Genomic DNA, 72,089 nt, shown 5'->3' on the forward strand with positions numbered 1-72,089 from the left:
AAATGTAATTGAGGAAAATATGTAATAAAAATATTAAAAATAAAAAAAAAAGAAACATCACTATCATGTTACAAAGTTTGGCTGCCAATTCATGAATGCATGACAGTGTAAATTTTAATGTTCCAATAAGGAGACATTGTTTTAAAATCATATCTCTATAAGTCTACTTTTTAGGATCAGAATTACATAAAATATTATCTCAATTTAGAAGTATCTTTAGGGGACTAGTTTTCTGGGCTGGTTTATGCCAGGTGCTTTTGTTTGAAAATGACTCTAGCCCTGAGTTACTACTTAAGCTAACTTTGTAACCAGTGTTATACCTTTTTAATCATACCTAAATAATTTATAAGCCAATTCTTCATGATCAAGATATGCAGATAATATTTATACCTTTTAAGACCAATCAAAAACCAAATGAAGTGGCTACACGAATCTTATAAATTTAGATCAATCAAAGAATTTTACTCTTTATAACTACTTATAAGATAAAAACACACTTTGTCATTTGCTAAACACAATAATCACAAAATTGCAGAGAATTTTTTAGGAAAAAAACAACTATCAGCTTATTTGCCTTAGAACTAAGAGGTTGCAGATTCCTTTTCTTTAAAAACAGTTTTTCAATAGGACCTCTCTTGCTGTGCTTGATTTTTGGCTAAAGTGAGGGGCCTCTCAGCCTCAGTTGTGCAAACTGAGAGTGATTTAGCAGGTAAATTTTTAACCATTTTTTTTCTTTTCTTTTTAACATGAAACATAAAACAGTCAGTCATTCAGACAACAAAACAATCATTCAGACAATGAAACAAAAACATACATGAATTGACACGTGATTGGTGCACCAACCATAGACAATAGAAAGAGGGTAGAGAACTTCTCCTGTAGGGGCCAGAGAGAATAAAACAGGGCCTCCCCCGATTTCTCTCTGTCCCTGGGAGAGTTCTAAAATCTATTTTCCTCTATCCCTTCCTTTCCTTTCCTGCTTGTAAGAGGCAGCTTGTCAAACCAAGATTAAAATCCAAAATTTTCTAACAGTTTCTGGCAAGCATTTAATCTGAGGGCAAATTTTTGAGAAAACACACAATCTCTATACACTAAATGTCTCAAATAGCCTAAAAGTTTACCATGCTGAATCTTTTTTGAAGCCATTATCAGTCCACACTTAGTCAAATATTTTATAGCCATCTGCAAGAACACTCTCTATTTTTTACAACCAACAAAAACACCATTGACAAAATGAGTTATATATGTTTTAGGAAATGATTTCTTAACTTCCAATAAAACCTAATCTATGAATTTTTTGACACAATGTAGGATTGGGGAGTTGTAAATAAGGTAACAGTAAGAATTGAGCTATATTTTGACCTTTATGAAGTCTCTTTGAAACCCATTTTTATTTACTCTAAACGTGTTATTGCAAATCTCTAGCAAGGGCCTCGGCGGAAGCATGTCTGGGCCCAACACACAACTTCTTACCCCAGAGAGTTCTGTCAAGGTAAGCTGAACTGACTTGAAGGGAAGCTGCCTAGTATCTGAAAGCAGGGTAAAATTTTCAAATAAGGCTATGTCCTCATAAAAGGGAGGCTATGTCCTCATAAAAGGGCGGGGAAGCAGAAAAGCACATCCAACAATCTTCAAATTCTGACGCATTATCTCTTCGTGTCTTATCCAGCAAGGCTAAAGCAGAAGCATTCAATTATAGACCACAGTAAATCAGTGGAAGATCCCCGCCCCCCGCCCCCCCCCCCACCTTCGTCTAGGCCCATCGAGGCCTTGGTTCATCCAGGTCTGAGTGCTCGGCCACGACCCCTTTAGGCTGCAGAAGCCCCGAAGGCCCAGCCTTGGCCTTTAGGCAAGCCGGTGGCTGCTTCAAGGGTGAGGGCTCCTGGAGTCTGCAGGGTAGGGACCGAGGCTGCTCCCGGGCCCCTCGGGATCACCCGGCACGGGCCGAGGCCCTGCGGGGCTCGGGGCCAAGAAGGCCGCACTCCTGAGCTCGCTGTGCCTTCTGCTGGAACACTGCACAATCTCTCGTGGGGGTTAGGGGGTTGTCTGCAGTTGTTATTAGGAGAGATGGGCCTTGCAGGGGGGGCCCCTCTGACTGTTTCCCTGGACCATAGGTAAGTGGGTGGTCGTTGATACTAGTCTTAGATCAGCAATCTCATGCCCAATGGTGGCCTCTCTTGCACTTAGGGCAAAGACCGGGTGGAAACTTTTGTTGGGCAGCAGACATGGTTGGGACTAGGGTGCCCTGTCTGTGTGTAGGGCAATCTCTAGCAAAATGTCCAGATTGGTTACATCTATAGCAAGTTTTTTCTCCTTTATTTAGTTGTAGAGCAGCCCCAATGGTCAGGTTAATAGACTTAGAAACTTGTTGAGAAAACACATCTACCTCATTACAAAGTTTGATCATACCATTTATATCTAAACTTTTGGTTTTATTTCTCAGGGCAACCCTAAACTCTGACTTCCAAGTTAAATATTGGCTTCTAGTGAGGACAGACTCAACAACTTTATTTCATTCATTGGGTATCAAGTAGCCTTCCCCTGCTAAACCTTCTAATGTAGATACTGTGCGCCAGCGGCTTAGTTTCCGCTTTTGCGAGATGGCGAATGGGAGTTTTCTAAAAAATCTTCAGTAAGGGCTAAGAGGCGAGCGCCTTCTCCCCCCTCTTCTACCTGTTTAAGGAGATCTCTGATGATTCCCCAATTGCTAAAAAAGGACTCAGGGATATCTTCTCCTTGTTTTATCAAAGCATTAATATCTTTGCCTGCTTTATTCTAAGTTAAAGGGTGTATTTCAGAACCATTTAATACCAGCCATGGATATCTCTTGTCCACAAAACAAAAATATTTTATTAAATTCCTTTTTATAAAACTCTTATCCCTCTCTCCTTAAGAGAACCCTACATCTCTTGAATAAAGACTGCCTCTTTGGACAGAACCTTCCCCATGGTTAATGGGACAACAACTGAATGCCTAGACTTACCTCTCCGACGTCCATCCTCAACACTCGAGCGAAGTGGCGGGGAACTGTCCCACTGTCTCACTGTCTGTGCGGTACCTCTTTAATCCGTTGTCTAGAGGGCAGTCATACTTCGTGCCCCACGTCTGGCACCACTTGACCTGTCCAGCAGGTCCAGTTATTCGAGGGTCTCAAGGGGACCTTCTTCTAATAACCAAATTGGGGGGGGGGGTAGAGAGAGACGAGGGTCTTGTGCAAATAATGACACAGAAATGTTCTGGATTGCATCAAGACCCCAAATGTATTGAGAAAGGCCCAAGGCTTAAATGCACAAGCAAAAGGGGAAGTACAGATACTTATCAGTGGGAGGGGTGGGGCAATACAAGCAAAAGGAGAAGTACTTATGGGAGGGGGGGCAATAGAATCGCACATTCTTAGGCAGTTACACGGGGAAGCAGGAACTTGGTGGTATCAGGGTGTGGTCAGGACATCGGCGATGACTTAGGGCTGGAACATCTTGTGGTTGTTCTCAGAATCGATGTGTCGGTGGCCCACTTTTGACCCTCTTTTCTTCTCGGGGGGAGAGGCCCAATTTAGAGATCAGGACAATAGTGTTGTCTTAATAGCTCCCAACAGAGATGAAATTTATCATGATCACATCTAGCCAAAATGACAGGATCTGAAATTAAGGCCTCTCCTATCAGAGTCCTGTCGATGTAATCATTGCCTGCACCTAAAGGTCCAGGAAGACCAGAAGGAGCTCGTATATGACCAATATAAAATGGATGCTTTGGGGCAAGAATGATGTTTTGCAATTGTGAAAACAGTGATCCTGCTGGCATATTAAAGTTAAATGCACCACAAGTTTCCAATAATTGTGCAACATATAAACTATCTGTAAAAATATTAAAGGCATCATTTACAGACTCAAAGACATTCAGTATTGCTGTCAGTTCTGCTAACTGAGCTGAGAGGCCAGGAGTCTCTATGACTATTTGTTGATTATTCATAAGATATCCAGCTTGTCCTTTAGAAGAGCTGTCAGTAAAAATCAATAGAGCATTATATAAAGGCTGTAAGGAAGTCATTTTAGGAAATATCACCTCATGTACATTTAAAAATTTTATCAACCTATTTTAAGTATAATGATAATCTATAGTTCCTATAAATCCTATTTGAGTAAGCAACCAATTCGTACTGTGCTGCTTCAGCCAAGTATCTTGGTCTGCACTGTAAGGCTGAACAATGATATCTGGCTCTTTGACAAAATAAGTTAGTGCCTGTTTCCTTCCAAGTATGATCATCTGAGCTACTGCTTCATAATATGGCAGGCTATTACGTTTAGGAGAAATTCTCAAATGTATCCACATTAGAGGAGCCTTTTGCCACAACAATCCTGTAGGCATATGAATCCTATTAAAAATTAGCAGATGGAAAGACAAAGAGTAATCTATATAAGTGAGAAATTGTTCTTCAATAGCTCTTTCCATTTGTTGTAAGGCAAGCAATCCTTCTGAGGTTAAAGATCTAGGGGAGGTAGGATCAGAACTCCCTTTAAGAATATCAAATAAAGGTTTCAATTCCCCTGTAGTACGCTTTAAATAGGGATGAAGCCAATTAATATCACCTAACAATTTTTGAAAATCATTTAAAGTTTTTAAGTTGTCCCTACGAATAACTATCTTCTGGGGGAAAACAGCTTGATTTGTAAGTCTAAAACCCAAATAATTATAAGGATCCTGAGTTTGTATCTTCTCAGGAGCTATTTGTAGTCCTTTATCCGCTAAGACCTTTTGTAAGTCTCTATAACACAAAAGCAAATCCTGGGGGTCTTTTCCCACCATCAAAATATCATCTGTTTAATGGATGATGTGAATCATAGGCCATTGTTGTCTCATAGGCTGAATGGCTTATGCCACAAACTTTTGACATAAGGTAGGACTATTACTCATGCCCTGTGGGAGAACTGTCCATTGATATCTCTTCATAGGTTCTGTAAAATTTATAGAAGGGATACTAAAAGCAAATCTTTCACAATCCTCAGGATGTAAAGGAATATTAAAGAAACAATCCTACATATCTACCACAATTTTATAATATCCTTTAGGGATGGCTACTTGAGACAGAAGCCCAGGTTGTAAAGTTCCCATAGATTTCATGGTCGCATTAACCTTTCTTAGATCTTGTAGCAATCTCCATTTACCCGATTTTTTTCTTGATAACAAAAATAGGAGTATTCCAAGGAGACTGAGATTCTACTAAATGTCCTGCCTCTAATTGCTCCTGCACTAGTGAAGAGGCAGCTTCTATTTTCTCTTTAGGTAAAGACCACTGATCAACCCACACCGGAATATCATTAAGCCATTGAATTTTATCCACATGGGATGCAGGCAAGATAGTGGCCATTACTGAAAATACCCCAAATCTCTTGTGTTAGAATGAGGTTTAGGACCTACAAAAGTCTTAATACCTCATCCTTTCTTTCCTAGCCCATGACCAGGCAAAAAATCTTGTCTGAGTATCTGCTTGATTACCACCTCATTAGAACGCCCATCTGTGATAAGATATCTCTTCCCCATAGGGTAACAGGCAAATTTGACATAACATACAGCTGAATTTGTCCTGATTTGCCTTCCTCATCTCTCCAGGTTAGCAATTTGGAGCTTTGTTTTGGGTTATTGGCATAACCAATTCCTTGAAGGTGAGTAAGCTTATCAGACAAAGGCCAAGCTGAAGGCCAATCTTGTCCTCTAATAATTGTTACATCAGCTCCAGTATCTATTAATCCTTCAAAGATTTTTCCATCAAATGTCAATTTAAGGTTAGGTCTCTGATTAGTAATAGATTGAACCCAATGCACATCAGAGGAATCAAAGCCACCTTGTCCTCTCTCGTTCTTAACAAATCTGGACAGTAGCGGATGTAAAGGAATTAAGACAAGTTGAGGAATTCTCTATTGGGCAGGTACAATTGTAACACCATGAAGGGAAGCAGCCATGATTTTAATTTCTCCCTCATAGTCATTATCTATAACACCTGGATAAATCTGCAGACCTTTTACAATCGAACCCCTTCATCCTAAAAGAAATTCACAAGTTTCTGCAGGTAGAGGTCCCAAAACTCCTGTAGGCAGAGTTTGAACTCCCATTTCTGAGGTTAATACTGTGTGGGTGGTGGAACAGAGGTCCAATCTTGCACTTCCTGGGGTTCCCCTGACAAGTTCAAAAATAGATTTCTTTGGCTGGGCAACTGTTTCATGGCCCCATAAACTGCTTGGCATGGGTGTTTCAGGGCCTGGGGCTTGCCACTTCTCTAGTTTCCCAGCAGCGGATGGCTGCCTTTCCTGCACCGAGGACAAACTCCTGGAACACAGCCAGCTTGCCCACTCCCGGCACCTTTATTCTTAGGACAATCACTTTTAAAATGACCCAAACTTCCACACTTAAAACATGCATTATTCCCTCATTTCTGTGAAAGCATTGCTTGTACGGTGGTTCCTTGCAAAGCTGTGGAGAAAGCCAAACCCTGATTACCTGAAGGCCCAATCTCTGCACAAAGCCAAACAAGTAAATAAAACGTTAAAAAAAAAATTACAAATGCAGGTGGCAAGTGGATGGCATCTGTATCATGGCATGTAAATAACAGAACGATTATTTTGATTAGCCAAGTTTTTTTTCTCATTCTCTCTTAGCTTTTCATTGTTTGTATAACGATTTTTGAGTTTAATATAATTCAACAAGTCCCCCTTCTTTCTTCTTTTACAAGCCTTCTTCCCTTGACTGTTTTTCACATCATGATCTCTTAGTTCATCAATGTTGTTACACACACACACACACACACACACACACATTCAATAGTATATATACATATTCTAAATATATACAATCTGTTGGTCTGAATAATATACTTGAATGCATAATGGCAGGCTATCTTTTGGTATTAGATAACCAACTGCTATGCTCTTCCCTAAGGAAGATTCTTTTTCCATTTCTCAGCATTACCTATTCCTTGTGTAGAATTGAGACTTCTGAGTCTTCATCCTATTCCCTCCATCAACATCAGCAAATCTAGTTCTGTTGTCCACTTTCAGCTCATGTTTAGGTAGTCATGGTGGTGAAACTTTAAGCATGTAACATCTAATATTCCTTGGAGATGCAGTCTCATAGAAAACTCAGTGATTCCATTACTCTTGTAATGTCTCTGCTTTCTATTCCACGATGTTTTATGAGCCTAAGGTGTGGGAATTGTTTTTACAGATATCTACATTGAGACTGGGTGCTACGACTCAGTCTCCTGATTTGTTGTAGTTGCCTTTAATGGTCTCTGTCTCTGGTGGAATTTTCCCCTAATTGATAAAATAATAAAGACAAAAAGATGCCAATCACTGGGCTACAAAGAGGCAGGCCTTCCTGGTCCAGAGAAGAAAAAGGAAGGCTGGAGGAAGGGACTTTCCTTTTGGATGGCTGGAGAAAGACAGACAATATGGAGGAGGGGATCTCATGTTCTGGTGCAGGAATCCATTAGGGTCTGACACCAAAAGTTTGCTAAAATAGAATAGTTGGTGAATTTAAGATGATAGAGTCCATGCCCAGCAATTGTGTTATCTGTTGATTCCAAACTAAGATTGTCTGGTGTTTTCTATTTCAAGGTGATTCAACTGAGGTCCAGGGAAAGGTAACCACAGTGGAGTGTGGTTTTGCAAGGGTACACCCCCAGCTAGCTGCTGAAATTTTGAATTGCTGAGCTGGTTTGGCAGCAGCCAGCCAAGGGGTTAGATGACTAGGAATGTGAACAGGTTCAGCAGGAAGTGAACTGTGAGAAGTTGGGTGGACACAGTATGGGATTAGCCATGAATGCAGTGAGATTGCTGGTGCTGGAGACACCATGAACCATAGTTCTCCAAGAACCATGGCTTCACTAATCCTATGTAGCTGTCTAGGTTTTCAGTATCAGACATGATTTCCCTTTTGTTGAGTGGAACTTAAGTCTAATTAGAAAACTACTGGTTACCACAAAGTGATACACTCTGCATAATGTTACCATTCGTCATTGTTGTTCATGGCTTCCATGACTGGGAAGGACTGTTGATTGCTTCCCTGTTTTGGAAATTGCATGGTATCTTCTTATCCCATGAATGCTAGTCCTTATGGAGGAAGCTTTCAGTTCAGTTACATATCCAAGAGACATGGAAGGTAATTAAAAAGAAACAAGATATTTCAGTTATTTCTTTTCATTGCTTAATTGAAGGCATGTAAATTAGTGCCATGTACAAATCTTTTGATTGAAAAGTACTAGACATTTTTGAGGTGAACTACACCAGTTATGGTAGGTACATTATGGTTAGAGAGTGTTTATTTAGCATACTATGGAAATTAAATATTATCACACATAATCTCCTTAAATCCTCATAGTGTCTATATGAAATCAATGATGGTATCAGCACTTTGGATTATATGATCCACTGAAATTAAATAACTGTGAAAATTATAAACATCCTATCAAATATGAAGCCAATTCAAGAATTTTCTAACTTTAGTACCTCTGGGTGTTATGTATTTACTGTATAAAGTTGTTTTCCTTAAACATACTAAATTACTGGAACTAGTCAGATGGCTTGTTGTCTACAAAGAATCACTATTCATTATGACATAGACTCACAAATATTTTTATTTATTTATTTTTTGAATCAAACCAGTTTAATTCATTTCCCTTTCATATCACAGTTACATTTCTGTTTGGATACATCTTTACATCCACTTGGTTACTTTTAAAGCACCTTATGGTTATACATTACCATATAATAAAACAAAATTGGAATCATTATAGGAAGTACAGAGAACCCACAACCCCCTGATGTACTGGGAACTGACAGAGAGCTTACATACTGGTTGCAACTACAAGGAGTGGATACAAATACAATAAATAAGGTAAATTTCTAAATCAAAGTGTTCCTATGATATTGTTGAAAAGCTGCTTATCTTTCCATTGAATCTTTCAGATTGTTGAAAAGGAGGATACACTTCCTGATCTTCTCAATGATATCACTAAGGAAGACCTATGGGGCCTCAGACTACGGTAAGAGAGCCTCTGAACAGTTTAAATATTTTTTTTCATGTGAATACTTTTTTTTTTAAATGCTGGTAGCTTCCCCCTATCTTTGAAATTTATCTTTCCTATGTCATAGCAAACACAGCTCATTTTCTCAGGTTCAAGGTGGCAAGTGATACACCTTTCTTTTTTTTTAATTTATTTTTTTATTAGGTATTTTCCTCGTTTACATTTTCAATGCTATCCCAAAAGTCCCCCATACCCACCCCCCCAATCCCCTACCCACCCACTCCCCCTTTTTGGCCCTGGGGTTCCCCTGTACTGGGGCATATAAAGTTTGCAAGTCCAATGGGCCTCTCTTTGCAGTGATGGCCGACTAGGCCATCTTTTGATACATATGCAGCTAGAGACAAGAGCTCTGGGGTACTGGTTAGTTCATATTGTTGTTCCACCTATAGGGTTGCAGTTCCCTTTAGCTCCTTGGGTAATTTCTCTAGCTCCTCCATTGGGGGCCGTGTGATCCATCCAATAGCTGACTGTGATCATCCACTTCTGTGTTTGCTAGGCCCCCCGCATAGTCTCACAAGAGACAGCTATATCTGGGTCCTTACAGCAAAATCTTCCTAGTGTATGCAATGGTGTCAGCGTTTGGAAGCTGATTATGGGATGGATCCCTGCATATGGCAATCACTAGATGGTCCATCCTTTTGTCACAGCTCCAGATTTTGTCTCTGTAACTCCTTCCATGGGTGTTTTGTTCCCATTTCTAAGAAGGGGCAAAGTGTCCACACTTTGGTCTTCGTTCTTCTTGAATTTCATGCGTTTAGCAAATTGTATCTTATATCTTGGGTATCATAAGTTTCTGGGCTAATATCCACTTATCAGTGAGTACATATTGTGCGAGTTCCTTTGTGATTGGGTTACCTCACTCAGGATGATGCCCTCCAGGTCCATCCATTTGCCTAGGAATTTCATAAATTCATTTTTTTTAAATAGCTGAGTAGTACTCCATGTGTAAATGTACCACATTTAGGAACACTCCTCCATTGTTGGTGGGATTGCAAGCTTGTACAACCACCCTGGAAATCAGTCTGTCGGTTCCTCAGAAAATTGGACATAGTACTACCGGAGGATCCCGCAATACCTCTCCTGGGCATATATCCAGAAGATGTCCCAACTGGTAAGAAGGACACATGCTCCACTATGTTCATAGCAGCCTTATTTATAATAGCCAGAAGCTGGAAAGAACCCAGATGCCCCTCAACAGAGGAATGGATATAGAAAATGTGATACACCTTTCTTTACACTCTTGTTTGAATGCTCTACATACAGCCACTAGCATACCGCGTCCAGAAAAAGGTGACATACTTTTGCTTTTAAGTTAGAGATTACATTTGAAGAGTTGATGGCTGGTTTCAAGTTTGCTTTTCTTTTGCATATTATTGCTTTGCAGTGGTGGTGTCCTCTGTAGGCTCTGGCATGCAGTCTCCCAGCACTGAAGACAAATGCAGGAGTCTTCACAGTGAGCCAAGCCGGGGAGAATGAGTAAAAATTACCCTACATCTGCTCATGATTATAGCTTCTGTTAGCATACACACAAACCCTACGTTTATATTGAAAGACCACTGTTCATTGAATTCAAGCACGTGTGATTTTAGAGCATATTTGTTTATAAACAAGATTGTAAGTAATGCTAACTCTGACCTAGTGTTTAAAATGTCAATATGTCTTATAGCAGTTTCTGGAAAGATAAAGCATACATATTTTATAAACTAGTGTAATTACTTAAATGTGAAAGTTTAAAAAGTATGCCTTGCAATGGGAGTACAATTTCATGTTTGTTAAATGTCTAAATGGAGAAAATTAAATTATTTTACTTTTGAAGTGACTAAAGTACCCTTATTTTAAGACACATGATTTTATGTAGCCTTTGATCAGACATGATGGTCAGTACCAACCTGAGCCCAGCCTCCACTATTCGTGGTGGTTGCTACAGTTCTACCTATGCTCTGCATTTCTCTAGCAGGCTTCCATGAGGGCATTCATAGCTATGATCACACCACCAAACGGCAGAGTTCTTCCTTTTAGTAACTGACCCAGGATATGATGAAGGCAGGTCATAAACTCTGCATTACCCATCTCAAATCCTATACAAATCTAATACACTCTTATTCATATGAGTACACAGAATACAACAATGTACAAACTGCATGCAATTTTACTCTCCCTTAATTTACATGTTTTCAAGACTTTTGTTGTCTGGGTATTTTCTGTCAAACTTGAGAGCACAAATTGTTCCTTACACCGGATGAGGCACACCTATACATCAAACAGTCTCCCATTACCTGACTGACTTAAACTTGATCCACTGGTTGGCCTCACGAACTTCAAAGGGAGGCTCACTGCTGTAGATGCGATAGCCTAGTTCCTCCAACGGGGCTCTGGATCAACCGTGGCAAACTTGGCAGCATCCTCGACTTCTTTCCTCACTTCCACATCAATCTCCTTTAATTCCTCAACACTTGCAAGATTGCTGTTCATCAGTCTATCCTTGAGAAGCATAATAGGGTCGCTCTTACTTCTTACTTCCTGGATTTCTTCTCGAGTGCGGTAACTTATTCCAGGGTCACTCATGCTATGTCCATGGTAGCAGTAAGTAGCTCCATCAGGATAGACCCTTACCAGACCTGTAATAGGCAGCTGCAAACTTTGTTTCCTTTGGACACACAAGATATCCATTCCATCTACCCTCAGTCCAGGAATAAAATCTTCTCTTTTGTAGTAGTCCGTTCTGGCTGCTCCTCTGTCAACCGATATTCCCATGCCATAGCAGTTATTCTCACAGATGAAAATACAAGGTAATTTCCACAATGCTGCCATATTTTAAGCTTCAAATATCTGACCCTGGTTAGCCACACCATCGCCATATACTGTCAAACAGACCTCATCTTTTCCATTGTACTTGCAGGCCAGAGCAATCCCTGCTCCCAGAGGCACCTGACCTCCAACGATGGCATTGCCCCCATAGAAGTTCTTGGCGTACATGTGCATTGGTTCGCCTTTCCCTTTAGCACAGCCTTCTCTTCGTGCTGTTAGCTCCGCAAGAACTGCACAGACAGGCAGGCTCCAGGTGAAGGTGAAGCCATGCGCACAATGGGCGGGGATGAGATGGTCTGTGGGGTTTATGCCAGCCTCCAGGTCCACACAGCAGGCTTCCTGACCATTGCACAAGTGACAGAAAACACGAATAATTTTCTGCTTATACAGTTGATCTGCCTTTAGCTCCATCTGGCGCACAGTGTGCATCATCCTGTGTAGTACTTGAGCCCATCCTCTCTGGTGAGCACTGTGGTGACTGGAGGGTCCTAACGGATGAAGGTCAAATTTCTTAATCTCAAATATAGCATCATTTGAAAAATTACGGGAAGCTACCAGCACTCCGCTTGCTTACAGGTAAACTAGCAGTTTCTTTTCCTGAAGATTTGAAGAGTATTCATCAGGTCCCATAAGAAAGCATAGTTAATATGTAACACAATGTATTTTGTAGCATTGGGGTTGACCTTGGTGAGGGTAAGATCAGCATGTTCTGTATATCTCCCTCACAGACACTTTCAACTCCAGTTCTCAAAGACCAAAGGCACTCTCTTAGCTTCTGCAGGATCCTGTATACACACGATATACATAAATTCATTCAGGTACACAAATACCTTTAAATGCTAAAATGATGAACACATAATAATTCCAATAATTACATATTTAAACATTTTGATGTATTTAATATTAGAGACAACTGTAGATTCATGGGTTGTGGGAAGCCATTCTGGACTCCTTGGCCACCCGGATGGAAATCTATGCCAGGCAGTAAACAAGCCCATATTTGGTGGATGGCTTGCCCTTAATCCCTGATTGGCTGAGCAAGCCTGCCTGGTGAGTTGATGTGACCTGTGGTGATTGGTTGAGGCGTGGTTGTGGCTTGAGTGGATAAAAAAACGCTTGTACCCCGAGGCTGGGGGATTTGAAGAGAGAATCTGCCTGAGTAAACTGCTTTAAGGAGAACCAGTGGATGGTGGACGCAACAATGGGCTACTGTTTATCTTTGCATAGACTGACTCTAAGTCTCAAGGACATTTAGTTGCCAGAATTTCATTTTGAAGTCAGTCATGTAGAAACAAATGTTCCTTTCAGAAAGTATTTACATAGTAAGCCAATGTCCTAAGTAGGAACAGGAAGAATTTCACTGTGTCTTAAAGGTTTTTCAAACTAAATTATCATATTTAGAAACCACTCATTATTTTCTATACAACATTATAGCTAAAGTATTACCTGATAAATTTATACTAGTTATGATTCTCAGTTAAGGAGCATTTGCTGTGCTGTCGGATTGCCCAAGAAAATGGAGTTTCTTACATAGTTTTCCAAATCTAAATCATGTAGATCTAATATGTTGCAAATGTAATAATTAGAAAAAAGAATTCATTTATGTATTTTGATATTCTCATAGAGTTTATATTTTGTTAACTATCTTCAAATATATGTGTTTCAAATTTTGCAGGTGGCTTGCTCTTAATCATTTGGAAGAAGACTATGATTTCTTCAGAGAAAAGTCATGTTTTAGGATGTTTCATTATTAATAGGTGACTCCTACTACCAATTTCTAACTAGTCTAAAATGGTTTCATTAAAACTTGGAAATTTTAATTCTATATTTAAGGCAATTATTATAGTCAGTATTTTCTTTTATTTCTTGTTTTTTCTATCCATTTTGTACCTCAACATTTCAATGTATTGGCTAGTTATAATTTCAGCCCAACAGCTCTATACCCAACTAAATATTAATTAACTATTGGATGCCTGAGTTAAAAATAAATATAACTTATACCTAAAGCCTTCCCAGTTTGGAATGTGCTGAAGTGGGAAACAGGACTGGACTTAGACAGAGAATGATGATATCTTGCCTTTAAACTCTCTAAGTATGTTGAATGGTAAACTTGCTTATATGGGGTAAAAAAAACCTAAAACCTTTCTGGCTTAGTCTGTGGTTAAAATCTGCTGGCTTTGGTTATTAACACCTGTTCCTTAACAGCAACAGATTAAGTAAAGCATTAATTTGTAGGCCTGTTTTCTCTTTTGCCGAGAAGGTTCTACCCTTTTATTATTAAATGAATTAAGCCCACGTCTGTAAGAAAAAAAGCTTTATCCTCTTTAATAAGACTAAGTCTACCTTGCTCTTATGAAAAATTCATTTCCATCCCATGTTCAAAATGTTATGTAATATAGCAGATTATATCTGCTGAAATAATTATTAATTAATTAATAAATCCTGGCACGAGGACACTATCTGCCCCAGAGGCTCATGTCCCCAAATGAAACTCAGACACATAGCCTTCATATTTTAATATGCCTTAAACAGCTCAATAGCTGGGCCATTGCCTAACATCCACGTGGTTATTCCAGAGCTATTACTTACTAACTGCATGCTCTATCTTGGCTGCCCTGAACCCAGGTGGGTGCCTTGCTTTCTCAGCTCTCTCACATGACAGCTATGCCTCTCTGTCCTGCACACTTCTCAGGCATCTCTCCTTTCCTCCACACTCTCCCAGCATGGTGGATCTCCTCTTTGCCTCCTCCCAATCCCAAGGCTAGGAATCCTAAAACCTCACCTCTGTCTGTCCTCCCCAACTATTGGCTGTTGGCATCTTTATTTACCAATCAGAACCAACAAGGGGAAGGTTTCCAGAAGCTGTATGCTGGCCCCGTGTAAACAGTTTTGGGGGGAAGATAATTAGCATGAGAATACAAGCAGCTACCTATATCTATCTAGTCTTGCTTGTTGTATCCTCTGTCTCTCCCTTCTCTCTCCCTCTGTCCCTTCCTCCCTTCCACCTCCCTCCCTTTTCTCCTCCCTCATTCCCTCACATCTCCCTCACTTCTTCCCTCACTCCCCCTCTCCTTGTCTCCTTTTGTATCTGTACTTCTTTGAACTCTGGTGGTAGTCTACAGTGGTCTCAAACCCTTTTTCCTCAGCTGTTCTGGAACAAGAGATAGTGTGGCTTCCAGGTTGTCCATGCTGAGATTACAATAAACAAGCAAACGACAACAACTACAAAATCTACCACCATAGTCAGTTTCTAGTTCGTGACACTAGAGAAAAAGGATAATTCTTATTAATCATGATTACTTCCATCTGGATCTTCTTGTCAAGACTTCAAATGCACAAAGATAATTTTGGATGAATAAGAGGGAGAGTGATATTTGAGATCAGCTTCTTTGGAGAGGGATTGAGTAAGTATGTACAAAAATTCTTGAGCAGAAAGGTGTAGTCTGCTTCTAAAATTGGGCTCAATATTCACTTTCCCTTCCTAGTGAGGCAATTTATACAGGTAAGTGTGGAGATCATTCATCCATGTGTACAGTGAGATGACAATCCCCACTATAAAACAATCACATTTCAGTTTGATATCCTATCACCCCCAAAGCATGTATTATCATCAAAATTACTTGACATCATGAGGAGGAATGAGAAAGAATATACTAGATTCACAAGTATATGAGTATGCAGCAAAGAAAATATGCTTAACTTGATTATATCATTATTGAAACTGATCCTTTCTTTCTTTTTGCTTTCTTCTTTCTTTGTATTCTTTCTTTTACCACAAGCATATCCCTCCAGAGTAATACACAGTGAGAAGACTTCCACTTTCTATCACCCCCATTCACACAGCTTTGTCCCTGTGCCATATGAAGCTGTGAGTGAGTGGAGAGAAAAATGGAACATAAAGTGCTTTGTTTAGAAGTTTAGGTACCTAAAATCATTTCCATCCATCAAGATAGAATAAAAATGTCATTGTAAAAATTGCTTTGTTATATTTTTCATGTTAGACTACAGGTTTGCAATAAAAGACAAAAGCAGCCTACCTTTCAGTATCCATTGCCAGTTATTCTCTGATACTGTATCTTAGAGTAGACTTTGGATTAATTATTTAAAATTTATCCGTCCTTACATTTAAAACAATGAACTGTGTTAGATAGATTACAAATACTGGAAAGTGATACCCACATCCTCATATGACTTTAGTATTGGTGAGTTTATCATGGAGGTCTATTTCTGAAACCTATCCATAGCTTATGTGCAGTCTATTCCTGTGTCTGCCCAGACCTTCCACAGAAGAATGAAGCGTTTCTTCCTGCTCATCTGTCACATCTTGTTTAATTTCCTATCTGAGAAAAGTGAACCCAGAACGTGCTTCAAAAGTGATAAAATGAAAAATAGCAAAGCCGTGTGATTGTTGTAGAAATTCAAGACAATAGTTAACCACCACAAAATTCTGCATCTTAGTAAACTGATCGTAAGTAAGAATCTTTCCTTCTTTAGATATCAAATGAAAATCATAGAAAAGATTCATAGCTATACAAGTAAGTGTGTAGGTCATTTTTTCTCGTGTTCAACTCTGGGAAGTGACAATCAGCTATAAATCAATCACATTTAATTTTAATAACCTATCACCTCCAAACCATGTATTACTATTAAAACTACGTAACATATCGAGAAAAATGGTAGGAATTCACTAGATCCATATGTATACCAGTAAGCAGCAAAGTAAGTATGTGTAACTTGATCATTATCATTACTGCAATTGATCATGGAAGTTATAACTTCCAAATTGGCTCTTAGTTCTGACCTTGGAGAAATAATTCGCCTTTATTTCTAGATTGTCAGAGTCTGAAGCATCCCTTTTCAGACTAAGTTTATTGAATTATTGATAATTGACATTGATTGGGGGCATGATTCATTGCAGACACACACAGGGACACATACACATGTACATATATACATGGTTTGTATTATAGATTTCTTCTCTACTTCTTTCTGTACTGCACTATTTATCATAACTTAATAAACCTGGCTTGCATTGAATTTTATACTCTACATGAGAAAATTTTTGACTGTAACATAGATAAAGTGGTGAGACCCCTGTAATTCTGTTTGTAATTCAGACAGAAGTGAGAATGATTTACAGCTCTGGAACTTGTGAGTGACCTCTGTGGTCAGGGAAGTCCTGTTGTCTAAATCCTTAAGCATGTGGAACTGGACACATGTTCTAAATAATTAATATCCAAACTAAATTGTGTAGTTTGAGTGGTGTCCTTGTAGTTCAACAATTAGAAGCTTTGAGGGAATTCTCACACATGTTTTCAAGCACAGTGCATATAATATCACTTCACATAGCAATGAAATCATTGCCATTTCTTAAATTATGAAGTTTGAGCCAACATTTCCTTTTAATATTTGGCCCAGATTTCAATTAAAGTTCAACTGCTATTTTCTGTTTCTTGAATATTGAGGTAACTTTTTTTTTTCTAGACAGGGTTTCTCTGTGTAGCTTTAACTGTCCTGGAACTCACTCTGTAGACCAGGCTGGCCTCAAACTCAGAAATCTGCCTGCCTCTGCCTCCTAAGTGCTGGGATTAAAGGCATGTGCCACCATTGCCAGGCTTGAGTTAACTTTCATCTATCATATAAAATAAAGACCTATCTTCATTCCATAACTATGGATAGTGTGAGAATACACAGTGTGCCAACAGAGTCCTTTCCTTCATAAATGGGTTTTAATCCCTTAAAAGAGATCATTTAAACACTTGTGCATACTTATTTCTATAGTGTTTATTTGATACCACTGTGTTGTTGATTGTCAACCATTATACTACCACACAATTTTGATTATGACAACATTGTAATGAGTTTTTACAAGTGGGAATGTTACATCTCTGTTCTTTTTTATTTTTTCATTTTATGTTATGTTATTTATTTATTTAGGTTTTTTGAGACAAGGTTTCTCTGTGTAGCCCTGGCTGTCCTGGAACTCACTTTGTAGACCAGGCTGGCCTCAAACTCAGAAATCCGCCTGCCTCTGCCTTCTGAGTGTTGGGATTAAAGGCGTGCACCACCCCACCCAGCTGTTCTTTTTTATTATTGTTTTGTTTAGCCCAAGGCTTTTACAATTCTTTATGAATTCTAGAATAGCTTTGCTTGTAATCTTATAGTGAATGACACTGGAATATCTGGAGGTATGGCAGGTAATACCTTAATTTTAATGTATTATTAATTTATTTTAAATTTTTATAATTTTACTTTCCATTAATTAAAAATTAAAATTATGGATTTTGTAATTAATTTGCATAATGCTGATACCATGTTCTTAGCAACTTCTTGTCCATTAACATGGACTTTTCTTTCTTTGTCTTCTCTTTAGTTTATAATGAGAAAAGGCCTGTATCCTTTGTAAGTATGTTCACAGTACTGAGTTGGACATCAAAGCTAAGAAACTCACTTTAGATATGGAAGTATAAAAAATGAAGCTTTATTTTCTGAGCATTCAGGGAGCATCAGTTCCAGATCTGAACTGAGTTCTCAAAGGGAAATTGTATAACATATTTGTAGAATGGGAACAAAAAGAGAGGTGGATAGTGTGAATTTGTTATCCAGTTGTATATTGGCATTATGAATTAAACAAGCGAGTTCCCCTTGGAGACTGAGCCATGTCCCTGGCACCTTGCTTCATGTCCTCTGAATAACGTCATATGATACCATGATGTTTGTACAGGCTCAAGACTTTTTTAAACAAGGCAGCAATCTTATCTCAACTTTATGGAGCTACATAGTCCAGTGATTTTTACTGTAACTTAAGAGAGTGTAGGGCAAAAAGATGTTAACATTCAGGCAGCAGACCAAGGCTTGGAATTACTTTGGGCTCTTCAACAGTTCTTTATTTCCAATGTTATTGCCAATTAATAGCTTTCTGGCATTCTTCTTAGTCCAATTTTGTAGAAATGCACCTGTTTTGTCTAATGATTTAGAATTCTCCAACATTGCTAACTGAAAAAAATTACAGATTTTTAAGCTTGTCTGGTTCCCTGAAGGCATCCAAGGAAGCCCAGTGCATGCAGGGCAACTGGTAAGCAACCCTTCAGACGAACCACAGCTGCTGGGAGTCTTATGGTACCCATAGACTCAGGACCCATCACTCCCCCAACCCCTGACCCACAAATTCCATGCCCCTCCCTACCAGTGTCTTCCCTCAGGGTAGACCACCAGCTTGTGTGCTCCACTGATGATATCACAGCCTGAAGGCATTCCAGGAGTTCTGCTGCATGCAGGGCAACTGGGCATTTAACACCACAGTCTGAAGACCTCCCATGAGCTCCACTGCATGCACAGCAACGGACTTAACAATTTGAAAGGCTCTCTGGAGTTCTGCTGCACACAGTTAACAGACCTCACAGACTAAAATCTCCCAGGACAACAGCTAAACACAGAACAACATCTTGATTGGTACTCTGAAGACCCAACAGTCTGAAGACCTCCAGGAGATCTGCTGTAGCCAGGGCAACAGATCAGCAGCTTCCCTGCCCCTCTGAAGACCTCACAATCTGAAGGCCCCATAGAAGGTATGCTACATCCAGGGTCACAGGCCTACCAGAAGACCAGAATCAACCCAGGGGCAAAGGAGGCAGGCTCCAGAGAGACACCCATACCAGCAAAGACCAGAGATAACCAGATGGTGAGAGGCAAGCCCAACACCATAACAAAAGCCAAAATACTTTGATATCATCAGAACCTGGTTCTCCCACCACACCAAAGCTTGGATACACCAAAACACCAACAAAATCAGGAAGCTGACCTAGAATTCTATCTCATGAAGATAAATGAGTCCTTTAAGGAGGGTATGAATAGCTCACTGAAAGAATATAAGAAAATACAGGTAAACACGTAGAAACCCTTAAAGAGAAAATAAATAAATCCCTTAAAGAAATATAAAAAACCACAATCAAACAGGTGAAGGAATTGAACAAAGCAGTCTGAGACCTAAAAGTGGAAGTAGAAAGAATAAACACAAATGGAGGCAACCCTTGAAATGGAAAACCTATGAAAGAAATCAGGAAAGTCAGAATACTAAATGCACAGAAAAAAAGAGAAGTAATATTGAAAGCTGTAAAGAAAATGGCCAAGTAACATATAAAGACAGACATAACAGAATTACAGTAGACTTCTTAACAGAGACACTAAAGGACAGAAGAGCCTAGACAGAGGTCATGCAGACTCTCAGAGAACACAAAGGCCAGCCCAGGCTAATATCCAGCAAAATTATTAATCAATATAGATGGAGAAATCAAAATATTATAGAACAAAACCAAATTCAAACAACATCTATCTACCAATCCATCCCTACATTCTAGAAGGAAAACTCCAAAACTATGAGGGTACCTACCCCAAAGAAGAAAACAGATACTAATCATCTCATAGCAAAGCCAAAAGGAGAGAATCACATGAGCATAATGCCACCTAAAACAACAAATATAACAGGAACTAACAATTATCTGTCTTTAATATCTCTCAATATTAATGGACTGAATTCACATTTAAGAAGACATAAGCTAACAGACTGGATACACAAACAGGATCCAGCATTTTCTACATACAAGAAACAATCTGCAATAACAAAGACAGACACTACCTCAGGGTAAAAGCCTAGAAAAAAATCTTCCAGGCAAGTGGTTCTGAGAAACAAGCTGCAGTTGCCATCCTAATATCCAATAAAATATATTTTCAACCAAAGTTACCAAGCAAGATGAAGAAGGACACATGATATTCATCAAAGGAAAAATCTACCAAGAGAAAGTCTCAAATCTGAACATTTATACCTCAAATGCAAGGGCACCCACATTCATAAAAGAAACTTTACTAAAAACTCACATTGAACCCCACACAATAGTAAGTAGATAATTCAACACCTAATTCTCACTAATGGACAGGTCATTGAAACAGAAACTAAACAGAGACATGGCAAAACTAATAGAGGTTTTGAACCAAATCAATTTAACAGATATCAACAGAACACCCTAAAATAAAAGAATATACCTTCTTCTCACACCTCATGGTTCTTTCTTCAAAACAGATCATATAATCTGTCACAAAACAAGCCTCAATCAATACAAGAAGATTGAAATAATCCTATCAGATAACCACAGACTAAGGCTGGTCTTCAATAACAACAAAACAACAGAAAACCTACATACCAATGGAAACTCTTTACTCAATGATAACTTGTTCAAGGAAGAAATTAAAAAAATGAATTAATGACTTCCTGGAATTCAATGAAAATGATGACCCATCATACCCAAACTTATGAGACACAATGAAAGTGATTCTAAGAGGAAAATTTGTAACACTAAGTGCCCTTGTAAATAAAGTGGAGAGATCCTACAATAACAACTTCACCGCACAACTGAGACCTCTAGAACAAAAAGAAGGAAACACACCCAAGAGCAGTAGATGGCAGGAAATAGTCAAACTCATAGCTGAAATCAGTCATATAGAAACAATGAGACTAATACGAAGAATCAACAAAACTTAAAGGTGGTTCTTTGAGAGAATCAACAAGATATACAATCTTCTAACCAAACTAACTAAAGGGCCCAGAGGCATTATCCAAATTAACAAAATCAAAAATGAAAAGGGAGATAAAACAACAGAAATGGAGGAAATTCAAGAAATCATCAGATCTTACTGAAAAAGCCTATACTCAACAAAACTGGAAAATCTAGATGAAATGGATGATTTTCTAGACAGATACCACATACCAAAGTTAAATCAAGAACAAGTAAACTATTTAAACAATACCATATCCCCTAAGGAAATAGAAGTCATTAAAAACCTCCCAACCAAAAAAAAAAAAAAAAAATCCCAGGACCAGATAGCTTTAATGCAGAATTGTATCAGACCTTTGAAGAAGTGGTACTACCAATATTCCTCAAACTAGTCCAAAAAAGAAACAGAAGGATGACTACCTGGTTCATTCTATGAAGCCACAATCACTCTGATACCTAAAACACAAAGACAAAACCTAAAAAGAAAGAGAACTTCAAGACCAATTTCATTTATGAATATCAATGAAAAAATACTAAATAGAATTTTTGACAACTGAAACCAAGAACACATCAAAACCATCATTCACCATGATCAAGTGGGCTTCATCTCAGGGATATAAGGTTGGTTCAATGTACAAAACCCCATTAATGTAATTCACTAGATACAGAAACTCCAAAAAAAAAAAAAATTCACATGATCATCTCAGTTAAGTGAGTTAGATTTAAATTAGCTAAAAAAAGCACTTAACAAAATGCAGCACCCCTTTATGTTAAATGTTTGGGAAAGATAAGGAATTCACATCCCATACCTAAACATAACAAAAACAATATACAGCAAACCAAGAGCCAATATCAAATTAAATGGAGAGAGAAATACTTGAAGCAATACCATTAAGATTGGGAACAAGACAAGGATACCCATTCTCCCCATATCTATTCAATATTGTACTTGAAGCTCTAGCTAGAGCAACAAGACAACAAAAGAAAATCAAGGGGATACAAACTGGAAAAGTAGAAGTCAAAGTATCAATATTTGCAGATGATATGATAGTGTAGTGACTATTTCCAGTTGTCACCTTGACTATATTTGGAACAATCTATAATCCAGAACTGGAAGGCTCACCATTGATCCTATTCTTGGGGCTGGGAGATGCAAGTTTCTACCTGGATCTTGGCATAGAGATCTTGAGGCATAGTGGCTATGAATCCCAGTAGACTAAGGCAAGGAGATCTCTGAGTTCAAGGTCATCTGGGATAAAGCAAGTCCCAGATCCAGGCAGATGGCACACACCTTTAATCTGGGCCACACCTTCTGCTGGAAACCTACATAAGGACATTGGAAGGAGGAAGACTCTTCTTCAAATGCTTGCCTTGTGGGACTGAGCAACTGCTAGATCTTTGGACTTCCATTCACAGCTATTGCTGAACATTTTGGGGGATTTGGACCACAAACTGTAAGTCATCAACAAATTCTCTTACTATATAGAGACTACCCTTAAGTTCTGTGACTCTAGAGAACCCTGACTACTACAGAAGTTGGTGCCAGGAGTGGTTCTAGAGGACCAGAAGTATAAGGATGAATCTTTTAAGAATCTGGAATTGGCTGAATTCACCAGCACCTTCGACTACTGAAACCTCTCCAGATACTCTCTCTCTCCTGGGAGCTCAGAGAATATTGAAGACCTGTGATTGAAAATACATTTCAAACTTAAAGAAGCTAATATCTTTGATTGTCTTGATACATCAGGTGATTTGGTATACAAAACTTTCTACAAATTGGGGAGAAAATCGGAAAATGATTTTGCTGGCTTGTTGCTCGACCATCAGTTCCACCCCTTGAAATAATGCCCTTTTCACATGAAGAAATTAATCCCTCATAGTCTGATAAACCAGCAGTGACTTTCTCTGAAGAAAATGCCAGACAAGACAATATTGATGTTTCTCAAGGCCCACCAATAGTTTCTTTCTTACTTATAAGCAGATTCAAGGCAAAACAGGTCCCTACAAGGGAGATAAAATGTTTAGTCCATGAGGAAATGTGCTACACTAAGGAGCTTGATGAGTTTGCCAATTCATTCAAACAGAGGTCTGTGAAATATGTGTGGGAATATATTTTAAGGGTATGAGATAATGGTGGAAAGAATGTAAGAGTAGATCAGGCTGAGTTTATTGACATGGGCCCTCTGAGTCTTCACTCAAAAGATTCTAGGTTTAATATGGAAGCACACACAGTTAAAAAAAAAAGTGTCAGAAGTTTGTTTGGTTTAAGTGTTTATCAAAAGATGACCTACTGAAAAGGAGTTGGAAATGTCTAATATTATTTGGCTTAGTGTTAATTAAGGGATTTTAAGGCTCAGGGAAATTGCAATGCTATGTGTATATGTTCTGTAAAACCCAATCCTCCCCAATTGGAAGGCCCAGAAGATATGTCCTTCATGAGTCCTATAAGACACAAACTGATGAGAGAGGCACCAGCACATTTGAAGAGTTTTGTCCGTGCCCTTTTCCTTGTTCCAGACCTTAGGATTGGAGATGCTACTGCTCAATTAGATGAATTAAATGCAAGGGGTTTAATTGGACCCCAAGGTAACAAGGGTGAGGTAGCAGCATTGAATCACCAGAGACAAGGTGATCGTAGTTATTATAATGGACAGCATAGACAAAACAACGTTTATAATGAAATAGCTCATAATGATTAGCAAAGGAGAGGTGAAATTTATAATGGCATGACTTGTTTGGACCTTTAGTACTGGCTAATCAGTCATGGTGTTTCCAGGCATGAAATAGATAGGAAGCCTACTGCATATCTATTTGATCTGTATAAGCAGAAATATTCTCAAATGAATGAAAGAAAGGCTACATTGGATGGTGGCAAAAGGCAATCTTGGACAGTGAATCAATTTCCACACTTGAGCCAGTTTGCAGACCCAGAACACATTGAATAAAGGGATGTCCAGGCTCCCCTGAGGAAGGAGCTTGATAAGACATCTAAAAGTTTGCTATCATCTTTTCTCCAGTTTTCCCCCAGAGGGACCTATGGCCTTTTACAAGGGTAACTGTACAGTGGGGGAAAGGAAATAATCAGACATTCTAGAGTCAATTGGACATTGGTTCTGAATTGATGCTGATCCCAGGAGATCCCAAGAAACATTGTGGCCCTCCAGTTAAAGTAGGGGCTTATGGAGGACAGGTGATTAATGGAGTTGTGACTGATGTCTGGCCCACAGTAGACACTGGATGGAACACATCCAGTGGTCATTTCCCCAGTTCCAGAATGTATAATTGGGATTGATATACTTAGAAATTGGCAGACTTCTCACATTGACCTGTGGTGTGAAGGCTGTTATGTTTGGAAAAGCTAAATGGAAGCCTTTATAGAGTTGCTCTGCCAAAGAAAAGAGTGAATCATAAAGAGTATTGTACTCCTGGAGGCATTGCAGAAATTATTGCCACTATGAAGGACTTGAAAGATGCAGGGGTAGTGGTTCCCGCCACTCTCCAATCTGGCCAGTGCAGAAGACCAATGGATAATGGAGAATGACAGTTGACTATCGAAAACTAAATCAGGAAGTAACTCCAATTGCAGCTGCAGTACCAGATGTAATTTCATTACTTGAGCAAATGAACACATCTGTTGGTACCTGGTAGGTAGCTATTGATTTAGCAAATGCCTTCTTCTCAGTACCTGTCCGTAAGGGCCACCAAAAGCAATTTGCTTTCAGTTGGAAAAGCCAGCAGGTTTTTGTTTGTTTGTTTGTTTGTTTGTTTGTTTGTTTGTTTTACAGTTTTGCCTCAGTGACTTATTAACTCTGCTGCTCTGTGTCATAACTTAGTTAGAAGGGATCTTGATCTTCTGTCTTTTCCAAAAAATATCCCATTGGTGCACTATATCAATGACATTATGCTGACTGGACCAAGTGACCAGGAAGTCACACCACTTTGTACTCATTGGTAACACATATGTGTGTCAGGGAATGGGAAATAAATCTAACCAAAATCCAAGGGCCATCTACCTCAGTGAAATTCTTAGGAGTCCAGTGATGTGGGAAATGCAGAGATTTTTCTTCTAAGAAAAAACACAAGTTATTGCACCTGGCCCTTCCCACCACCAAGAAAGAAGCAGAACTTTTAGTGAGTCTATTTGGATTCTGGAGACAGCACATTCCTCACTTGGGCATCTTACTCAGGCTCATTTAAGTGACTCAGAGATCTGCTAGCTTTATGTGGGGCCTAGAACAGGAGAAGGTTCTTCAACAGGTCCAGGCTGCTGTGCAGGCTGCTCTACCACTTGGACTGCATGATCCAGCAGACTTGATAGTACTTGAGGTGCTGGTGGTGGGTATAGATGCTGTTTAGATCCTCTTGCAGGCTCCTGTAGGTGAATCACAGAAGAGACCTTTGAGATTCTGGAGCAAAGCTCTGCCATCATCTGCAGAAAACTATTCTCCCTTCGAAAAACAGCTCTGGGCCTGCAACTGGGCCTTAGTGGAAACTGAACATTTGGCAATAGGACACAAAATTACCATGTGACCTGAACTGCCCATCATGAGGTGGGTGTTATTAGACCTTCCAAGTCGTAAAGTGGGACATGCAGAGCAGCAGAAAATTATCAAATGGAAGTGGTATAAATGTTATAAGGCCCAAGCAGGTCCTGGAGGCATAAGCAAGTTACATAAAGAAGTTGCTCAAATGTCTATGGTTTCTACTCCTGTTACAATGCCATCTGCTGCCAAGAATGTACCTATACCCTCATGGGATGTTTCTTATGATCGACTGAATGAAGAAGAGAAGACTAGGACCTGGTTTACTGATGGCTCTGCACGCTATGCAGGCACCACTCAAAAGTGGATACCTGAAGCATTACAACCACTTTCCAGGGCAACCCTGAAAAACACAGGTAAAGTAAAATCTTCACAGTGGGCAGAACTTCGGGCAGTACATATAGTATTACTGTTTGTTTGGAAGAAGAAATGGCCAGATGTATGATTGTTCAATGACTTATGGGCTGTAGCCAATGGATTGGTTGGATAGTAAGCAACTTGGAAAGCTCACAATTGGAAAATTCGTGAAAAAGACATCTGGAGGATAAGTATGTGGATAGATCTCTCCAAATGGGCAAAGGATATAAAGATATTTGTGTCCCATGTAAATGCTCACCAAAAGGTGACTTCAGCTGAGGAGGAGTTCAGTAATCAAGTGGATAAAATGACCCGTTCTGTGGACAGTCAGCCTCTTTCACTAGCCATCCCTGTCATTGCTCAATGGGCACATGAGCAAAGTGGCCATGGTTGCCGAGATGGGTGTTACGCTTGGGCTTAACATAAGGTTCCAGGAATCAAGGGGTGGAAAAGGAAATAGTTCCACTTACTATCACTTCTAGTGACCCTCTAGGAAAATTTTTGCTTCATGTCCCCACAACCTTAGGTTCTGCTGGCCTAGAAGTTTTGGCTCCAGAGGAGGGAGTGTTCCTACCAGGAGCTACAACAAACATTCCCTTGAATTGGAAGCTCAGACTTCCTCCTGCTCATTTTGGGCTTCTAATGCCCTTAAGCCAGCAGGATAAGAAAGGAATAACAGTGTTAGGGGGAATGATAGATCCAGATTACCATGAAGAAATTGGATTGACTCTCCACAATAAAAGTAAAAATGATTATTTCTGGAGTAGAGGAGATCCCTTCGGGCATCTCTTAGTACTACCATGTCCTGGGATTAAAGTCAATAGGAAACTATAACAGCCTAATCCAAACATGATGAAGAAGGGCACAGACCAACTGCTCCTCCAGGAAAAGGGCCAAGACCTGCTGATGTGATATTTAAGTTGCGATACTAAAAGAATGTTCCAAGTATGTTTGTGATTGTACAAAGAATCATGTTAGGCATATTTATGACTTTGATGTTCTTTCACAGGGACATGAGACATTATTTGTGTCAAGTTGACAAGGGGTGAATTGTAATGGCTATTACTGGTTGTCAACTTAACTACATCTGGAATGAACTACAATTCCGAATTGGAGGGCTCACCTGCGATCCAGATTGAGGCTGTGAGACATGAGTTTTTAATCTTTATCTTGACATGGATATCTTGACACATAGTGGCTATGAATCCCAAGGGATTAAGACAAGGAGATCTCTGATTTCAAGGTCAGCCTGGGACAATACAAGTCTCAGATCCATGTGTGGTAGTACATTCCTTCAATCTGGGCCATACCTTTTGTTGGAGATCTACATAAGGTCATTGGAAAAAGAAAGATTTCCACTCCTTTGCCTGCTTGCATTTACTGGACAACATCTGTTGGAATCTATTAGCCTTGTGGGACTGAGTAACTACTAGGTCCTTGGACTTCTCATTCACAGTTGACCATTGTTGGGGAGTTGGACTACAGACTGTAAGTCATTATAACAAATTCCCTTACTATATAGGGATTACACATAAGTTCTGTGACTCTAGAGAACTCTGACTAATACACTATCATATGGAGACATCTATACCTGGGTAAGATATCCTCCAGCAATTCCTTGGCCACTACCTTTGCTGTCTCAGCCTTATTTGGGAATGCCTTTATCCATTCAGAGAAAGTGTCCACAAATACTAAGCAGATATGTATAGCCGTATATTCCCAGCTTCATCTGTAAAATCAATTTTCCCAGTAGGTGTCCTGGTCTCTTACTGCACAGTGAGCAATCTGGATGTTTGGGGTTGCTGGAAGTTTTGCTCAGCTTGCAAGCTTTACAGTTTGTTACTATATTCTCAAGAGTGTTCTGTATATCCTTGAAAGTCACTTTGGATTGTCTGACTGCCTCTGCCATTCAACTTACACCCATGTGGTTGACTCTGTGGATTTTTCTGAGAACAGTTCTTGTTAAAAAGGTGGGTAATATTAGCTTTCCTTCAGTCAATCACCATGAGCCCATTTAATTTCTTCTTCTGTACATACAAGTTGCTCTGGGTGGTTCAGGTAGGACAGTGGCCAACACAGAGATGGCTTTTTCCTTTAAGGCTACCTCCTTAGCAGCCTTGTTAGCCAGGTTACATCATTGGTACTGTTCCTTTTTGGTGCTCTGGGCAATGAATGTTTACCATTTTTTGGCAGCCAGAGGGCTTTAATAAGTTGTAGAATTTCATCTTTATTTTTGATTATTCTTCCTTCTGGTGTTAGGAGCCCTCATTCATGGTAAACCTATCCTTGCACATGAGTGGTTGCAAATCCATAAGGGCTATCTCTGTAGATATTAACAGCTAGTCCTTTTGCCATGATTAAAGCCTGTGTTAATGCTATCAGCTCAGTTCTTTGAGCTGAAGTGCTTGGAGAGAGACTGAGTCCTAACTATCTCTGTTTCTGTAGTCACCACCACCCCTGCTTTCCCCTGACCCTCATGAATGAAGTTGCTTCCATCCATTATCTAGGTCTGCTGTGCCTCCAGCAAAGGAAAGTCCCTCAAGTAATGTCGAGTACACTATATATATAACTGGAGTAGAACCTCACCACATTGATGGAGTCAGGAGGGGTAGGAGAGTCGCTGGGTTCACAGAAACAGGCAGCTGGAAAAATAACTTGACCAGGGTTGATTAGTAAAGTCTGATAATGAATCATGCAGGCATTACTGGGCCATCAATCAGGTGTTACTTGAGTACCCTTTCAATTGCATGGGGGGGGTAATCACTATCAAATTCTGTCCCAAAGTTAATTGATCTGCATCTTTAACAAACAGTGGTGTGGCTGCATTAACACCCAGGCAAGGTGGCCATCCTGCTGCCCACTTGGTCCAGTTTCTTTGATAAATAAGCCACCAGTCATTTCCATGGCCCTAGAGTTTGGGTCAAGACCCCTTTAACTCCCCCTCCTTCAGCAATCTGTTGAAGCTTGATGTTTTCTTTCTCCTGGATCCAAGGTTTTGCTGGCTAGAAAGACTATAGAGAAATCTCAATTCTAGCCTGTCTTAATCTGTTTTTCTTCTATGTTCTCTCTGTTATTGTATATCTTCTCTACAACTTCCACTAGATCCCTAGACAACTTCTCTTTTAATCTTTCTTGCCTCTGTAGTAACTTTATCCTAATGTCTGGCACTGACTGATTGATGAAAGCCAGGGCTCCTGTGATAGAATTATTTGTTCTCTCAGGATCTATGTGTGTATAGCAGTGAAAAGCCGCCATGACCCATTCACAAAATGCCTCTGGACTTTCATCAATTTCCTGACTAACATGTCTAAACCTCAGCAAAATTATTGTTGTGACCAGCCAAAAGAGCCCGAGGGTAGACCTGGAGATGTCACTGAGTAGGTGACTGCACTAAGTGTCCTAAGACACATGGAAGGGAGTAGTTTTTGATTCTCTGTGGGCTGAATATGACAAGATGATTTCACTGGAGACCCTAACCCTTCACATCTCAGAGACTACATTTGTTCAGACAGGGAGTGAGCAGTTCTCCAAGCAAGAAGGATAGCCATTTACTGAGCAAAATGAGTGAGCACTGTGACATGCTCCAGTGGGGGATACATCTGCCCACTAGGGGCCTCTTCTGCACAATTTGTCCATGCTTGGATCCCTGTTCTCTCGGAACTCACGTCCCCATGCAGGGAGATCACAGTTACACCCTGTGACTATTCCTGTTAGTGAGATAGCATTTGGGGGGTGGGGGGAGGAAGAGGGAAGACTTTTGAAACACTTTATCTTCTACTGCTGATACCATAGGGATATGATAGGTCCCCAATTCAGTGGACATCCAACATCAAAAGCTGGCTACTCCAAGCTGCAATGAATGGTGCCTAGCCTTAACTTCCTTAAAATGAGTCAGAATAAGATTAAGGTGAGAAACAGTCTGTCCCATGGCACCCATGACAGTCCAATACAAATAAAGACCAAACAACACAATAAAAAAGAATAGACAGGCACAAAAGAGCTATTTCACTATTGAAAACAAAAATAAATCCTCAGATTCACAGACTCCCGCTTCAGAGACTGAAAGCAGCAGAGGGAGGAAAGCAACAGTAGGTGGAGCTCTCCAGCTTCACCAAAAATTCTTCCAACTGATAGGTGGATACTTTATCCACCCAGGGTTGGGGATGGGAGGGCAGAAACATCTTCCTGACCACTGAAGCTGTGACCCTCCAGTGGGTCTGCTCTTAGCCACTACATGCCACGTATATAGATACCTGGAGGCTTTCTCAAAAGCGAAAGCAAGAATAGACATAGACATTACACAAGACAATAACCAGCGGTATCATACATCTCAGGTCAGGTGTCTTGGAAGTCTGGAAGTTCCCACCCAATGCACCTAATGTGCTCATATTGCAAAAATTGGATACACTATTTTGTTTGTTTGTTTGTTTGTTTTTCGAGACAAGGTTTCTCTGTATAGCCCTGGCTGTCCTGGAACTCACTCTGTAGACCAGGCTGGCCTCGAACTCAGAAATCCTTCTGCCTCTGCCTCCCGAGTGCTGGGATTAAAGGCGGGTGCCACCATGCCCAGCTTGTATTCACTATTTTTAAAAAACTCTTTATTTGTTATTATTTGGGTACAGAGTAGAGAATAAAGTTCTGAAAGTGGGGACACTTACATCTTTCTGCTGTGTGTCAGTGTTTATCATGATGGTATCACTTAGCCAGCGCCTCTCTTCTCATACTGGGCATTAGCTGGTGTGAGAAAATGAGGGCAGAAGCTCAGGGAGAAATGGGAGGAGGTGTTCAGATGCTGCCCCCTTGTGGTCAAAGAAACTGGCACAGGATCTCCGATAAAAGAAAGGAGAAGAGTAATTGTCAATTTTGAGGAAGTTTTTTATTCTCAGCTTACAAGTCTTTAAAGCTCAGTAATATTTTGTTAATAATATTTCCTCAACATGGCTGTTTGGTCAGCATATTTTTGGAAAGCATACATAGTAAATGATTTCACAACTAGGAAATGAAATGCTTAGTGATTGAAACTGGGTTGGATTTTCTTCTCATTTCTTATCTTCTCATTCGCTTAGGTTAGTGGAAATCCTCAAGTTTTTTTTCAAGTTATTCTGCAACCAATATCTGCAGCTTCAAGGTAAAATTTTGATAGTCTTCAGCATTCTTTCATAGGCATCCTCACACTTCTGTCATTAAAATGGGATTATAGCACTGGGTTTTCCACTTAACCTTTCAACGTGTTTATTCATAAGTGTCTGCTTTTAGTAAATTACTTTAAAATGATAAAGGTAGGTCTTACAGGCTTACTTTGTTACCTCTCCCTTTTAAAAATTTTATATTTATTTGTAGGAGTGTGTCTTTGCATACACACCTTTCTCCACAAGTATGTAGAGATCAGAGCACAACTGGTATAGTTGATCTTTTCTTTCCTCCATGTGTGTTCTGGGACAGAACTCAGGTAGTCAAGATGCTGGTGACTTTACTCACTGAGCCATCTCACCCACCCTTGGAGTCCCATTGTTTTTATGTAGATATCCTCCTTTTAACTTCTGTGCTGATTGGCTGATTATAGTGATATATTTATTGCTACTATAATTTTGAAAACAGAGCAACTTAAATATCTCTAGAGAAATTAGTTAACTTATAAAATGTGTTGGATTTATAAGAGGACATCTTTTCTGATGAATTTTATCTTATAAATTGTGATGGTTCATCTTAGGTAGCAATTTGACTACATCTGGAATCCACTAAAACCCAAGTTCATATAGCCTGTTGCTGCAAAAGATATTAAATACAGCTTCTTCAGGATCCCAACATAGACTGAAAAGCAGTAGATAACCAGAAATCATCCCAGATTCCAACACCAAATTGGGACTTCTGAGATAACCAGACTCATGAAGTAAATAAATGCTCAGCCATTTCAATGCAAGGCATTCATTCCTGGATTACCTGGCCCCTACACTGTAAGTGTTGTGCCCAGATTGTAAAATCTCCCAAAAGACCACCAGGAACCACAACTCCGATGCAAGCCCATGAGAGTTTTTATTCAAGCTCAAGAGCTTGGGCCGCGGACCTTTTTGATGCAACAGGATAGGAGAGTGGCCCCCAGGTCTAGGGGCAGGGGAGTTATAAAGAAAAAGAAAACTTGAGGATTTCCAAGCCTTGGCATTTCATGAGAGAGTAAAGGAATGTTGGCCTTTAAGCTAATTCATTTATAAAACCTGGTCAAAGCACAAGGAAGGAGTATACATCAAAAAGGGGCATCTTGACCTGGGAATGACTTATGTTATCTTTGCCCATTCTGTTGTTATGAGCTAGCTGTAGCTGCTGTTTCTATTTTGCAGCTGATTTGTCTCAAACCTCAAGGGTTGAGAGCCATGTCCCTCTAAGGGAAGGTTAACTTAGGATGGATACTTAAGAAAAAAATGAAGTTTTTTCTGCTATCTTAAACCCTTCATAATTCAATGTAATAAATCCTATACACAAAGAGAGCACTAACATATATATATTTTAAAGTTTAAAGTTGAACATAGTCAATAACTTCTTGCAATATTTGTGCCTAAGAGTTTGATATGACCGTGTACATCAACAACTACAACAACAAACATTTCCAAATAGAAAGCAAAGTCTTTCAAATAATCAGTTTTTTTAATTAGGTATTTTCCTCATTTACATTTCCAAAGCTATCCCAAAAGTCCCCCAAACCCTCCCCCCCCCTCCCCTACCCACCCACTCCCACTTTTTGGCCCTGGCGTTCCCCCTGTACTGGGGCATATAAAGTTTGCAAGTCCAATGGCCTCTCTTTCCAGTGATGGCCGACTAGGCCATCTTTTGATACATATGCAGCTAGAGTCAAGAGCTCTGGGGTACTAGTTAGTTCATAATGTTGTTCCACCTATAGGGTTGCAGATACCTTTAGCTCCTTTGGTATTTTCTCTAGCTCCTCCATTGGAGGCCCAGTGATCCATCCAATAGCTGACTGTGAGCATCCACTTCGGTGTTTGCTAGGCCCCGGCATAGTCTCACTAGAGACAGCTATATCAGGGTGCTATCAGCAAAATCTTGCTAGTGTATGCAATAGTGTCAGTGTTTGGAGGGTGATTATGGGATGGATCCCTGGATATGACAGTCTATAGATGGTCCATCCTTTTGTCTCAGCTCCAAACTTTGTCTCTGTAACTCCTTCCATGGCTGATTTGTTGCCAATTCTAAGAAGGGGCAAAGTGTCCACACTTTGGACTTTGTTCTTCTTCAGTTTCATGTGTTTTGCAAATTGTAACTTATATCTTGGGTATTCTAAGTTTCTGGGCTAATATCCACTTAACAGTGAGTACATATCATTTGAGTTCTTTTGTGATTGAGTTACCTCACTCAGGATGCTGCCCTCCAGGTCCATCCATTTGCCTAGGAATTTCATAAATTCATTCTTTTTAATAGCTGAGTAGTACTCCATTGTGTAAATGTACCACATTGTTTGTATCCATTCCTCTGTTGAGGGGTATCTGGGTTCTTTCCAGCTTCTGGCTATTATAAATAAGGCTGCTATGAACATAGTGGAGCATGTGTCCTTCTTACTGGTTGGGACATCTTCTGGACATATGCCCAGGAGAGGTATTGCTGGATCCTCTGGGAGTACTATGTCCAATTTTCTAAGGAACCGCCAGACTGATTTCCAGAGTGGTTGTACAAGCTTGCAATCCCACCAGCAATGGAGGAGTGTCCCTCTTTCTCCACATCCTCACCAGCATCTGCTGTCACCTGAATATATGTTAGTCCCCTATCTGATTTAGGATAGGTAAAGATCCTTTCTAATCTGTTGGTGGTCCTTTTGTCTTATTGACGGTGTCTTTTGCCTTGCAGAAGCTTTGCAGTTTCATGAGGTCCCATTTGTCAATTCTCAATCTTACAGAGCAAGCCATTGCTGTTCTATTCAGGAATTTTTCCCCTGTGCCCATATCTTCAAGGCTTTTCCCCTCTTTCTCCTCTATAAGTTTCAGTGTCTCTGGTTTTATGTGGAGATCCTTAATCCACTTAGATTTGACCTTAGTACAAGGAGATAGGAATGGATCACTTCACATTTTTCTACATGATAACCACCAGTTGTGCCAGCACCATTTGTTGAAAATGCTGTCTTTTTTCCCCTTGAATGTTTTAGCTCTCTATTTTAAGAATCAGCCAAATGAAGAGCTGGTTCTTTGAGAAAATCAACAATATAGATAAAACTTTAGCCAGACTCACTCCTTCTACAAAAGTCTATACTCAACAAAACTGGAAAACCTGGAGGAAATGGACGTTTCTAGACAGATACCAGGTACCAAAGTTAAACCAGGATCAAGTTAATGATCTAAATAGTCCCATATCCCCTAAAGAAATAGAAGCAGTCATTAACAGTCTCCCAACCAAAAAAAGCCCAGGACCAGATGGGTTTAGTGCAGAGTTCTATCAGACCTTCAAAGAAGATCTAATTCCAGTTCTGCACAAACTATTCCACAAAATAGAAGTAGAAGGAACTCTACCCAACTCATTCTATGAAGCCACAATTATTCTGATACCTAAACCACAGAAAGATCCAACAAAGATAGAGAACTTCAGACCAATTTCCCTTATGAATATAGATGCAAAAATCCTCAATAAAATTCTCGCTAACCGAATCCAAGAACACATTAAAGCAATCATCCATCCTGACCAAGTAGGTTTTATTCCAGGGATGTAGGGATGGTTTAATATATGGAAATCCATCAACGCAATCCATTATATAAACAAACTCAAAGACAAAACCACATGATCATCTCGTTAGATGCAGAAAAAGCATTAGACAAGACCCAACACCCATTCATGATAAAAGTCTTGGAAAGATCAGGAATTCAAGACCCATACCTAAACATGATAAAAGCAATCTACAGCAAACTAGTAGCCAACATCAAAGTAAATGGTGAGAAGCTTGAAGCAATCCCACTAAAATCAGGAACTAGACAAGACTGTCCACTCTCTCCATACCTATTCTACATTGTACTTGAAGTCCTAGCCAGAGCAATTCGACAACAAAAGGAGATCAAGGGGATACAAATTGGAAAAGATGAAGTCAAAATATCACTTTCTGCAGATGATATGATAGTACATATAAGTGACCCCCAAAATTCCACCAGAGAACTCCTAAACCTGATAAATAGCTTCAGTGAAGCAGTTGGATATAAAATTAACTCAAACAAGTCAATGGCCTTTCTCTACACAAAGAATAAACAGGCTGAGAAAGAAATTTGGGAAACAATACCCTTCTCAATAGTCACAAATAATATAAAATATCTTGGCGTGACTCTAACTAAGGAAGTGAAAGATCTGTATGATAAGAACTTCAAGTCTCTGAAGAAAGAAATTAAAGAAGATCTCAGAAGATGGAAAGATCTCCCATGCTCATGGATTGGCAGCATTAACATTGTAAAAATGGCTATCTTGCCAAAAGCAATCTACAGATTCAATGCAATCCCCATCAAAATTCCAACTCAATTTTTCAACGAATTAGAAAGAGCAATCTGCAAATTCATCTGGTATAACAAAAAACCTAAGATAGCAAAAGATAGCTTTACTACAGAGCAATTGTGATAAAAACTGCATGGTACTGGTATAGTGACAGACAAGTAGACCAATGGAATAGAATTGAAGACCCAGAAATAGACCCACACACCTATGGTTACTTGATCTTTGACAAGGGAGCTAAAACCATCCAGTGGAAGAAAGACAGCATTTTCAACAAATGGTGCTGGAACAACTGGTTGTTAACATGTAGAAGAATGCGAATCGATCCATTCCTATCTCCTTGTACTAAGGTCAAATCTATGTGGATCAAGGAACTTCACATAAAAACAAATTACCTTTTTTAACCCATAGATTTGACATGCTAAAAAAAAAAAATCTATGCCATGTTTTGGGAAATAGTCTAATCACTAAAGTGCATGCTTTAAAGAAAGACCAAGGTCCTGGGTCAAATCCCCATCACCTACATCCAAAGTAACATACCAGCACATCAACTGTGGCAAGCACATCTAATCCCAATATTAGGGAGGCAGACACAGGCAAGTCTTGGTTCTTGCATGCCAGAAAGACAGCGCTAAGGTGTGTGCTCCAGGACCCTTGCTCAAATCATAGGATAGAGAGCTTGTAAAGGATGATACCAAATTTGTCCCAGTTTCCACATTTATGTACACACGTAAGTATGCTTACCTGCACAGACATGTTTCTATTCGCGTAAAAACACATTGCAAACATAAACATATACTGCTACGCTCTCTGGTCGAGTCAGCTGGACAAGCCGAAAGGCTTAAAAGTCACTCATGTGGCAAAAGAGTTTCAAGGAAGCTCTCTTCCTGGAGTCTAGCATTCTCTACCCATACATTAATTTTTCATTCCCGCCTCCCATTCTCGAGTTAGTCTAGTGTATGGATCCACGTGCTCTCTTTCAGTATTTTCCTATTATAAGTGCTTTTTAAAATTGAATTCTGACATGGCTAAAGCCTTCCACCAGTGTTCCAACAGTCCTAGAATGTCCTTGACCAAGATCAAGGGCTTGAAATTCAGTAAGACTGTAAAAGCTAAGACACTCCCTTACACAGGAATTTACCATCACTAAGGAAGAAGGAAGTTTCAGACCAAAGGAGAAACCAGAATAGATACTTAAAACCATAGCAGAGTTACACCCATACACATGTATTTACAATGGCCTAAGGGGAAGGTGGACTATACAAGAGACTAAAATAGGAACTATGGCAAGGGCCCTTGACCCCGGCTTCTAAGATTAGTGAATCTTAGTGAAGCCCTTGTTGATCCCAGCTGTTATCAATGAATTCTATCCCAGGTGGTTCCCGTTAGACCTTTTGTGTTTGCATTCCTCTGTTTTAATGTAAGATTCAGTTTACCTCAATTGTACCTTGCGAATATGTCACCCAACTTCCTTATTGTCCTCTGCATAAAAAGTCTGATGCTCGATTCGAAAATTACACTCAGATTCCACACGACCTCTCCTGTGTGTGTCTGTTTGTCATTCATCCATGCTTTGCCCACCCTCGTCGAGAGACCCGTTCCACGCAGACACAGGGACTCAGAGGGTCTGCGGCAATATACCACAAACATGTATACATATATAAAAGACTATTCGAGAAAAAAATGATGACTAGTAGTTCACTTGTGTTTCTGGTCTTTTCATCATGTTTCTGTTTGTTCCTACCAGCAGATCCATCATTCTGGCTTTGGGCCTGTAGTAATTATGTTATTAAGATAACTGTCACTTAAAACTGCCAGTCCACATAAATGAAGATTCTGCTATTAAGACAATTCCTATATACCAAAGGCTGTACCCTTGAAACACTCACACTAAATCTATACCTCTGTTTGTGCTGTGAGGAGCACCAATCTCCCAACTGCAGATATTTGTTATCAACAGTTTAGATTTAAGCTTTCTGTTTACTGCTCCTGGACATTTTAGGGTCCTTTTGTCAATGTCTCGTTTTCTATGCTTATGGGTGAGGTCCTGTGGGTGAGGTTGAAGCCTAGAAAATGGTGGAATAGGTATTTGTTGGCTCTCTTAGGAGCCATGGATAAAGGTATTTGTTGAGTTTCCTCTTTCTTGCTTGAGTCATTTTGCTATTTCATTATATTATTATCTATTCTTATATCTTATGAGGATTTTGTTCTGCAGAGGCATGTTACAGACATGATCACTTTACCTGTTAGAGGAAGGCACTGCTACATTGCCTATGGCTACAAGAAATTCTATGAGTTCCTAGGATTAACAAAACAAATGTTCATGATTTTGGCTTGCTACAGATTATTTTTCCTGTCCTGCTCTTTTAGTTTGCATTCATCTCTCAATTCAATTCTTGTGGCAATTATTGCTCTTTATCACTGTTAGCCACATGTTGAGTAAAATAATAATTTCTTTATATTTATGTTTTGCTGATTCTTCTAAATAATCTTGCAAAATATAATTTATAATTTCTGTTATAACAATAAATATACTGAGGTACAAAAGGCACCTGACAAGTGCAGGACCTCACTTATCTAGCAAATGACAAAATACATGTTATTCACACCAACTTGTCTCATTTCACTTCCTAATATGTTACAATCAAATTCAGGTTTTGAATGAGGCCCACCCTTTACTGAAATCAAAGATCCATCCTACTTTCTCTTTACTGAATTAGGAGATAGAAGTTAGTGGATGGAATCTAGTTTATTCAAAGACAGTCCTGAAGAATATATAGTTGCTGTCTCGACAAAACATACCATCATGATGGGTGCTTAAAGCCATGCTGAACTTTATGAGGAGTAGAAAGGGCAAAGGAAGATGGTGGGCAGAAGGCCATGCTCCATTTGTAGTTATGTGGGCATATCTATTTGTTTATTTCATTTATTATTTTTACAATAAACTTTGGTTTGCTGAGACTCAAAACAGCATCTCCTTTTCAGATAGACACACTAAGCTTCAACAAGTTAACTCATATCACTTGTAATTCTTGGAACATCAGCAAATGATCTATATTATACGTATAATATGAGACAGGGTATTGCAAATATCACTGGATGTTCTGGATATTCATAGCAACTCATTTAGCTTAATCACCCATATTGGGATCCTCTTCTGTCCATGAGATTAAGAAGTTAAAGAGGGTGTTTTAATAGGGATTTTTAGTAAGTGTTGCAGTTTCTTTCTAAACCCAGTTAGCTCCCAAATATTTATGATTGGACTATTATATATATTTACCAAGCTCTGAGGGCACTACAACTGAGAAGTCCTCTATTTTAACCCTTTAATCTGACTACCTCCCAGCCAAAATTCCTGAGATACTTCCATTGTGTATATATATTTTTTCTCTCCAGCTGTTTTTCTCATTATTTCTCTAGGACTCTCTTCTCAAAGCTGAAACCTCCTCCTGATTTTCCTTCTTTCCCTTTCCCATTGGGGTAGATTCTATTCTCTTCCCTGATCAGTCATTGGCTGATCAGCCAGCTTTATTGGCCAATCAGAGAATAATTGGGAGCAATGTTTGGACAACATTGAGACAGAAAATTCTCAGAATAATGATTACAACTAGATATGAAAGCATAAAATAAGCATTTTAATAATATAAGCATAATTGTTACACAGTTCACTATAAAATTGTGCCGACATGAATACAATAAAAGTGGGATCTTATCATGGAATGCACCTGCTCTCTCTATATACAAGGTAATCTGACCACTGAGCATTCAATTTAAAGGACTATGGCAGGACATTTACCATTCTACTGTGCCAGAAAATGCTGATGGCCTGGAGGAAGATGAAGCAAGAGAGTGATTATTAGGCTCTTTCTTAACATTGCTGTGTTAATCTGAAAAAAGGAAGCTTCGGGGCATATAAGTACTATCTTATTAAGATAAAATGGTTTTCTTAAACTCAGACATTGAATGTCTCTTCAGACTCTTAGCTTTAGACTGCTTCTCTTTAGGTTGTAAGAATATCCCCTAGTCAACACAGGAAAGCTCTTACGTGTATGGACATAGGTATTCCTGCTATTAACATTTGTGCATTAACCTCTAACCATTTATTTTCCTATAAAGGGTATTTTCAGCAATTAACTATACCTTTTGTTCCAGAAATAATACATATTAATATTCATGAATCTCAAGTTGTGCTTTGGAAGCAGGTGGCAATAGCTGGAATATTTCTTTATTTGTGTCTAACATGCTGTGGTAGTACTATCATAGACTATAAAGTAGCACTCAAGAAGAAATAAAAGTTAGAGGATAACCAACTAAATAAATTAGACAAGGTGTCCTCTGGCTTTTAAAATGGCTCCATAAGCACAGCCTACTTTATTTATTTTGTTTTATTGTTTGTAAAGTCATTGTCAAATTAGGAGCGCTTTGCATGTTGTTGGGAAATCATGTACAAGGGTCCATTTTCCCTAAGCTCTTATCGTTCCCTGATTTGGTCAGTACTGATACACATCACAACGTAGATTATTAAAAAGTCCCCTCATTCCTGAGAATATGTATTTTCTAAATACATCAAAGCTTAATTAGTCTGTGGCTTGTTATTAATTGTAACTTGTTGTAAGAATGGGTTTGTCACACTCACTGGTATGATGTGGTCCCCATGGGAAATGATAAGCATTGGGGAGCCAAAGGTTTTTTTTTTTTTTTTTAAGTACTTTCTCTAGTTTCAAGCAACATAGAGATTAAGAAGAAGTGACTCTCTTCCCAGGACTTGTCTCAGCTCCATCATACTTGTGATCCTCACTGACACCCATTTTAACTGACACTTTGGGAGAAGATACTGGAATATCTTTGTGCTCTAAGAAAAAGACTGTATGAATATAATGACATCATGACTGTCGGACATATTGGCATACCATACTTTTTTAAATTAATTTATTTATTTTTATTAGACATTCTTTATATACATTTCAAATGCTATCCTGAAAGTTCCCTATAACCTCCTTCTGCCCAGCTCCCCTACACACCCACTCCCACTTCTTGGCTCTGGCATTCCCCTGTACTGGGGCATATAAAGTTTGCAATACCAAGGGCCCTCTCTTCCCAGTGATGGCCGACTAGGCCATCTTCTGCTACATATACAGCTAGAGATATGAGCTCTGGGGGTACTGGTTAGCTCATAGTGTTGTTCCACCTATAGGGTTGCAGACCACTTCAGCTCCTTGGGTGATTTCTCTAGCTTCTCCATTGGGGGCCCTATGTTCCATCTTATAGATGACTGTGAGCATCCACTTCTGTATTTGCCAGGCACTGGCATAGCCTCATATGAGACAGCAATAACAGGGTCCCTTCAGAAAAATCTTTCTGGCATATGCAATATTGTCTGAGTTTGGTGGCTGAATATGGGATGGATCCCCGGGTGGGGTGGTCTCTGGATAGTCCATCCTTGCGTTTCAGCTTCAAACTTTGTCTCTGTAACTCCTTTCATGGGTATTTTATTACCTATTCTAAAGAGGAATGAAGTATCCACCTATTGGTCTTTCCTTTTCTTGATTTTCTTATGTTTTGCAAGTTGTATCTTGGGTGTTCTATGTTTCTGGGCTAATATCCACTTATCAGTGAGTGCATATCTAATGACTTCTTTTGTGATTGGGTTACCTCACTCAGGATGATATCCTCCAGATACATCCATTTGTCCAAGAATTTCATAAATCTATTGTTTTTAATAGCTGAGTAATACTCCATTGTGTAAATGTACCACATTTTCTGTACCCATTCTTCTGTTGAGGGACATCTGGGTTATTTCCAGCTTCTGGCTACTATAAATAAGGCTACTATGAACATAGTGGAGCATGTGTTCTTATTACCAGTTGGAACTTCTTCTGGGTATATGCCCAGGTATATTGCTGGATCTTCCGGTAGTACTATGTCTAATTTTCTGAGGAACCTCCAGACTGACTTCCAGAGTAGTTATACAAGCTTACAATTCCACCAACAATGGAGGAGTGTTCCTCTTTCTCCACATCCTCACCAGCATCTGCTATAACCTGAGTTTTAGATCTTAGCCATTCTGACTGATGTGAGGGGGAATCTCAAGGTTATTTTGATTTGCATTTCTCTGATGATTAAGGATGTTGAACTTTTTTTTTCAGGTGCTTCTCAGCCATTTGGTATTCCTCAGGTGAGAATTCTTTGTTTAGCTCTAAACCCCATTTTTAATAGGGTTATTTGAATTTCTGGAGTCCAGCTTCTTGACCTCTTTGTATATATTGGATATTAGTCCTCTATCAGTTTTAGGATTGGTAAAAATTCTTTCCCAATTTGTTGGTGGCCTTTTTGTCTTATTGACAGTGTCTTTTGCCTTACAGAAGCTTTGCAATTTTATGAGGTCCCATTTGTCAATTCTTGATCTTACAGCACAAGCCATTGCTGTTCTGTTTAGAAAATTTCCCCCTGTGCCCATATCTTCAAGGCTTTTCCCTACTTTCTCCTCTATTAATTTCAGTGTCTCTGGTCTTATGTGGAGGTCTTTGATCCACTTAGACTTGAGCTTTGTACAAGGAGATAAGAATGGCTCAATTCACATTCTTCTACATGATAACTACCATTTGTGCCAGCACCATTTGTTGAAAATGCTGTCTTTTTTCCACTGGATGGTTTTAGCTCCCTTGTCAAAGATTAAGTGACTATAGGTGTGTGGATTCATTTCTGGGTTTTCAATTCTATTCCATTGATATACCTGTCTGTCACTGTATCAGTACCATGTAGTTTTTAATCACACTTTCTCTGTAGTACAGCTTAATGTCAGGCATGGTGTTTCCACCAGAGGTTCTTTTATTGTTGAGAATAGTTTTTGCTATCCTAGGTTTTTTATTTTTCCAGATGCGTTTGCAAATTGCCCTTTCTATCGCAGTGAAGAATTGCGTTGGAATTTTGATGGGGATTGCTTTGAATCTGTAGATTGCTTTCAGCAGGATAGCCATTTTTACTATATTAGTCCAGCCAGTCCATGAGCATGGGAGATATTTCCATTTTCTGAGATATTCTTCAATTTCTTTCTTCAGAGACTTGAAGTTCTTATCATACAGATCTTTCACTTCCTTAATTAGAGTCACTCCAAGATATTTTATATTATTTGTGACTATTGTGAAGGGTGTTGTTTCCCTAATTTCTTTCTTAGTACATTTGTCCTTTGTGTAGAGAAAGGCCATTGACTTGTTTGAGTTAATTTTATATCCAGCTACTTCACTGAAGCTGTTTATCAGGTGTAGGAGTTCTTTGGCAGAATTTTTAGGGTCACTTATATATACTATCATATCATCTGCAAAAAGTGATATTTTTACTTCTTCCTTTCCAATTTGTATCCCCTTGATGTCCTTTTGTTGTCAAGTTGCTCTGGCTAAAACTTCAAGTACTATATTGAATAGGTAGGGAGAAAGTGGGCAGCCTTGTCTAGTCCCTGATTTTAATGGGATTGCTTTGAGTGTTTTTTTTTTAATTTTTAATATTTTTATTATGTATTTTCCTCAATTACATTTCCAATGCTATCCCAAAAGTCCCCCATACCCTCCCCCCCCACTTCCCTACCCACCCATTCCCATTTTTTTGGCCCTGGCGTTCCCCTGTACTGGGGCATATAAAGTTTGTGTGTCCAATGGGACTCTCTTTCCAGTGATGGCCGACTAGGCCATCTTTTGATACATATGCTGCTAGAGTCAAGAGCTCCTGGGTACTGGTTAGTTCATAATGTTGTTCCACCTATAGGGTTGCAGATCCCTTTAGCTCCTTGGATACTTTCTCTAGCTCCTCCATTGGGAGCCCTGTGATCCATCCACTAGCTGACTGTGAGTTTTTATCCATTTAATTTGATGTTGGCTACTGGTTTGCTGTAGATTGCTTCTATTATGTTTAGGTATGGGCCTTGAATTCCTGAATCTTTCCAAAACTTTTATCATGAAGGGGTGTTGGATTTTGTCAAATGCTTTCTCAGAATCTATCGAGATGATCATGTGGTTTTTGTCTTTGAGTTTGTTTATATAATGGATTATGTTGATGGATTTCCGTATATTAAACCATCCCTGCATCCCTCAATGAAGCCTACTTGGTCATGATGGATGATCATTTTGATGTGTTCTTGGATTCAGTCAGTGAGGATTTTATTGAGTATTTTTGCATGGATATTCATAAGGGGAATTGTTCTGAAGTTCTCTTTCTTTGTTGGATCTTTGTGTGGTTTAGGTATCAGAGTAATTGTGGCTTCATAGAATGAATTGGGTAGACATGCTGTACTTTTTACCTGGACAAAAGATAGGATTCAGATCCCATTTTCAGCCATTAACAAAAGTCTTATAATTTCAAAAGTAGTTTGTACCAACTTCTGATCATGGGAGAGAGATGCATTCCCAATTACATCTGTGGTGCTTCAGATAGGTTTGGCCCCCATAGAGTGATGTGTTTGAATGCTTGGCCCACAGCTCGTGGCACTATTAGGAGGTATGATCTTAGAATACATGTGGTCTTGTTGGAATATGTATGGTCTTGATGGAGGAAGTGTGCCTCTGTGGGGGTGGTTTTGAGGTTTCCTATGCTTAAGCTCTGCCCAATCTGGAATCAGGGCATCCTGCTGGTTGACTGCAGAACACAGACTCTTTCTGTGTGAGTAGTGAGACAGAGACCTTTGCAAATCATCAAGTCTATCCAGTGTATTCTCTCTCTGATAGAGTAACTATGGGAAATTTGACCCCAAAGGACTCTTTCCAAATATGGGTCAATGATGGAAACTCTAACAAGTACTTATAAACTTAGCATATTATAGTTTAAACATGATTAAGTGGGTGAACTCTACCTGTAATTAAGTTTTATAAGATTAAAATATTTAAGTTGAACATCAGTATTGGATTTCATAATGTTCTGGATTTTGGTTAAACATCAGTAAGATATATCGTTCTATATTCAAAACTCAAAGCAGCTATAGAAGCTTAATATCAGTTTAATGATTTCTTTCTGGCTTCATTGTCATTGACCTGTATTTAAAATCATTACTAGGAATAAATGCAGAAAACCCTGAAAAATGAACACTAGGAAAAAAAGCCCAAATCATAGATCTAAATGATTATAATCATAGCCATTGTTTTCAATTGCTTGTGGTCAAAGGCAGTTGTTAACAATTCACTAAAAATTTTATGTCTTAAGAATATCTTGCCAGGAACGCTTCAAAGGCTTGTAGAAATAATGCTCTTGCAAGTTTTGTACTCATGAGATTTTCCCATAGAGTCAAAGATAATGATCCTAGAAAAGATTTAAAAATACATATTAGTAGTTGTCAATTTCTGAAAGTTTCTTACCTCCATTAGATAATATCTGTTGATCATGTTTATTTCATTTTCTTTCTATTATTTAACATTAAAATCACCACTACATAAAGAATATTTGATTCACTGATAGTTATTATTTTTTCAGTACCTAACATGAAAGTTTAGTATCATGCTTTTAGGTGGCTGTGTCATATATTGTGAAATTAGATATACATGGACTGATTCTGTGATGTCAGTCAAAGCTCATAAGAACAATTTCCATAATCATAATAAATTCATTAAAGAAAATACTGCATATCTATGAGAAAATGATTCTAATATAAATCTCCCAAATGTTATCTACCAACTGAAGGCTGGATTACTGCTCACTGAGTGAGGGAAAGTAACCTGCTGACTGACAGTATCACACTACAGCCAAGACTGTCATGAGAAGAGAAATCATTTGCATTGTGGCACCATTGTATTTGGTAGATCTGACATTTTTTGCAATAGTTTTCCATAGGTTTGAAGATAATAAATTTATGTCAAATTTCTTTTATTTATAATTTAGAGACACCCAAAACGTCACTTTACATAATAGAAAGAACATATATATGTTTAGTATATCTCAAGGCCCTAGGGCACAAATGTAAAATGAGGGTGACATGGTAATTTTCAAACACTTAGTTAATGAAGTCAGTTTTTCACTCTGCTTTTGGCATTATGAAGCAAAGGCCTTCATCTGACAAGTCAGCTAGAGAGTGATCTCATTAATGATCGAAAATTTTCTTTTGAAATTCATTTGTCTTCTTTAGACATAAGAGTGAAATAGAAGAGATTAAAATTGAGTGAAATAAGGACTATAAACCAACATGTGTCTTCATACTACATATTTCACTTAATATTGCAGATTTCAAGGTTCACTGTGGCATTCAAATGAAGGGTCACATCATAAATTTTTAAAAATGTGGTTGATCATTGGTTTTACCATCTATCAAGAGTAATTACTGCTAATAAAATTCAAAACATGCCCATAGAACTTCATCACATTTTTTAATGCATGCTGGTGTGGTGATATCTCTACTTAAAATAGTTCATCCACACTTCCAGCCTATATAGATCTGATTTGTTTTCTAGCACTCTTTTAAAATTTTTACCTGAATTTCTGTCAGTATCTCCAAGAAGTTTGAGTGATACCAGGACTTCGTTCTGAAGAGGAGTGAAGTCAGGAATAAAAGGGGCTATGTCAGTATCAACAAGGACTCGTGGGGGCAGGCCCCTCTGAAAGCTGTGTGTTCTATTCTGGGTTGTAGGAAATCGGGCTGCCGCTAAATAGTCCACAGCAATAGCCCAGTTTTCCTCAAAATTTGCTTCTTGTTCAGAATAGAAATCATATCTAAAAGACAAATAGACAAACATATCAACTAAGATTTATTTTCAAAGAACTGAAAATTCTTTCTTTGCAGAAATCATCCACTACCAAAAATAAAATCCAAATATTATTTGGAAAGGAAATGTGAGAGCATTGTCCATTTGGTTTGTTCCAGGAGTTGTAAAGATAGCTAAATAAAATACAAATCTATAAAGGTTGGTCCAATTAACCACTTCTGTTTAATATTCTACTTTCCATTTATGTCATTCCCTATGCACAGTGCATGTGAAATCCATGGACTAAACATACTAGACCATGTTTAAAAGCTTCAGAATGCATATGTAGCAACAAGTACCAAAAAGGTCTAGGGCCACAAGCTTGCAATTCACAAAGCCACACAAAGCAGGAAGGTTGGAATCAATGCCATTTGCTGTTGCCAGGCCAGGACACATGAGATCTATTTTGTAAATTAATGAAGTCATGGATTTGTTAACAGATAAAACAAACAGAAAAAGAAAGATGGCAATGCATCATGCTTGTTAATGCTTGTTAACCTTGGCTGAAGAGACAAATGTACCAAAAGTTATTTCTGCACCCTGAGAGCTTTAACCTGTATGTGATCTGTACTTTTTTTTAAATGGAAGATTAGATACTGCATATGCTTGTGTACACCTTCAATCCTAGCACTTGGGAGGCAGAGGCAGGTAGACCTCTATGAGTTCAAGGCCAGCTTGATCTATGGAGGGAGTTTCAGGACAGCTAAGGCTACACAGAGAAGTCCTGTCTCAAAAAATTTAAAAAAAAAAAGAAAAGAAAGAGAGAGAGAGAGAGAGAGAGAGAATAAAAAAGAAAAAAAAGAAAAGAAAGCAAGAAAATGAAACAAAGAGAAAAGTTTTTAGGGTGAGTAGAAATTGAAAGAGACACGAGGAACATGCTAGAAGAGGGGATAGGTGTGCATCTAGTTTTCGGTGTTTGCAATTGCCAGTGCTCACTCAACTAAATAATTACCTAAATCTGTGTGTTTTATTACATGTCAATTGTACCTAACTTCATAGAATACAATATGTGAATATCGATTCACTTTCTAAGGTAAGTCTTGATTTGATATAAACACAAGTGTCTTTGTCCTTTCAAATAGAAAAAAAAAAATAGCAGTAGCTGATTTTGAGACATAAAGCAACCAGGTCTTTACTTCCCCTTTGAACTGGAGATTGAAAAATGTCTGTTATTCAGGACAGCTGGCCACAGGCTGTCTGCAGTCAAACAATCACTTAGCTAATAAGCTAGAAAATTTCCTAAGACTCTAAGGCTCACAGGTATGATCAGTGTACAAAACCTCCACAAGCACCCTGGTTTACTGAATTCTCATCTTTAAATTTAATAGGAAACTCAGTTAGCCAGATACCATGGGGAACCATTAGTCATAAGACACACTGGAACAGAAAATGAAGCAGAAAATAATCCAAAGTAGACACTTACACAAAGTAGATTTGACTGGAGAGAAGTCAAAGCAAACTTAAACATTCAATATTAGGGGAAATTAACAACAATATGAAAACTACCTCACATCTTCTGTATTCAACTACATCCTCAGACAGCAATTAATAAAGTTTATGCATATGAAAGTGTCTCAAATGTTTCCATCTACTCTTCACCCATCTTCAGTTGTTCAGAACCTGAGCCCTAGCAGGGAAAGTATGCCAAGAGAAAAACAGAAGGGAAATGCAGGGGAAGCCATGGCACAGAAGAGAGGCAGACTGTCCAAAGAGATGAGGACAGACCTCCAGATCAGATCCCAACACCTGTACAGACCAGGACCAATAAGTTATTCAGAAGCAGACCTCATCCGAAGAAAGTCTCTGGACAGAATTCCTGAAGCTTTGAGCAAATTTAGAAGGTGGCTCTAGCTATTCTGTTCTGTAACCATAAATGTCATAGACACTTATTAAAAAAATAAAAATCAAAGATGAGGTTGAACCCAAAGAATAAGATACTGAGAGTATGTACCAAGGCCAAAGATGTTAAAACAGGAAGCATAAACCAAAGGACCCCAGAGAAATACCTTTTTCCCAGGAATTTCTTGCTGAGGGAAGATAGGCTGTAAATAAAGCCCTGGCCTGACCAGAAATATTCACATAGCAGGAAGAGCCTTCTTGCAATTTTAAAAGTGTATCTGTCTCTCAGTTGAGCTAACGTATGTGTATTTTCTTCATTCTACCTACAAAGCTGTAAGACATCTCCAGGAAAAGAGATGTCTTACAAACTAGGAGACTTTAATCCCCTGTTTAGAAAAAGTGAATGTAAACTTGTATTCTCTACCAATTCTTTCTTCTAGTTTCTTTTCAAATATGAGAAAGTTAAGGCATTAATTTTAAGAACCAAGCAAATTTCAACCACAAAAATGTAAGCCCCACTTATCAGTACAATGAGCAGAAATGAACAACTCTATCCACATAGCATGAGGATCATAGAAGTCAAACATTGTCTTCCTAAGAAGTAGACTGATATTTGAAACCATGAATAAAAAACAAAGTTCTGTAAGTTTGTTTGAAGAAATCCATGGCGATAGCAGGCTTGGTGGCAGATGACTGTCATCTTGGCTACTCCAGGAGATAAAGCTAAATCATGATACCACATGCATTACAGAAGGATAAACATTTCAGATCTACACTGTGGTATGTACAGATTGACATCAAGAACACACAGGCTGTGTTAATGTAGTGAGACATTACCTTAACAAAAATTAGAGATAATAGGATGTATTATATCTTGCCAGTAGGGTCATGGATGCATGAGGCCATTAGTTGGTTTAATGGCAAGCACCATAAAACAGGAACAAAGAACTGTGAATCATGTTGCTCGCACTGATAGTAATTTCTATACATAAAATAGAGGGAGGGAAGGACCTGGGTAATAGGGGGGAGGAGGAGGGGAAAAGTAGAACATGTTCAGGTCCTGGGGGGAGAGGGGTAAGAGACATGAAGCCTCAAGAGCCAGCATAATGAATGAAAATATGCAAGCTTGGAAGGTGATAGGTGTGGGAATCCTTTGGAATGTACCAGAGACCTGGGGCATGAGAGAATCTCAGGACACAAAGAGAGGCAACTTAGATGTTATACCCAACAGTTGGGAGAGAGAACTTGTAGAATCCACCTCCAGTAGAAAGGGCATCATCAAGTGGAGCGATGGGGTTGCCATCCCACAGTCAAAAACTCTGATCCAGAATTGTTCCTGTCTTAAAGAACTGAAGCGACAAAAATGGAGAAGAGACTGAGGGAAAGGAGGTCCAATGACTGGCCCAAATTGGGACCCATCTAAAGGGGAGGCTCCCCGGTATGACACTATTACTGATGCTATGGTGTGCTTACAGACAAGAACCTAGCATGACTGTTCTCCAAAAGGCCCAACAAGCAGCTGACTGATACAGATGCAGATACTTACACCAAACCAATAGACTGAAGTTGGGGACCCATGTGGTTGAATTAGAGAAAGGCTGGAAGAAGTTGAGGAGGAGGGCAATCCCATAGGAAGACCAGCAGTCTCAACTAACCTGGATCCCCAACATCTCTCAGACGCTGACACATCAATCAGGCAGCAGAGATTAGAAGGGTCTGAGGCTCCCTATACATATACAGCAGAGGACTTTCTAGTATGGCCTGAGTGAGAGAAGATACACCTAACCCTAGAGACTTGAGACCCCTGGAAGTAGGGAGGCCTGGAGGGATATGAAATGTTTGTGGAGGGGTATGGGAACATCCTCTAGAAGACCGGTAGAGGAATGGGATGAAGAACTATCAGAGGGCAGAACGGGAGGGGTCTAATGACTGGAGTGTTAAAAAAAGAGTAAAGATAAAAAAACACCCACCATGTACAGACTTACCAACTTAAGAACAGGTGGACAAATGGACATCTCAAAACCATGTCAGAAATATTAGGCATAAAAATTATTGAAACCATCAAATGACCAAATGGTTAAATAAACAAAACAAGACAAAACAAGACAAGACAAAACAAAACAAAACAAAACAAAACAAAACAAAACAAAACAAAACAAAACAAAACAAAACAAAACACCACATTAGGATCTTATATGAAGAAGCAAAACTCTTGGTAGGGCATGGCAATACCACTGATGCCACATGCATTATGGGATTTACAGGCAGGCTTTAAACTCTTAACTATTCATGATTTCAGGTCAGCAAGGTACCTACTGCTTGAAATGTCCCACTCAAGTAATGGACTGCCCATCCTCCTCACCCTGAGTCCCCCTCAGATTGGAACCAGCTCTGCTTCTGCAAACCTCTACCAGCTCAATTGTTGTCTTCCTTAGGAGCTACAGCGACTGATTTGTTCCGTTTGCCTCTCTATGTGTATGTATCTGAAAGATGATCTGGGAATGAGCATAAGCAATTAATATTGAAGGTAAAGAGACTGTGACTGTCCATCACCAAAATGTTCAAGCAAAATTAGTAGTATATGAAGCATTTCATGAACAAAATTGACCTGGCATATATACTCTGGAAATCGTGATAAAATATAAATATATCTATTTAACTTTCTGACATAGCATTTTCAAAATGGTCTGAAAACTGTAGAGTTTTCTGTTTTCTAAATTATTGAATTTTCGGAGGATAAGATATAATTAAATTATTTCTTCTCTCCTCCCTTTCTTCCCTCCTTGCCATCCTACATTCAGATCTCTTCTAAAATCCTGGCTTTTTTGTTAACTGGTGTGTGTGTGTGTGTGTGTTTGTACGTACATACGTACATACGTGTCTGTAATAGAGAGGCACAGAGGCCTTGCTTGGATTCAGCAATTCTTTAATATAGGTGAAGTGGAAATAGGTATGAAACAGAAGTTTTTGCTCAGTTTACTGGCTGTAGCTATGGCTTACATCACCTGAAGATAGAGAATACCTTCATCAAAGGGAGTGAACTCACAATTTACTGGCTGTAGCTATGGCTTACATCACCTGAAGATAGAGAATACCTTCATCAAAGGGAGTGAACCCACAGTTTATGTTTTGTTTCACTGATTTATACTTATTTATATACTGTAGCAGCTCAAGCATATTTATAGATTAAATATATGACTTTTACAAATATGAGAAAAATCTGAATAGAATTGACCTTTTAAATCCAGCTTGTAATGCTCATGAACTAGAGGCAGCAGAGCCTGCAGAAAAAAAGGGATGACCTGGGACACAAGGAATGTGAACATGAGACTTTGTATCCAGTAGTTATATTGTATTAAGTGCCAAATTGAACAGATAAGACCCAGTCTCTGTGCCAGTAAAATGGAATAAGGCTGAAATTATGTTACACTGAAAAATGTGATTGTTTCTTTTACCATTCTTAATAATAAAGAGTACTCAATTATTATTTAAAATATGGTAGCATTTTTAAAATTGTCTTTTAAGGTATATTAACAGGATAAGAAAGGCCAAGGGAAAATCTGAAGTTCAGGAAGTAGATTGCAATAATCTGCTATAATTAGTAAAGATAGGGTCCTGATAGTTACATCATTTAATAACCAAGAACTTCATGATGTTCCACTTAGAGAAACTTTAAACAAATTTGGCCTGTCCTAACTGCAAAGAATTTGGATGTACAAAATGACAAGATAAGCTGAGGAGAAGGCCATCCTATAGGAGGAACAGCAGTCTTAATTAATCTGAACCCCCGAGGTCTCTCAAACACTGGACCACCAAACAGATAGCATACACCAGCTGATATGAGGCCCCCAGCACACATACAGTAGAGGACTGCTGGGTCTGTTTTCAATCAGAGATGATGCACCTAACGTTCAAGAGACTGAAGGCCTCAGGGAGTTTAGAGGCCAGGTAGGGTGTGTGGGGGGGTGGGGGGTGGGGGGGTGGGGGGTGGGGGGGTGGGAACATGCACGTGGAGACAGGTGAGTGGGGAGAAGGTATGTGGAACAGTAAGAGGGTGGATGGTGGAATTAAAATATGGAGTGTAAAAAATAACTAAATAAATTTTTAAAAAAGGAAATATAACTAGGAAAAAAATCCTCTATAATCACTATAAATTTTAAGTGTTTTAAATACTCATGATTCCTGTGCTTAGATTTGTATTTTCTTGGGCCTGGATAGGTAGCTCAGTGGTTAAGAGCACATTTGCTCAACCAGAGACTAGGTTTAATTCCCAGAAGACCTGGATTTGATTTCCCGAAGCCACTTGGTAACTCACAACCATCTGTCCAGCTCCAGGATATCCAATGTTTTTTATTGGCCTCCGTAAGAATCAGGCATGTAAGCAGTGCACAGAAACATAAATGAAGGTAAAACAAGAATACAAATAAAAATGAAATCTATAAAGTTTTACTCTTTTATTATATATAATACAATCTGCTAAGCACATGAAACTCAAGAAGAATGAAGACCAAAGTGGGGTCACTGTACCCCTTCTTAGAATTGGGATCAAAACATCCATGGAAGGAGTTACAGAAACAAAGATTGGAGCTGTGACGAAAGAACACCTAACGTTCAAGAGACTGAAGGCCCCATCTAGAGACTGCCATACTCAGGGATCCATCCCACAATCAGCTTCCAAACGCTGACACCTTTGCATACACTAGAAAGATTTTGCTGAAAGGACCCTGATACAGCTGTCTCTTATGAGACTATGCCGGGGCCTAGAAAACACAGAAGTGGATGCTCACAGTCAGCTATTGGATGGATCACAGGGCTCCCAATGGAGGAGCTGGAGAAAGCACCCAAGCTAAAGGGACCTGCAACCCTATAGGTGGTACATTATGAACTAACCAGTACCCCGGAGCTCTTGACTCTAGCTGCATATGTATCAATAGATGGCCTAGTTGGCCATCACTGGAAAGAGAGGCCCATTGGACACACAAACTTTATATGCCCCAGTACAGGAGAATGCCAGGGCCAAAAAAAAAAAAAAAAAAATGGGAATGGGTGGATAGGGAAATGGGGGAGAGGGGGGAGGGTATGGGGGACTTTTGGGATAGCATTGGAAACGTAATTGAGGAAAATACGTAATAAAATATATTAAAAAAATGAAATCTATAAAGTTTTACTCTTTTATTGTTTTGTTTTTATAGAAAAATGTTAAGTGCTCTAAATATGGGAAAGTATGTTTATAACACATATTACAATTTGACAACCACCCTTCACAAGGTAATTAAATTCCCTTTTCTCAGAAATTATGTGCCTGCATGAGTACATCTACCTGTGTACTTATGAGTGAGTGTTTGTGTATAGTATAGGGGTGTGTTTGTATGAGCGTGCATGTGAGTTCATGTGCATGTGTGTGTGTTTAGAGGAGGATACATGAATATGAGGGCCAGAGTACAATCTCAGGTCTGGTCCATCTGTGATTTTTTTTTGAACAGGGTTTCCCAGTGACTGAACTCACCATAAGAATGGCCAGTGAGTTCCAGGGATTCACCAGTTTTTACCTTCCCAGCATGGGTATAACATATATAACATGATGCTGGCTTATATAACATGAGTTCTAGAAGCCAAATTCATGTCTTCTTGCTTGTAAAGAAGTAAAGACAGGTCAGGAGCTAAAGCAATTGAGCTATCTGAATTATGTTCCCAGCTATTTCTTAGATATTGCTTTTCTTCTTCCACTCAAAAATATATTCTAAATTTGTCCTCCAATATCATAATCACCAAATATTTTAATTGTCCTTTATTATTAAGATTAAACCTTATGATTATCCTAAAAAAAAAATAAATGAATAAGGCCAGGCATGCTAGTTTTAGTCAACTTGACAACAAATCTAGGTGTGTGTGGTAAGAAGAAATTTTATTTCAGGAATTATGTCCATCATATTGGCCTCTGAGGTATTTTTATGATTGCAAATTCATGCAAGTGGATGCAACCCACTGTAGGCAGTACCATCACTGAGTCAGTATCCTTGAGCTACATAAGAAAGTTAGCCAAACAAAAGGAAGAGAGCCAGTTAATCTACATCCCTCCATGGTCTCTGCTCTGATTCCTGCCTTCATGTTCTTGCTTGACCTCCTCCCTGGCTTTCCTTTACCTTTATGATGGACTATAATTTGTAAGATGAAAAAAACTCATTCTTTCCTAAGTTCCTTTGGACATTTTAATTAAATTAATGGAAAAAAATCAAACTAAAACAGAGACAAAGATATTTCTTACCTGTCTACAAAGGCACTGGTGGGATACTCCAAGGATGAGGTATGGGCTTCCCATAAGTAGTTAAGAAGGCCATCAAAGTCACTGGAATTCAACTGCATGTACTGAAGGGTTAGAGAAAATAGTGTTATATGGGCAACTCTCCTAAAATTTGCCCAGACTCAGAAATATGAGCAATAGTCAGCATTAACCAAAAATGTGTTACTCCATCCTATCCCTAGTGCTTAACAGCAAATAAAATAATAGTACCTTTCAGTAAAACATATCATCCATTTGAAAGGAGCTTCAAGTATCTGTAGAGTGTCCATGCTTTCTACTTGTCAACATTAATACATTTTCAGAAAATATTCAAATAAGAACAAATTGAAAATGTAAGTATATCAAAAGCAATGCATTAACTATCTAAAATTAGTAAATTTATATTTAAATCATTAACTTTTAGCTTCTTCTGTATTTGATGAATGTATTTCATTTTGGTTATCAAATGGTTTGTTCAGAACAACATATCATTGTTTAGCTCTAACTACAGGTGAGTAGATATTAATTCACTTTCAATAACAACAGACTTACCTAAAAATAAGTCTATGATCCCCATTCTTGTAATAGGTCAAAAATAGCCTAAAGTCTCAATTATTCACATGCCTATTCACTCTCTCCTAAAATGATCTACATGTTTGCCATTTGTGGTACTTTGTTCACTTTCATTGAGAACAGATGGGCTTTGCATTATTACTGAATGAGAAGAGTGGGGTTCTCTGGTGTGTACTGTATTTCTATACCAGTTTGAGAAAAATATCTGTGTACAATTTACATTTTAATATTAAGAAAAGTATACAGGAAATAAAAAAACAGTCTTTCACTAAAGACTTGCACAATGAGATTTCTCTTAGCATGTTTGAGGAGTGTGATATAAAACTTAAATGACAAACCTGAAAAAAGTCTCTCCATCTGTTCATTGTTTCAGGGAGGGCAGATTGACAGCCAGAAACATTATAACAAAACCTCATCTGATCCTTGGGTGGAGGCAAGATCTTAATTAGGCTTGGTGATATTCCTGTTATTCCAGAATCAACAGCAGCAAGGAAAGGTATCACACTCAGATAATAATTTATATCTGTAAAAACAAGAGGCTGGTTAGACTCAGAACCAGTAACAAAACACAGAACATGGTTTTAGGAATCATTAAGTCATTAAGGGATATTCACAGATCCCAAATCACAGATTATCAACTAAAATTTTGTAGAAAATCAACTTATAGTTTAATAGTCCTATAATCATGGGTACATATATACATACTGAAGTGTCATTAAGAAAGGTAATTTTAATGTATTGGATAACAATTTTATTTCAGATAATTAAATAAAAAATAAAAAAGGAAAGAAACAAAATCTATCAGATTGTTCTCATAATGGTACATGAATTCTCAATAAAATTGCATTGTCAATTTTAATTTTTCTAAAATATAATGGCATAAATATGAAATATAAAGCATAATTATAGATTTTATCAAATATAGAACATAATATTGATTTGGTAAAGACATACTTTATATTTTACAACTTAGACTAATTTTTATACAGAATATCACCAAATACTTTTATCCTATTTCACTAAAGCAAAAATTTTTGACTGGCACCCTAGTAAACTTCAAGCTTTCCCATTGTAGAGGAGCAAGTCCTGTAGATTTAATCATTTTAAGCTAATTAGGTGCTTATACTTATTCTTAGTACTTTACATTACAAAGCAAATCAGACTAAATTGTAATTTGAGAGCTGTTGATAAGTCTATTAGTTCTGAAAAGAAAGACAAGTTAGTATGGGAGAAAGCATCCTGTGGCTCATAATATTTATGAGTCACTCCAGAAAAAGTAAGATTGAACAGTGTCATTTAAAATTGAACAGTTGGTGAATTGTTCTAATAAATTTTTATATAAATTCATTTCAAGCAAAACACACCATGAAAAAATTAGAAGATCTATACAAATTGTTTTCAGTATTGCATACATAATTAAAGTCTTATTTATAGTTTGACTAAACTAGGTATAATATTAGTCTGTCAGCTCTGTGAGTTTCCGAATTTTGCACTTTTATTCTGAGCAAAAACGAAAAGAACGCTTAGTGACACTTGAGAAGGTTCTATGTTCCTCTGGGAACCTGCCATATCACCAACTGTGTTGCTCCACAGAAGCCATGATCTTTGTAGTTCCTTGATTCAGTTTCATTGTGAAAAGTCTGATGATATCCATAAACATTATTATATTCCACTTGATTGATCAACTCTGCCACATGCCATCAAGGACACTGGTATAAAATAAAGTCAATTTGTCTTGAAAATGGGGCAGTGCTGATTTGTTTTCTCTGTCTCTAAAATTCAGGTTAAATATATTCTTTGAAGTATGAGTCAAATTTTGGTATTGAAGAAAACCTACCAGCCCACCAACTGTCCACAGAGACACACAGACTCTCATTAAGTCCATTGCCACAGTCTGTCATTCCAGTGGGATCAGCTAATCTACCTAGAGGGCAGAGAAAGCACAGGTGTATTTGTTCATCATGCACATCTCAAACAGTTGAATGCATGCATTTAATTTATAGGCACAAAAATTCAAATTATTTGTATTTTACTTACCATCCTTTTTAGTATTTTATTTCTCGTCTCTCAACCACATTATTTTCTGTTCTTCAGGGACATCAGATTTTTAACTTTTAGTGTTTACAGGGTACAGACAGTTTTACTTACATGACTTCACATTTTACTGCCTACACTACCTTCTGACAACACTCATAGGAGCAATAGCTACAGAGAGAAAAGCACACCACATGCACTCTCCTTTCACTCATACCACACTCTTCATTTACTCTCCTCACACTCTCTCCACTCATTCTCCACTCGCCTCATGCACACCCCACACTTGCTCTCTCAACTAGCTCTCTTGACTTTTTCTTGCCCCAGTCTTTTATTGTTACTCCAAGGCAAGTAGAAAGAAAAAAAAAAAGAAACTGTATAATAATTTCCAAATCAAATTCAAAAGAATAACTATATCCTTCAAAGAATCAAGAATTACAATTGTTCCCCAAAGTTTTGAGCTTCCCCTATCCCTAGGTCTGGGCCCAAAATAAGAGTATTTGCAAACTTATCATTATTTAAACTTTAACTTTTGATTTATTATACTTCAGAGCTCAGAGGTCAGCTACTTGCATTTTCCTGTGAAGCTTTAATGATAAATGACATGGGCAAAGCTGCCAGGCAGTGGCCACAAAGAGTCATGTTAACCCTTAACTCAAAAGTTCCTCTAGATTTCTGTCTCTTCCCATTGCACATGATGACTCTTCTGAGAGTCCCAGTATTTTGACTAAATTTTACTAATATATAATTTTATGCATTCTAGAATTGCCTATCCAAGAACCCAAGAACCACTCTCAAATGTACACAACTTACTTCATAACTTCCATAGTTTTTTCCTTTCTTGATGTCCCAGTGTTGGCTTGGTTTCATTTTCTAATAATTTCTTCAAACTTTCTTTGCAAGTCAAACATTAATCTGAAACTCCCATTGTGCATTTATTGCAGTGTTTCCAAGATGAGAGCACACAGCATGCACCTGGGCCATTAGAACTGTGCTATGCCCCTATGCCTCAATGTTTAATAGTTTAAAAATCATTACATCAAGAAACATCTACTCTCACAGAATTCAGCAGAGCAGAAGGAGAAAGAAATAAGAAAGGCAGATATAATAGCATAATTATGCACACCAAGGCTAACTGAAAAGCAGTCACACACAAATGAAATCTATGCAGCTGTTTTCCATGGCTAAGGTTAGGAGAAATGGGAACAACTGTTTTTATAAAGAGCTCCCAAGAACTACTGAGATATTTCCATTTTGGCCTACTGCAGCCAGTCCCTTATATCAGATGGTAGGTACCCTGGAGGGATGTGTTTCTTGCTTCTCAAGGTGCCAAATGCCATCCTTTTTTACAAAGAGCTGCTGCTCACAGATCTGAGGTGTCTCCATCCTGGCCTGCTGTGGGCAGTTCCTGTCATGGTATGTTTTTTTTCCAGCAAATACCATGATCAAAAGCAACTTAGAAAGGAAACATTTAGCTTACTTATTCTGAATTATTATGCACTGAGGAACGCCAAGACAGGAGTTCAAATCAGACCAGAACCTAGAGGCAGGAGCTGACAGAGATCTTGGAAGAGTACTAGTTTGTTCCACATTGCTTGTGCAGCTTGATTTCTTATAAAATCTAGGACCACCAACCCAGGGATGGCACCACCCACAATGAGTTAGGCCTGCTCACATCAATCATTGATTAAATAAAAGACCTATAGATTTACATACTGTCTGGGCATATGAAGAAAATTTCTCGGATGACTTCAGCCTGGGTCAAGTTGACATAAAACGAGACAGTAGTATAAGGTAGGAAGGATCCCCTTTTCCTAATACATCAGGAATATACTGGTATATAGAGAATATGTGTCTCTCTTACCTGATTCATACTGCCAGCCAAACTGCAGAGGCAATCCCCAAAGAAGATTTTGTTCATTTTCTGGACCATATTTTGCAAAATACATAGCTGTCTCTTCCAGTAAGATTCTGTACATCCCCATTCTTTCAGTGTATACCCAAGGATTAATTATGTACTTCCCACCCTCCATCCTGTAGTCACTCAACTGCTCAGGGCTGTCTTCCCATAAAGGAGGATATGGAGCTGAGGTATTAGAAACCTCTGCTACAGCTGCAGAGAAGCAGCCAGCCAGTACCCAGACCCAGGAAGCCAGGACAGCCATGGTGCGAAACTGGGAGCCAAGCGTGCGACCATGCTTTTATTGGAGAAGAAAGGAGGAAGCCAGGATTTCTTTTCCTCTTGTAAGCATTTTGTGCTATTTCCCAGGCAGAATGCCAGTAAAGAAGTACATCTTGGAAGGTTTGTCACCTTTCCACCAAAAGTACATGAGATCAGACTCTGAACTCAAGGTGAATCTTGTTCAAATATTGGATAATGCTGTTTGTTAATGAAGAAATTCTTCTATTTTTTTTTTACAGTGTTCATTATAATTACAAATTACATTATCAATGACATTAAATTAGAATGCTTGTCCCTCATAAAAATGTGTTTACATAATTCATGGAAAATATTGAATAATTCAATATGAAAATGCTGATACTTTAATAATAATTTCTAGAAGTATACTGAAAATACATGTGATACAGTTATAGTACACCTTTCTGTTTCAAGTAAAATACTTAGAGTATATCAAATTGTTCCAATTTAAAAAAGTAACATTGTTAAAAAATCATAAAAGCAGGTAATTCCCAACATTTATTCATTTTTCTCAGAATGTTATCTAACAACCTAAGGTCCTGGATTTATAGTTTCCCTTGCCAAAATAACTTTCATAGTAATAATAATAAGTATAATAATAATGATATGTAAATAAGTTTCGGATATGTCCTTGAATAAAGTGTATAGGTATTTTGACTTTTGTTCATATTGTGACTTTTGTTATACACACAATGGCCAAAACTCGTTACTGAACTTTAAACCCACAGTGCTAATTTAAGGTTTACAAATTGCAAAGATGATCATACCTAAAGCCAAAAAACTTTAGAACCATGAATATTCCCTGAATTTCTTGATTAGAAATACATGTAATTTTATTATATTTTTATCTGTAACAAGTTAAGGGTAACGGAGTAACACAGTTATCTGGTGCTATACCCACTCACCTAGTGCGCTTGAAGCCTGCTGTGTGATTCCCAGCACTCAGGACAGGAGAAGAGGAAGAACAGCAATGTAATAATGCAGTTGAGCAAATGTAAATGTCCGTATCCTGCTCTTATACGGACTGGACATTATCAGTAGACTAGACTGTAAAGTTAAACAAGGACAAGAGCTCTTTTATTATTAGGTAATTGTGACTTACTATCTATCCTACTCAGCTTTAACTGTCAACTTGACAGAGCCTAAAGTCATCTGACATGCAGTTCTTAATTAAGCCATTACCCAAATCAACTTGTCACAAGTCATAGGATTTCATTTTTTTCTCCCTCCCTAATAGCATTCCATTGTGTACAATTACTGCATTGTCTGTACCCAGTTGATGGACACTTAGGGTGTTTTCATTTCTCGGGTGTTAAGAATAGTGTCACCATAAACATATGAACAGAAAGCTCTCTTAGACAGACTGTCACTTTTTATACTCACAGCAGTAGATTGTTGGACCATACAGAAGTTCTATTCTAAATTTTCTGAGAAACTTCTGTATTTCTTGTAAAACTTATTCTTATTGAGAATAGTAATAACTTAGTTTTGTTTTCATTATGATTTTCTTCATGATTAATGATGTTCAATACTTTCTCATCTATATGACCTATTTTTCAGAGATGTCTAGCTATATTCAATGCCCAAATTAAATTGACATATGGTATTTTTTCCTATTGATTTTTTTGGGTTCTGATATATTCTAGATATCAACCCTTTTGGGGTGAATGATGGACAAGTAACTTCTATTCTTTAATTTGCCTCTTTTCAAGTTTTCTTCTTTTGCTCTTCAAAACTTTCTTAATTTTATGAAATTTCATTTATCTATTTTTGTGTTTTGCTCCCATACTATTGGGATCTTGACTAAAAATATTCACTAATTCCAAAGTCTAGAGCCATTGCTCCTAAGTTTTCTTTCAATAATAATATTGATGGTGATTATAATAATGATAATGAATTAGTAATAATAATAATACCAATAAATGTTTGAACACATTTTCCCTTAAAAAATCAAATCACTTGGGTCTGCAGATGTCTGATGGCTAACTAGATACAGAAGAAAAGTTTGCAATCTATTTCTTCATATTAGATGTGTCTCTTTCTGTTATACTAAATATTATGAATTATTCTTGTTCACCTCTGCACAAAGATATGTTGGGTGTTTTGCCCATATTTTTGCACAAATATCTATTTACCAATTAAACCAAAGGATAAAACCTAAATATCTATAAAAATAAAATGAAAACATAAATGTTCACTCCATCTTTATAACTGTTTTACATGTTGATATTTATATTTATTGCTAAGAATTAAAAAGAAAAACAAAGGCAAATTTTTGTTTTATACTGATTTGGAGATGATGTAGATGGATTTCTGCCTCTAATTCTATATCCACATCTACAGTGACCTTTAATGGATGAAGCTTTCATCACTAATTCAAAGCAAATATGTAGTATGAAGCACATGTTTACTGACCGAAAACTAATATAAAACTAAAAAATAGAGTAAAGCTTATAACAAATACAGATGTTCATATTAGCATTCCAAAAATCTTAGGTAATATGCTGTGAGAACATCCTTGAGCTGTAATGGATGGAACTGTAAATTTTACAATGTGTTTCTTCCTTTCCAAGCAAGATGAAGTAGATACTCTAAGCAGTACTGTATCATTCTATATGGTCCAATAGGCACTCTCAGCATTTTGGGGGCTCCAAATTTCTTCACGTGAATTACATGAAGGAATGTCTTAAATGTACTGTTTTACATGTTGATATTTATATTTATTGCTAAGAATTAAAAAGAAAAACAAAGGCAAATTTTTGTTTGAGCAATGCACCATTCAACAAATGTTTTAGAGAATCCTTACTAGTCATTGCAAGCTGACTGGTGTTATACCACCCTGCCAACTGTCTGTCTACACAAAGGCATATTCCTGTTAAAGAACTGTCAAATAATGCTGTCAGAGCATAAATGGAGAAATTCACAATACACAGATATATTTGAACACTACATCTTAAAGATTTTGCTAAGTAGCTCTACTAATTGATTGAATCAGGGGTTGTGGAACATGAGTTCTGATAACAATACAGATTGCTATAAATTCTGTTTTGTCCTCCTGAATTTTACTTTAACAGTACTGTCATGCATCATAAAAACCAATGTCCTTTAAGGTTACATAACAGCATTGTCCTAACATTATAAGGTCAAAAATCAAAGTGTTGACTCTAACTCTATGGGGAGCCTTTGTGGAAGGTTTAAAAATTGCTAACCTGAAAGTCAGAGCCTCTCAAGTTATTATTTAATCACTTGCAGACCCATGCTTAGTTCCTCTGCCAATAATACAACTAGTGATCCATGCAATCCTCTACCTTTCAATGATTTTTCTCTAAAGTGGGATAAGAGTGGGTTATTTTCTTTAATTGAAAGAGCCATAATAAATACAACTATTAGAATGCTAATAATCTACACTTCTGGGTACTTGTGACCCAAATATTCATATGTCACTACACTAAATGGTCATTCAGGGTTCTCAAGTCTTCAGTACAGTAGAAGATCGAGAAATTAAGTTTGTAGAAAGAGGTTGGATATCATTGGAAGTGAGGTTGTGACAAGAAAGGGTTTATGAGGAGGAAATGTGATTAAAAACTCTATATGTTATGTACTGGTATGAGGCTGTCATAATGATCCCATCATCATGTAAATTGATATACAATATAGAAAAGTAAGCTGTAATAAATTCAGCTCCCCCAATACATAGCATTTACTCATTTATTATTCAAATGCTATAAAGCTTACCTCATGATTAGGGACAAATATGGGTTGACCACTGTGTCAAAGCCATCCAAAAGTAATCCTCTGTACTTTGTTCTTGGAAGATCATTAAGCCAAGAAATTCTTGCCCACCAGGCTCCCTGCCCATGATATCAATCTCTGACTTATTCAAGTACAGTTGAATCTTTAACAGCATATATAATTTCTTATGCACATACTTTGTATGCCAACTTCCCAAGTCATATCAGTTGGACTTTCTCCTATCCAAACTCATTCTATGCTTCTGGACATTTTTTTTAACTAAGGAAGAATCTGGGTTTTAATGCAAATTGCTTTTATGACCTTTCCCCAATAATGTTATTTTATCACCCTAAGTTTAAAAAATGTTATATGAGTACCAGGAGACTGAAATCTCCAAATAATGGCTGCTATCACAGTTGTCATACTCTATATCCATAAGGTAACTTTAAAAAAGCAACTAAATCCTTTCCTCTTTGTTAGTGAAAGCTTTTCTATAAGGACTTTAGCTAGAAGGAAAAGACTAGACACTGTTCAAGCTGCTAGCAGAAACTGTAAATGTGTTGTCATCCTAACCCTGAGGGAGAGTTGCAGGAACTGACAACATTGTCTTTCTGACTTGGCCACCTGAGTGACTCAATCCTGTAGTCACTTTGTATCCCAGGAGCAGGTGGAAATGATGGGGTGAAGATTCAAAACTACATTGCATTTGGTAGTAATTTTCATATTGTTACTAAGAACTCACATGATAGATCATGAGATACCAACCAGCCAGAGAATAGCCTAAGCATCACCACTTGTGCACATAACCAGCCTCTCTGCCTTTGTTCCTCATATGGAATTACTGTTGTTATTAAAAAAAAAAAAGACAAATTCGCCTGGCGTGGTGGCACATGCCTTTAATCCCAGCACTTGGGAGGCAGAGTCAGGCGGATTTCTGAGTTCAAGGCCAGCCTGGTCTACAAAGTGAGTTCTAGGACAGCCAGGGCTATACAGAGAAACCCTGTCTCAAAAAAAAGAAAAAAAAAAAAAAAGGACAAATTCCTCTTTGTCCTTCAAGAGAAGTCCCATTGAGGTAAATGTTCCCTACTTTTATGACCATTTCTTCCTGCAGTGACATTTAGGATTGGCAGCAAACTTGGTCTTTAGGATTGAGACAGAACCAGAATTTTGGACAAGATCTGACAACAGTTTTGTTGCTTCAGTCCTTAAATTTAATTTTTAATTTGTTCTGAGTTTTTCCTACCATAGCTTTTTCTTAACATAGCTTTTATCCTTCTATATGTCTAGGTTCAATTTTCTCAGTACCATTTATCACAATGTTTGTCCTTTCTCTGATTCGTGATCATTGTACTGTGTCAAAACAGTTGATTACATATGGATGTTTCTATCCCTATTGTAGGTTATGTCAGATTTGCCTGGATTGCTTAGTAGTACTATGTAGATTTGGGGAATATTTCAAATGACTGTGTGTGTGTGTGTGTGTGTGTGTGTGTGTGTGTGTGTGTGTGTGTTTGTGTTTTAAGTACTGCATTAAAGAACACCAAAACATCTTCCATCTGTAGATACTTCCTATTTCTTGTCTCTCTCCTTAGGATCATGGAACTTATAAATGTTTTATTTAAGCATTTAGGTAGCTAAAATAATTTCCTTTGAGATGGCATATAGATGTCCCTTTAAAACATTGTTATGTGTATTACATCTTCATGCTAGACTATAGGGATACAAAGCATGAGAAAGAAGCCTGCCTTCTGCTATCCATGTACAGTTATTCTCTAACTTTGTATCTGAGAGTAGACTTCAGATTCATTATTTAAAATGGAGTTATCCATACATTTAACACAGTGTTAGCTGTGTTAGATAAATTACAAATACTGGAAAGTGATACCTAAGTCCTCACGTGACTTTAGTATTGGAACATATTTCATGGAGGTAGATTTCAGAAAATCTATCCATAACTTAATGCTGTTCATCCCTACATCTCTGCCCTTTTCTCCTGTTCATCTGTCACATCTTATTTGAGTTTCTATTTGAGAAAACCTAAGCCAGAATGCTCTTCAAAAGTGATGAAATGAAAGATAAAAAAATTCTCAGTATTTTTGTAAGGATTAAAGACAATTGTGAACTACAATAGGGATGCTGCCAACATCCAAATTTAAGTCAACTCAGCATACAAGATTATGTAATCCTTTTCTTTGTTTATATTTCAAACAAAAATAATAGAAAAGATTCATAGCTATCCAGGTAAGTGTGAAGGTCATTCATCCTAATGGCCACATATTGTTTTTCTGCTGATTAAAATCCTTGGTTATATGCCAGAAACAACACTACTACCTATCCTCTTCTTTCCGTTTTTGTTTTAGTTGCCTATCTGTTTATGTTGCATACACCTTTTCTTTTAGTCACAACTCTACATTGTGTTGTTTTATTATGCAGTAAATAATCTTTTAAAGAGTTTAAATTCATATTATTTGTAATAATCTTTCTTCTATTGGTTAGGTTATGATGAGTTATCTATCTGTTATATATAGTTATAGATCTTCTCTTGGTTGTGGATCTTAAAACAAAGTTGAAAGTGTATATGGCATTGTTTTTCAAAAATACATTTTTTCCTCAGTTGAGAAATATTGAGTGGCCGAGAAGCACCTAAAGAGATGTTCAACATCCTTAATCATCAGGGAAATGCAAATCAAAACAACCCTGAGATTAAACCTCACACCAGACAGAATGCCTAAGATCAAAAGTTCAGGATACAGCAGACACTGGCAAGGATGTGGAGAAAGGGGAGCACTCCTCCATTGCTGGTGGGATTGCAATTTGGTACAACCACTCTGGAAATCAGTTTGGCAGATCCTCAGAAAATGGAGTACTACTCAGCTATTAAAAACAATGACTTCATGAAATTCTTAGACAAATGAATGGAACTAGAAAATATCATCCTGAGTGAGGTAGCCCAATCACAATATAACACACATGGTATGCACTCACTGAGAAGTGGATATTAGCACAAAAGCTTGGAATATCCAAGATGCAGTTCACAGATCACATGAAGCTCAAGAAGAAAGAAGACCAAAGTGTGGATGCTTCGATCCATAGGCCAACCGGAAACTGCCCCACCTGGGGATCCATCCCATATACAGTCATCAAACCCAGACACTATTGTGGATGCTAAGAAGTGAATGCTGACAGGAGCCTGGCTGTCTCCTGAGAGGCTCTGCCAAAGCCTGACAAATAAAGAGGTGGATGCTTGCAGCCAACCATTGGACTGAGCACAGGGTCCCACAATGGAGGAGTTAGAGAGAGGACTGAAGGAGGTGAAGGGTTTGCAACCCCATAGGAGGAACAGCAATATCAACCAACCAGAGCCCTCAGAGCTCCCAGGGACTAAACCACCAACCAAAGAGTACACATGGAGGGACCCATGACTCCAGCTGCATGTGTAACAGAGAATGGCCTTGTTGGGAATCAATGGGAGAAGATCCCCTTGGTTCTGTGAAGGTTCAATGCCCCAGTGCATGGGAATGCAATACTGTGTAGGCAAGAGTGGGTGGGTTGGTGGGGGAACACCCTTATACAATCAGGGGTAGGGGCAATAGGATAGGGGATTTCAGATGGGGAGCCCAGAAAAGGGATAGCATTTGAAATGTGTAAATAAGAAAGTATCTAATAAAAAAGGAACAAAAGAGAGAAATACATTTTTATTCTTTCACCCCTATAATTTATTTTGAAGACTATAAATTTAAATGTATTTATATACTTTGAATCGTTCTCTAGAAAAATGTCATGTTCACATTACTTAAATACTTTTCTATGATTCTTGCCATAAAGAACTTCTATTCTAATCTAAATTTCAGTTACTTTTCTCTCATATCATGCAACTGTTGTTCAAGATGCAGAGTGTATTTACGCATTACAATTTGTAAGATTTTGTAAGTCTAGGATATTAGTGTTCATTATTAAAAATGATTCTTGTTGTCTTTACTTACTTAATGATGGTTATTATCTCATTGTCTTGGGTTGCTACTGATATTTATTTATTTATTTATTTATTTATTTATTTATTTATTTATGTAGAGATAAAATAGATGGTCCATCCTTTCGTCTCAGCTCCAAACTTTGTCTCTGTAACTCCTTCCATGGGTGTTTTGTTCCCAATTCTAAGAAGGGCCAAAGTGTCCACACTTTGGTCTTCGTTCTTCTTGAGTTTCATGTGTTTTGCAAATCATATCTTATATCTTGGGTATTCTAAGTTTCTGGGCTAATATCCACTTATCAGTGAGTACATATCATGTGAGTTCTTTGTGATTGGGTTACCTCACTCAGGGTGTTGCCCTCCAGGTCCATCCATTTGCCTAGGAATTTCATAAATCCATGTTTTTAATAGCTGAGTAGTACTCCATTGTGTAAATGTACCACATTTTCTGTATCCATTCCTCTGTTCTTTTCTCTTTTTTTTTTTAGTTTTTTTTCCCCCTTGGATATTTTCTTTATTTACATTTCAAATGTTTTCCCCTTTCCAGGTGGCACCTTCAGAACCAATATCCCATTTCCCCTCCCCCTGCCTTTGTTTGTTTTGTTCATTTTTAAATGATGCATATATTCAACCTGACTGTTCCTCATGAATTATAATTCTGATCAATAAATCTGATTTTGCCGGGCAGTGGTGGTGCACACTTTTAATCCCAGCACTTGGGAGGTAGAGGCAGGCATATTTATGAGTTCAAAGCCAGCCTGGTCTACAGAGTGAGTTCCAGGACAGCCAGGGCTACACAGAGGAACCTTGTCTAAGAAAAAAAAGAAAAGTATTTTGCTAGTGGATTTGAACAAAAAGTGTCACAAAGCATGGTCTGCAGTAATGACACTGAGCCTAGTAACTAACTGATCCTTTTCTGGAGTCCTCAAAAGGAAAACCACTAATGTAAGAGAAAACACATATGGTGTACAGAGAGCTATATACCCATTACTAGTTCTGGGAATCCTTTACCGACATCAGAAAGCTCATCTAAACCTGAGCTCTCCAGGCATATAATAAGCATAGATTGTATTAAATTTCTAACTGGTGAACAGTTTGCTAAAGAAGCAGGAGGAAAATAAAGAGTAGTTAAAGCATTAAAACCCAGGGAGGCTTTATTGTGACAAAGTTGCTGACATTAAATGTAGATTACATTTGTGGTTTTGAACTCCTGGAATTGTGTGCTGCAATGATAAATTGATTTTTTTGTTGGAAAATAATTTCTTGCTGGTGTACTCTGTACAGCCCTTTCTATTTTCTGCACTGTATAGAACATTCACTATTTTTAGGGTATTATATTAGTATTTTTTAATAATCAGCAATCTGGTAGATCTTACCTTTAAAAACATTTATTTTTCTAGTAATCATAATGAGCTGCAGGGGAATTTGATAAGTAGATAAGACAACCTGGTGACAGCATCTAGGAAATGAAAGAACTTGGATGAAAATTAATGTTTTCATCAAATTATCACACAACTTCCCCATTGATCAACTAATGTAATTGTCAGTCTCTGAACAGAGCCCCATGAAAACTATACAAATATTTTCCTTGGAACAGCTGAAGGCACATAAACAAGAGGGCACACAAGAGGTAGGCTCCTTATTCAGTGTGTACAGTGTTACAGGAGGGCCATTTTGCCCTCCATACCCCTGAAGTACTCCAAAGAGGAGATAATTCAAACTATACTTTTCAAATTTAAGACACAGATAGCTTCTCAAACTACTAAGTAAGATAGTTCATCCAATGTAGTTTTTGATCAGAGTAAATCCACCATTCACATTTTAAAGAATTTTACCCTCTCTTTTCTTAATTTTTTTTCAAATTTTAGTTATTTTATTTATTTACATTCCACAAGTTGCCCCACTTGCTGGTTCCTCCTTCCCAAGTTCATCATCTCTTCCCCTCTGTTTTCTCTCCCCTCCCACTTCTGAGAGGGTGTTCCCCCATTTGCCCCCTACTCCCACCTCACTTCTGCCAGCATCCCTCTTCCCTGGGGCGTCCAGTTTACACTGGATTAAGCACTTACTCTCCCACTGAGGCCAAATAAGACAGTCTTCATCTATCCATGTGCCTGGAGCAAGGACCAGCCCATGTATACTCTTTAGTTGGTGGCTTAGTTGCTTAGACCTTTCATGGATCTAGTTGATACTGCTACCCTACCTATGGAGCTGCAATCCCCTTTAGCTGCTTCAGTCCTTCCTCAAACTACTCCATAGTAGTTCCTGGACCTCAACCTAATGGTTGTCTGTAAGTATTTACATTGTTTTTTCAGTCAACTGCTGGTAGGGCCTCTCAGAGGACAGCCTTGTTGGGCCCCAGTCTGCAAGTAGAAACTGTGTCATGGTTTGCTTATCATGCATAGGATCTATTCCAAGTTGGGATAGTCAAGGGATGGCCTTTGTCATTGAGGTGAGTTTCCTGTGTGCAGCAAAATGCTGGGACCTGTTTATATATACAGTCTGTTACTCATGCCAATTTATTAGGGAATTGAGTCCATTGATGTTAAGAAATATTAAGGAATAGTGATTGTTGCTTCTTGTTATTTTTGTTGTTAGAACTGGGATTATGTTTGTGTGGCTATCTTTTTTGGGTTTGTTGAAAGAAGATTATTTTCTTGCTTTTTCTAGGTTATAGTTTCCCTTCTTTTGTTGGAGTTTTCCAAGTATTATCCTTTGTAGGGCTGGATTTGTGGAGAGATATTGTGTAAATTTGGTTTTGTCATGCAATATCTTGGTTTTTCCATTTAAGGTAATTGAGAGGTTTGCCTTTTCTGGCATTTGTGTTCTCTTAGGATCTGTAGGCATCTACCCAGGACCGGGTAGCTTTCATAGTCTCTGGTGAGAAGTCTGGTGTAATTCTGATAAGTTGCCTTTATATGTTACTTGACCTTTTTTCCTTACTGCTTTTAATATCCTTTCTTTGTTTTGTGCATTTGGTGTTTTGACTATTATGTGATGGAAGGAATTTCTTTGCTGGTCCAGTCTATATTTGGAGTTATGTAAACTTCTTATGTTTATCTTCTCTTTCTTTAGGTTAGGGAAGATTTTTTTTCTATAATTTTGTTGAAGATATTTATTGGCCCTTTAAGTTGGGAATCTTCACTCACTTCTATACCTATTATGCTTAGGTTTGGCCTTCTCATTGTCCTGGATTTCCTGGATGTTTTGGGTTAGGAACATTTTGCATTTTGCATTTTCTTTGATTGTTATGTCAATGTTTTCTATGATATCTTCTTCACCTGAGATTCTCTCTTCTATCTCTTGTATTTTGTTGGTGATACTTGGATCTATGACTCCTGATCTGATTCCCAGGTATCTCCAGAGTTGTCTCTCTTTATGATTTCTTTATTGTTTCTATTTCTGTTTTTAGAAGCTGGATGGTTTTGTTCAATTCCTTCACATGTTTGGTTATGTTTTCCTCTAGTTCTTTAAGGGATTTTTGTGTTTCCTCTTTAAGATCGTCTCTCTGTTTACCTGTGTTCTCCAGTTTTAAATCAGAGTCTTGCTTTTCCAGTGTGTTGGGGTATCCATGGATGCTGTTGTAGAAGTGAGTTCTGATGGTGCCAATTTGTCTTTGTTTCTGTTGCTTATTTTCTTGCTCTTGCATCTCACCATCTGGTTATTTGTGGCATTACCTGGTCTTGCTGTCTCTTACTGTGGCTTGTCTCTCCTATAAGCCTGTGTGTCAGCACTTCTGGGAGACCAGATCTCTCTTGGCAGGATTTGTGTTTAGAGAGCTGTGGCACAGAGTCAGCTCCAGGTGGAGATGGAAACCCAAAAGGATCCTGTCACCAGCTACTCCTCCAGTGTCTTGAGGATTCAGGAAATAGGGTCAGATTAAGAACATTTACATTTGAGTTAATGCAAAACTCAGAACTGGGTCAGTGAGGCTTGTGTGGCATTCCTTTTATCTTGGTCATCCTGATTAGCCTCTAGGAAGCTGTTTACTGGATTTTATTTATTGCCTTGTAGTTCCTTGACACAGAACTTATTATTTTGCATGTACTTAAAGTGGTATAAAAGCAGAATGGAAAAAAATAAATCTGCTTCCTCTTTAAAACTGCTGAGGTTCATACTACAGTGTTGCCTAAATTGTTTTTTTTTTTTTTTTTATCTAATTCTCAATCCTGTTGTTGAGAACCAAATGACTGAGTGAGCTAGGTTGGTCAGAGAAGGAAGGATTTTGGACCGCTGAATAAACTTTAAGATAAATCCCCATCAATTGAGTACAGAAAATTCTATTGAATTATGCAAATAATATTTAAAAGTAAATTCACTAAAATAATAAATGTTACTTCGACTAATGCACAGTTTTTATATGTAATATACAATATTTTCATTTGTATTCATATTTTAATAAAATTATTCCTTTTACTTTAAGAAGTAGAAACCAGGCAGGTGTGATGTGTTAGTGGTTGAGAACACTGGCTGCCCTTCCAGAAGTTTTGAGTTCAAATTCTACCAATCACATATTGGCATACAATCATTTATAATGTAATCTAATGACCTCTTCTGTAATTTGCACTCACACATGCAAATTCAGCGTTCATATAGGTAAATAAATATATCCTTAAAAAAGTACGAAGCATGTGCATGAGCATACACACACACATACTTACCATATATTTTCCTTGAGTAGAATAATAGTAAATTGTGTTTCTCAAGAAAAATTTTAGTCATATTTAACTTCATTTTCATGCATTTCTTCTTTTTTCTACTAGCAGTAGCTTGAAACAGAAATTTTGGAGAAATATAACTTTACTATGACCAAAACTTAATAAAATTTATTTTCTGTATATTTGTACCCAAAAGACAAGGATCAAAAGTGAGTGTAAAATCAAGGCATCATCATTGTATTTTTCTGGACTTTAAATTCCATTCAAGTGAGCTGTGCTCTTCTGTTGCAGTAAGT

General features: G+C 38.2%; 1 protein-coding gene and 1 pseudogene across 1 annotated transcript; both read right to left on the minus strand.

The window, feature by feature from the left end:
- Positions 1-11,348: 11,348 nt before the first annotated feature.
- LOC110303457 (pyruvate dehydrogenase E1 component subunit alpha, somatic form, mitochondrial-like) lies at positions 11,349-36,551 on the minus strand (annotated as a pseudogene).
- An 8,425-nt stretch (positions 36,552-44,976) lies between these two features.
- Positions 44,977-59,401, minus strand: LOC110303597 (protein LEG1 homolog). The gene is made up of 6 exons (XM_021174735.2): positions 59,101-59,401; positions 57,040-57,126; positions 55,541-55,725; positions 54,615-54,715; positions 46,240-46,478; positions 44,977-45,077 (listed from the first exon to the last, which is right to left on the minus strand). Exons 1-6 carry the CDS (start codon positions 59,399-59,401, stop codon positions 44,977-44,979), a joined length of 1,014 nt encoding a protein of 337 aa, XP_021030394.1.
- Between the last annotated feature and the right edge of the window lie 12,688 nt (positions 59,402-72,089).

Source organism: Mus caroli, unplaced genomic scaffold, assembly GCF_978045245.1.
Source record: "Mus caroli unplaced genomic scaffold, Mus_caroli_1 scaffold_9, whole genome shotgun sequence".
NCBI lineage: Eukaryota > Metazoa > Chordata > Mammalia > Rodentia > Muridae > Mus > Mus caroli.

Excerpts from the sequence above, each read along its gene's own strand:
- LOC110303597 (XM_021174735.2), bottom strand. The coding sequence starts at position 59,401 with ATGGCTGTCCTGGCTTCCTGGGTCTGGGTACTGGCTGGCTGCTTCTCT. Across the intron at positions 54,716-55,540 it reads GATGGAGAGACTTTTTTCAG|TACATGCAGTTGAATTCCAG; the intron begins GTTTGTCATTTA and ends CTAACCCTTCAG. Across the intron at positions 46,479-54,614 it reads ACCAGTGCCTTTGTAGACAG|ATATGATTTCTATTCTGAAC; the intron begins GTAAGAAATATC and ends TTTGTCTTTTAG.